The sequence below is a fragment of the Salmo trutta genome, chromosome 26 (assembly GCF_901001165.1).
Source record: "Salmo trutta chromosome 26, fSalTru1.1, whole genome shotgun sequence".
Lineage (NCBI taxonomy): Eukaryota > Metazoa > Chordata > Actinopteri > Salmoniformes > Salmonidae > Salmo > Salmo trutta.
Window position 1 is genome coordinate 6,596,223 of NC_042982.1, and position 72,089 is coordinate 6,668,311.

Consider the following 72,089-nt stretch of genomic DNA (forward strand, 5'->3'; position numbering starts at 1 on the left):
GAGCTCTTGATCAGGAGGGCCACACCACCCCCAAGACCCTGGGTCCTTTCCTTCCTAAGGATGTCCTTAAGAAGGAAAGGGCCTGGCAGGGAGAGGGCAATTTGGGGGGTTAAAAATGTCGCATTGATGGAGGCGACGTGGACGTCCTTCTAAATTAAAATCTGTAAAAGCTCTTCTTTGTTTGCCTTGATGCCCCTAATATTGACATTTAAAAAGTTAAAATCACCAGCCATCAATAGAAAACAGTAAAGAGTTGTTAAAAACAGTTAAAACGGTGCTCCTTTAGTTAAAATGCTTCTCCAGGCTGCTCCAGATAGCATTATATTAGACCTTGTCCAGAGGCCCTTGAGATCCTTCTGAAATTATGATCTCCTGTGAAATATCTTTGCCAGATTTAAAAGCTGCTCGGTTAAAACTTTCAATAATGATAGGTGTGATTTCATTTTTGGTGTTCTTGCTGGGGTCTTGGCATATCTCCTCATCCGAGATTATGGCCTCATTTCTTGCTCTTTGATTTGCGAATGGGTTGGTTGAATTCCTGGTATTTGGAAAGGGTTTGAGAGACTAGGGCAGCATATGACTAGGGCAGCATATGCTGGATTGGGTTTGTTTGAGGTTCCATGGGGGTCCAGTGGGGTTTGAATAGCCTCATCAGCTACTGACATATTCTCATTCTTTTGGTTGTGTTTTGAAAATCAGTTATGAAGTCTGCAGCAGGTAGTTGATTTGGTGGAAGATGTTTTATCGACCTCTGGTGGTAGAACTGCATCAGCAGCTGCCTTTTCCATTGGCAAGGCTGTCTATGACTGGGCTGTCTATGGCATGAGGGTCATTTCGCAGTGTTTTCAATTATATTTTTGACAGAATTGGTAGGCGTTGGTGGGGTTTTGAGAGTTTATTGGCTTGACCTTTGGTTTTGCGTCAAATGCTTTTGTCCATATTGCCTTCATTTGCTTTCCATTTCCGGACATATTTCCAGAAAATAGCATTAAAAAGTGGTTGTACAAACGAATATATTGGCCATGTGATTGACGTCCGCTGGGTAAGAACAAGAATACTTTAATGCAGTGAACAGAGTGACGGGGAATACAATAAGTATTTGAAAGGTTACTTTTGGAAGGTGAAGGTGGAGGAGTTGGTGGATTGGGGTCTCTCCCTCTATGGTCAGATCCGTAGTGCGCCGGGATCCTCCGTGTGGGTGTCCGTCTGGGAAGTGATGGAGGAAGGGCCGGGGCTGATTGGTCTGATTGCTCAGTTTGGCCGGGCGGCCAGCTCTAGGAAGATTCTTGGTGGTTCCAAACTTCTTCCATTTAATAATGATGGAGGCCACTGTGTTCTTGGAGACCTTCAATGCTGCGGACATTTTTTTGGTACCCTACCCCAGATCTGTGCCTAGACACAATCCTGTCTCGGAGCTCAACGGGCAATTCCTTCGACCTCATGGCTTGGTTTTTGCTCTGATATGCACTGTCAATAGTGGGACCTTACATAGACAAGTGTGTGCCTTTCCAAATCATGTCCAATTAATTGAATTTACCACAGGTGGACTCCAATCAAGTTGTAGAAATATCTCAAGGATGATCAATGGAATCCAGTTGCACCTGAGCTCAATTTCGAGCCTCATAGCAAAGGGTCTGAAATTATTTCTGTTTTTATTTGTAATACATTTGCAGTCATTTCTAAAACCTGTTTTCACTTTGTCACTATGGGGTGTTGTGTGTCGATTCATGAGGACAAAATATATTTAATGCATTTCAGAATAAGGCTGTAAGGTAAGAAAATGTTGAAAAAGTCAAGGGGTCTGAATACTTTCCAAATGCGCTGTTTCCCCAACCATCTACCCATAAGCACCACCCTCCACACCAGTCACCTCCTCATCACTCCTGTCACTTTCACAGAGCTGCAGGAGCTTATCAAGAAACTGAAGATCAAGCCACCAGGGGAGGACACAAGCCAAGTTCCTTGGGGTCACATTCCAAGAAAATATCCATGAATCCCTAAAGAGTGACTGGAGAATGAGGGAAGTAAGTGCCTGAACCACCTTAGGGTACTCTGCAGAAGAAAAGGAGGAGCCACGGCCGGGACAGCCATAAGATTGTATCAGAGCTACATCCGGCCACTCTTTGAGTATGCTACACTAGCCTGATGAAACGTGGGGAGGTCTCACGTCAGAAAACTTTAGACCATTGCCATGAAGATGGTATACAAACTCCTCACGTAAACAAACACACACTGCATACATTAACTTTCAGATCTGAGAACTGAAGAGGAGAGGGATGGCTGTTCTGGAGGTTTACCCTCAGGTCGGTGGACAATCCATCTCTGAATCCCATGATTCAGGAGGAAGAAGCTTACCCGCCCAGATTTTGATCCAGCACCCCTCTCTCTGTGCTTCCTAAATAGTGAGCATTTTCATCACTTCTAAACCACTTTCAAACCCATTTTAGAGTGGATATCTCGTGTATTTTATTGTGATTGTAGCCTCTCTTATTCCTGCTGATATTTTAACACATGGTTTTTAACCCCTGGACCTACTTTAAACCACTTTTAAACTCACCTGCCCAGGAACAGTGGGTCACTGCAATAGAAGCTGACATTTTAACAACCTAAACCCCAGTTTTACTGCACTGTAAGTTGATTTTTTTTCTTTCACATAACTCTTAATAACGCTAGAGGCTGACATTATTTACATTTTTACTATCCAAACCCATTTCAAACCACCTATGGACACAGATGCTCCCAGCTTTTAAGAACGTTTTAAATTTGAAAAATAAAAATACATATAATCCACTTTTTAAAATATGTATACTTACCTGCAGTGACCTTTTAAAACATTCATAGGCCGACTTACCCAAAGTGCCCTTTTAACATGCACCTAATGACTTATCGGAATATTTACCTGAGATCCAGACCACAATGTAGACGGTATGTAGCTGCAGAAGACATGCGCATAATCCTCTTTGCCTCTCCTGTTGAATGATGGAAACACCCCCAGTAATCTGAAGAACAAGTTTCCATCCCCTACTTTATATTTTTTATAAAGTCATTACACCTCCCCCAACCCCCTTGCCCTAAACCGGGTTTGTATCTTATTTCCAACCCTACCCCTTAACACTTTACCCTAAGCCGGGATTGTACCCTCTACCCAACCCCTCTATTTTATTTTCTTTACTTTACTTCTTTTAACATTTTTTTATCTATTAAAGTTTGTTTTAATCAAATCAAGTTGAGGAAGAAAAAATAATAATTCCACCACCACCCGTTGTACCTTGCCAAATATGACCTCCACCAGACAGATACATGGAGAAGAGGGATATAAGAGGGCACGAAACTCTGAGTTGTCCCTACCAATCCCAAAGTTCATATTTCTTTCTTGTGTTTATCTGTTCAGATTTTTGTTCACTGGATATACTGTATGGCAATATTCTTAAACGTGATGCGCAAGAGGACAGTTGGCAAGAGAAGACGTTATCGGTTACTAACTTGGTTAGGTAAATGTTAGGTAAATGTCCTTAAGTCTTCTAAATAAAAATGAGCGCTTCTAGCTAACTTTAACGACTTTCTCTTTTTATTGGTAGAGGATTTTATTATTTTCCTGGCTTTTGAAATGGCACTGTTACTACGGGAGATGATGCTGTCATGGAGCATATGATCTGTAGAAGGACTAGCTAGGCAACCTGTTGAGGCCAGGGGGCAGGATCTTATCCCGGTATTGGGATTCATTGTCATGTGACCATGGCGGGGAATTCAAAACTGCAAGAGTAATCATTTGAAATACTCAAATAATCAACTATTTTCCTCCATTTCAAAGATATATCTCCTAAATCTAACCACGCTGTCCGATTTTCAAAGAGGCTTTACGGAGAATGCATAAAGTTAGGTTATGTTAGGAGTAGATTGACAATAGCTGTGTGTAAAGTTTAGCCAATTCAAAGAAGGGCATCAACAGACAGAAAACTAGCTAGAATTATGCACTTACCTTTGACAATCTGCATCAGATGACACTCATAGGACATTATGTTATACAATACATGCATTTTTAGTTCCATCAAGTTCATATTTATATCCAAAAACAGCATTTACAGTCGCGGTGAAATTCAGAATTTTTTTCGGCTCGAATGCTCCCAGTGAATCCAGCATTACAAATCACGGAATTACTATTCGAAAACACTGGTAAATTATAATATTGTCATTCAAAGAATAATATATTATCATCTCGTAATTGCTACCGAATGGCCAGATCTCAAAATAACTTTACTGGGAAATCACATTTTGCAATAAACGGGGTACAATGCTAAGAACAATAAGCTAAGCTATAAGCTAAGCTATACAGTTAGCGTCATCTAATATCGATAATAACATTGTAAATATCCCCTTACCTTTGATTATCTCCATCAGAAGGCACTGCCAGGTCCAGAACAAATGTGCTTTCTTTTGACAAAGTTCATAATTTATGTCCAAATAACACCAAATAGTTAGCGTTCAGTAGGCTCCCACAAAACGTGGTGGGGGTGTGTAAAGTCACGCCGAAAAGCTAAAAAAAAAACTAGTAAATAATCTATTTATGTTCGTTCAAACATGTCAAACGTTGTTTAGCATTAATCTTTTGGTCCATTTTTAACGTGAAACATCAGTAAACATCAGTAATATTTTCACACAACCTATCAAGTGTCTTAGATAAACGATTATGACAAACACACTCTTCTCAGATTTATGCGCAGGCGCAAAAAATGAAGTGATGACGTGTCAACTTTCAAGCATTCTAATTCGGTCTGTATTCATCACAGATGCTTCAAACAACTTTATAAAGATCGTTGACATCTAGTGGAATCCGTAGGAGTTGCGAACTGAATCCTTTCTCACTATGGGATCTATAAAACAATGACACTAAATAGTACAGTCACAAAATTAAAAAAAAATTTAAATATATTTTTCACAGGTTTTTGCCTGCAATATGAGTTTTGTTATACTTACAGACACCATTCAAACTGTTTTAGAAAATTCTGAGTGTTTTCTATCCAAACCTGAACAAAAATATGCATATTCTAGCTTCTGAGTTGGTGTAGGAGGCAGTTAAAAATGGGCACATATTTTTTTCCAAAATTCTCAATACTGCCCCCTAGCCCAATCATAGTGCTCATTGACTGGACATTCGAAATGACCATGGCAATTATGCATCACAATAGTAATATTAATTTTGCAACACGCAGCAATCCACTCACAGTACCTATTAACTGGCTGCTGCGATTATAGTCTGGGGGGGCCGTGTGTAAAATATTCAACAGATATTATGACACCCTGCCCTGTTTTACCCAACTCTTAAACTAATCCTCAAATCCTTTCAAATAATCCTGTCAAATAAACACAAGGCCTAAAACAAAGGAAGGAAACGTGAGCTCGTAGAGAAAAAAGAGAGGTGGAAATTAAGCCAACTTCCACACTTGGATGTTGTCGTTAAAGTTCATTTGTGAAATTTCTTTCCTTCTTAAAGCGTTTGAGCCAATCAGTTGTGTTGTGACAAGGTAGGGGTGGTATATAGAAGACAGCCCTGTTTGGTAAAATACCAAGTCCATATTATGGCAAGAACAGCTCAAATAAGCAAAGAGAAATGACAGTCCATCCTTACTCTAAGACATGAAGGTCAGTCAATCCAGAAAATGTCTAGACCTTTGAAAGTTTCTTAAAGTGCAGTCGCAAAAACCATCAAGCACTATGATGAAACTGGCTCTCATGAGGACCGCCACAGAAAAGGAAGACCCAAAGTTACATTTGCTGCAGAGGATAAGTTCATTAGTTACCAGCCCAAATAAATGTTCAAGTAACAGACACAACTCAACATCAACTGTTCAGAGGAGACTGCATGAATCAGGCCTTCATGGTTGAATTGCTGCAAAGAAACAACTACTAAAGAACACAAATAAGAAGGAGAAACTTGCTTGGGCCAAGAAACACAAGCAATGGACATTAGACCAGTGGAAATATGTCCTTTGGTCTGATGAGTCCAAATTTGAGATTTTTGGTTCCAACCGCTTTGTCTTTGTGAGACGCAGAGTAGTTGAACGGATGATCTCAGCATGTGTGCATCCCATCATGAAGCATGGAGGAGGAGGTGTGTCGGTGTGGGGGTGATTTGCTGGTGAAACAGTCTGTGATTTATTTAGAATTCAAGGCACACTTAACCAGCATGGCTACCACAGCGTTCTGCAGCGATACACTATCCCATCTGGTTTGCGCTTAGTGGGACTATCATTTGTTTTTCAACAGGACAATGACCCAACACACCTCCAGACTGTGTAAGGGCTATTTGACCAAGAAGGAGACTGATAGAATGCTGCATCAGATGACCTGGCCTCCACAATTACCTCAACCCAATTGAGATGGTTTGGGATGAGCTGGACCACAGAATGAAGGAAAAGCAGCCAACAAGTGCTCAGCATATGTTGATGCTGTATTACTCATAGTTGATGTAATGATCACATGATTGTAAAGAAAAACCAGGCGCAAGAACTCTATTGAGTGGAGGCCACATCCAAGACTATTAATATCAATGTTGCAAGATGTGAGTCTTTGATTAGTTCAATACAGCTTGATTTGGCTCGTTTGGTTTGGCTCAGTAGTGTGAAATGTCCTTGAGTACAGGAAGCAACATACATTATTGGGTGTTTACGTAAGAACCTTATCTCTTTTAGATGAACCAATGTTATCTAAATGTGTTTTTGGCAAAAGGTCTGGGGTGGGTTGCATAGTAATTCCCCTAAAATCCTTTTCTCATCAACTGTGGACACGTTCCTACTTTAAGAGTTGCATTGTTGGGACAAACAGTAGTGCGGAATAATTATGAATGTGGTTCCATTTGGGAATTACTAACTCTATTTGTATGCTCAGGTCAGTGGAGGCAGGTGGGAGGTGCTATAGGAGGACAGACATTGTAATGGCTGGATTTGAATAAATGGAACGGTCTCGGTAGTGTGGAATGGTGGTGTACGTACAACCTGTGGTGGTTGCTGAGTAGCCCCACAGACGAGTAAAGCTGAAATTGCCCTATTATTGACCTAGTCTCATTAATCAAAGAATAGCCCTCTTGGCCTCCGGTTCCCTGGTCCTCCTCACATTTTCCTGACATTCTTCCTATTTCCTTTTAAAATGTATACGCCGATGACGTGAATGTCGATTAAGGCAGCCCTCCGCACCTCTCTGATTCAGAGAGGTTGGATTAAATGCAGAAGACACATTTCAGTTGAATACATTCAGTTGAACAACTGACTAGTATCCCCCTTTCCCTTACCCTGTTCCCCCTGACCCCTACTGTCTCCATTCTCAGTATCTATGCTGCAATAATCTATGTGACGGGGGGCTAGGGTCAGTCTGTCCTTTCTGGTGTAATTATCCTGTCTTATCTGTGTGTGTGTGTGTGTGTGTGTGTGTGTGTGTGTGTGTGTGTGTGTGTGTGTGTGTGTGTGTGTGTGTGTGTGTGTGTGTGTGTGTGCCAGGGAGGGGGAGCGGCAGGCGTGACAAGGGAGGAGAGGCGGCAGGCGTGACATCTTTCAGGTGTCTGAAGTATATCTAGTCTTTCATTGTAGAGTGAGACTGCTTTATGGAAAGAGTCACCATGACCACTCCACTACTGATGTTTGGTATGTGACCATCCCTATCAAACTCTGCACATTTGCTAGAATTTGTCTGTACAATCTCTGGACTTTTCTTAACATTTGTTTGTTTCATTTGTGCAGTACTTCTGGCTCTACCCTGCTGCTACAGCGCACCTGGTAAGTGGAAAGCACTATCATGTCTTTCATCCGTTTGTATGATGGAAATGGGGCCAACTGTTGAGAAGTGTAGGGCTGTGTGGGCTACTACTCTGCCTCCCAGGTTGATATGTGTACGGTATGTCGTACTGTGGGCTCCTCTTCTTTTACAGTAAGCAATAGCAAAATTGATTGTGAATTATTTCTCTGTGGCTTGGACTTGAGCGTTTGTGCATCATGTACCTTACTTCCTTGATATGCCTGCTGAAAACAAATCTCAACCAGGAATGCATAGATTTTTGTTTAAAGTCACAAACAGAGTTCTGCCTGTATATGGATATCTCTGCAATCTAGATGATACATTTGTGAAGTCAGTTGAGTCATCATTACCGTAAACAGAATGGCCTGCTCGAGCATGGTTTTATAGAGCTCTGTGATGTTTTACCAGTAACTACTAAGCAAAGCCAGTTCAGACAGAAAGGTCAGATTACACCAATCGGAATCAAATTCTTTCTACCTTATTTTTGTGGTCTATTTAAGTTGACCATTTCTGCTCACACATTCTCTTCTCCTGCATTGCTGTTGCGCTAAGCTATGCGATAGGCTTTTCTTTCTGCTTAATATTGCTGCTGTAACATATCTGCCACCCCGCTATGCATTTTTGTTTCTCACCAGCCCTGCCTCCATCTGTTTGGTTCTGCTTTTTTTCCTGTCAGATTGGTATATATCTCGCTCACTGCCTGAAGTTGATTAATAAGGGTAATAATTGACTCATTGCTCGGACAATGAGCTCTCCTGAAGGAGCTTAACGCCAAGATCAAATGTATTGCAATCTATTTTGTAATACATGGATAAAGGAATTGTGGGTTTAATTTCTGAATTGAAACAATTAATGATTAAATTCTTTATTTAAAAAAATTCTAAGCAACTGTCATTGACAACATTTTGCACAGGACATTTACATAGAACATTTTTCAGTTAGCGTAAAGAGCTTCTCACAGAACACGTAGCCAGGACATTGTCTTAAGGTGTGGATGTTCCTATTGTTCCATCTCACAGGGAAAATCAATCGTTTTGGACTTCCAGTCTCTGCCCATAGCAGGGATTTCTATGTCAGGTGAGTATAGTCAGTATATAGTCAGTATATAATTCCCTCATCTGTGCTCTGTGTAGAAGTTGCCTAAAACTGACCATAGATCAGTGTTAAGTGGGGTTATTTGTATTTTTGTTGAGCAAAACTTAGTGTGGGAGCTAGGCCTACTACGCTGTGTACCCCCATGCACTCAACTTGGCAGAAAAACTATGAAGCCAGTTATAGCCTATTCCCTGTTTATGAGTCTTGTGGTAAACCGTGGGGTGTTGGGTTGAGCGTGCAGAGATTAACACAGAGACAAAAAACACGACTTTACTAGGCAACAAAATAAACATAACAACAAAATAACTTAGGTTTGGCTCGGTCCTTCTTCTCAGATTCTGCTCCGTGTTTGTTTCTTGGTCTTCCCTCGCAGTGTGCCACGGTGCTCCCTTTATGTGGCGTGCACGGCTGGTTGGCACTCTCCCCTAATTACCTCTACTTGGGGCGATCAGCGTCAGGGCGCCCAGCCCATGTACTCCCAGCAGAGGGAGCCAACGTCGCGGCACATACCTTCCCTCTATCAGCAACCCTTGGGGTAGAGCGTCCCCCCCGTCCCCCGTCCCCCCCACCAACCGGGAGGGAGGCGTGCTCAGGGTTAGGTTTGCGTCCCTCCTGGAGAAGGCATCCGCATTACCTGTGGATGACAGAGAATCGCTGTAAGGACAGGAACCAGCGGGTCATTTGTGTCCTTACCTCTTGCCATCCACACAAGGGGGACATGGTCAGTGGTCAGGGTGAACTTCCTCCCGCGGAGGTAATACTTGAGGGTGTCCAGTGCCCACTTCACGGCGAGGCACTCCTCGACAATCGAGTACTTCTTCTCCCTAGGGAGGAGCTTCCTGCTGACATACATGATGGGGTGCTCCTCGCCTTCCTGCTCTTGGGACAAGACGGCCCCTACCACTGTGTCAGACGCGTCTGTCTGGACCAGGAGGTTTTTGAGGAGTCCGGGGTGATGAGTACCGGGTGCAAACATAGCACGTCCTTCAGGGCCTGGAACGCCGCGTCTGTGTCCTCTGTCCATCGCACACTCTGGAGTAGGCGTGCTTTCGTTATGTCTGTGAGGGGAGAAGCTATTGCGGCAAAGTTAGATACAAATTGACTGTAGTAGCCTGCTAACCCCAGGAACAACTTAAACTGCCTCTTGGTTCGGGGGACCGGCCATTACCTAATTGCAGCGGGATATTTTTCTTGGGGCTTCACATTTCCCTGCCCGATTTGATAGCCCAGGTACTCCACCTCAGAGTAGCCCAATGTTGTGTCTCTGACTATGATTAAATTATATGACATGCTATTTTATCAAATCGATTACCTAACGTGATTGAATTAAATCATGCAACAATTAAACCATTAATAACCTGGGGCACCATGGAAGCATTCATTTATATAGAGCGGTTATCTCCCGAATCCAATCTCTTAAAGATCTGAAGATCTTTAATATCAATATCTGTCAATTATTAATCGTCACCTTATTCAGCCTCATTCTGATGGTCGTAAAGTACTTGGTTATCTGCACGAACCCTGGCTAACAAGTTGAATCAGCAATACACAAATTGGCTTAATTATTTATTTATTAAATACCGAAATAATCACACAGAATTACATATATATACACAGGATAGATCATACATCGATTACTAATCATGTCATGAAAAGCCCCTAGTGGGCTAACCCAATATGACGGCTGGGAACACAAAGGAAGGGGGTTGGATTTGAATGAAAGAGCGAGAAGACTGAGAGACAAAGGGATTGGGTCTCTATCAGACCTTGAGAAGCTATACGACCGTAAATACAGAATCTTATGCATTCTAATAACCACTCATTCGGAAAAGGAAAATGCAAGATATATATTTACTCTGAGCTGCGCTTCGATAGATTAGTCGAAGATAGAAGACTGGTTTACCCAGCAGAGATCGACCATTGTCATTTGAAGAATCTTTCTGGTTGTAGTGTTGTAGAGCGGATACGTTAAAGTACCCTGTCGTTCTTTGGAGATTGTCTGTCCTTTCCTAAGCCACGTATGTTTACAGCTGCAGCTGATAACTCAACATCTAGGAGGTATCACTTCTTCTTTAGCCTCTCTGGGCAAGGTGGGACGTGACCGTCCCACACTATTCAACAGCCAGTGAAATAGCATGGTGCGAAATACAAAACAGCAAAAATATCATAATTTCGATTTCTCAAACATATGACTATCTTACACCATTTTAAAGATACACATCTCCTTAATGCAGTGCTTCTCAATTATTTTCTGTTACGCCCCCCCTAGGAAGAAGTAAACATTTCGCGCCCCCCCAACTCTCCGCCGCGACTGTAAATAGTATCATTTGTCTATAAAATTGTTATAAGTACACCTCTGCATAACATTGTATTATTATTTTTGCAGCACTTGCGTCATCCAGCATGAGAGACCATGTCTAATGCTGCAGGCAGTATCAGCTCCTCTGCTATGGAGTGGGGTTTTTTGCACTGAGCAATTTGGTACGCCACCTTATATGATGCTAACAGTGCTCGCTGGTTTACTGAAGTAGCATTCACAAAGCGGGACGATTGTTGACAATATTCGGCACGTTTTCGATGAAAAAACTCAAGCGGCTTATCAGCGTGATTGGGGTGTAATGTCTTTAAGTGACGCCTTAATTTATTTGGCTTCATGCTGTCCGCTGCCAACATTTTTAGACAGAGTAAACATGCCGGTCTTTCCTCGTCTCCCACCGTAGTCACAGTGAAGCCAAGCGCTACATTCGCTTCGTCATATTTCCTCGTCTTAGCTTTCGGGAGACTTACGTTTGTCTCATTATCTCCGTCTCTCTCCGCCTTTCTTTTCATCCCTGTTAAATATTTTTCCATGGTGTCTCTTAAGGGTTTGTTATCTGCACTTCATATCTCCTGCTCTGTGCTGTGTGATCTTGTTCGATTAAAAAAAAAACTACTACGGGGCAAAAAAAAGCGTGTTCCCCGGGGTCACGCGCCCCCCCTGGCATCGCTCCGAGCCCCCCCAGGGGGGCGCGCCCCACTATTTGAGAAGGACTGCCTTAATGTAACCACATTGTCCGATTTCAAAAAGGCTTTACAGCGAAAGCAAAACATTAGATTATGTTAGGAGAGTACATAGACAAAAATAACCACACAGCCATTTTCCAAGCAAGGATATATGTCACAAAAACCCAAAACACAGCTAAATGAAGCACTAACCTTTGACGATCTTCATCAGATGACACTCCTAGGACATCATGTTACACAATACATGTATGTTTTGTTCGATAAAGTTCATATTTATATCCAAAAACAGCATTTTACATTGGCGTGTGATGTTCAGAAAATGTATTTCCACCAAAACTTTCGGTGAATGACCACATCAATTTACAAAAATACTCATCATAAACGTTGACAAAATACATAACAATTATTTTTAAGAATTATAGATACAGTACTCCTTTATGCAACCGCTGTGTCAGATTTTAAAATAGCTTTTTGGCGAAAGCACATTTTTCAATATTCTGAGTACATAGCTCGCCATCAAAGCAAGCTATACAGACACCCGCCAAGTTCTGGGGTCACCTAAACTCAGAATTAGTATTATAAATATTCTCTTACCTTGGCTGATCTTCGTCAGAATGCACTCCCAGGACTGCTACTTCCACAAGAAATGTTTTTGTTTGAAATAATCCATATTTATGTCCAATACCTCCGTTTTGTTCGTGTGTACAGAGCACTATCCAAAGGCATAACGCGCGAGCGCGGTACCAGAGACGAAAAGTCCAAATGTTCCATTACCGTTCTTAGAAGCATGTCAAACGTAAAAATGCAATAATATTCCAACCGGACAATAGCATATTCATTCAAGAAGAAAAAGAAGGAAAGGCGTGCTCGCGGGATCGTGCATTACCAATCCCTTTGTCCATAGGCAGTCCACTCATTGACTGAGCTACTATTCTCTGCCCAGTTACAGGAGACGGATAAAAAAAACTTTCTGAAGGCTTTTGGCAGCCAATGGAAGCCTTAGGAATTGCAACGTGACCCCACAGACACTGTAGTTTTGATAGGGATTAGAAAGAAGAACTACAATTCTCAGATCTCCCACTTGCTGGTTGAATTCTTCTCAGGTTTTTGCCTGCCATATGAGTTATGTTATACTCACAGACACCATTCAAACAGTTTTAGAAACTTCAGTGTGTTTTCTATCCAAATATACTAATAATATGCATATTCTAGTTTCTGGGCCAGAGTAGTAAGCAGTTTAATTTGGGTACGTTTTTCATCCGGCCGTGAAAATACTGCCCCCTGTATTTTAAGAAGTTAGTGAATAATCGTTAAAAGTTCAGACCAAGTTGCCATAATCAGCTCGCGCTGTATTCTGGCTGGTCTAGTCGAAATTCCGCATTCCAGCGTGGTGATCGTCACCTCCACGTTGAAATTTGCCCTTTTGAACGTTAGGACAGCAGTCCTAACATTTCTGGAACTAAATGTTAATTTCGTTAGGTTGAAGTTGAAATTAGCCCTTTAAACATATGAACACCAGTCCTTACATCATCGGGAACTGAGGTTGAATTCCGTCAACGGGCTTTGTACTGCGGGAGAGAAGGGCGTGTTTCATAGTTCTCAACAAATGTCTGTTCACTTGGGTGTGGCCACTGAGTGAGCATAAGTTTACTTATGAAAACAATTCTCTCATTTAGAAGCTAAAATCACATTTCATCTTCTCACAAATTGTTTCCTATTTAAATATTTAAATTGTACAACAATTCCATGTGAATCTGATAACTAGAATGTGTAGACATTCCAGATACAATTTATGTTGTCCTATCATCAGATATAATGTCCCAGACAACAACATCTGACATCATATTCTTTAAGTACCAACGAAGACTTTCAACTGGTTGAGAAAGGGAATATTGCTCCACTTCCCAACCTTTTGATGGTAACATACTTTCTCTGTGCTAACACAGGGCTTTCCAAGAGTCTATTCTGTAGAGTGGAGAGAAAAAGGGGAAAGGTATTTATGAGGGGTCATAAACCTCACCCAACAGGGCAATGTCATGACACCAGCTTGTACTTGTGGGGGTTCGTGGTCAGCCCCGTATCCCTTAGCGCATCCATCACCGCCTGTAACCTACAGAGATGGTACTCCCAACTGTCACTGTGCACGATTATGTCATCCAAATAAGCAGCAGGGTACTCACAGTGCGGGCGCAGGACACGGTCCATGAGTCTTGGAAAAGTTGCTGGGGCCCCGTGGAGCCCGAAAGGAAGAACCCGGTAGTAGTATAGCCCCACCGGGGTGCCAGTACTTGGGGTAGGCGTCGAATTTACTGACCTCGTTCAAGCCCCGGAAGTCATTGCAGAAGCAGACGGTTCCGTCCGGTTTCGGTACCAGCACTATAGGGTTAGACTACTCACTGTGGGACTACTCCAGTACCCCCATCTTTAGCATTGTTGTCACTTCCCGCTGGACTGCCACCCTCCGGGCTTCTGGTATCTGGTATTGCCGTTTACTCACTTTTTCTATGATGTTCCACGAGATCCGTGTTCCCCGGCACCTTGGAGAATACGACCTTGTAACTTTGACAGTGGGCGGGATCTGCTTTGGCCGGGTCCACTTTGTGCACAGCGCCTCTCGTGCGTGCCACTTCTTCAGTAGGCTCACATGGTAAAGCTTGGAGGGGTTTTCTCCACCCCGGTTCGCAGACCTTATAATTGACGTCGGCTACCCGCTTGACGATGTTGTAGGGCTCATGCCACGTAGCCAGGAATTTTCTCTCCGTTGTGGGGATCAGCACCAAGACCTTCTCACCCGGATGGAACTGTTGTGGTTGGGCCCCCCGGTTGTATACCCACTCCTGGGCTAGTTGCGCCTGGGCCATGTGCTCCCTCACCACTGGCCAAATTGCTGTCATACTCTCCCTCATCTCCTCTGCGTGTTCCACCATGCTGCGAAGGGGGGTTGGTTGCTCCTCCCAGATCTCCTTGGCTAGGTCCAGCAGTCCGCAGGGCTGATGGCCATACAGGAGCTCTAAGGGCGAGAACCCAGTGGACGCTTGGGGTACCTCGTGCACCGAGAACATCAGGTGGGGCAGCAGCTGGTCCCAGTTTCTCCCGTCTCTCTCGATGACCTTCTTCAGCATCTGCTTTATTGAAGCATTCGACTAGCCCGTCAGTTTGGGGATAGTACACACTGGTCCTCACCTGTTTGATTCGTAACAGATTGCAAAAATGTCCCGCAGAATACACACCCGGCTGGATAAATGGAAGAGCTCCCGTGCAATACCTTTCACTGCTGCCGTGCGTAACAGGATTGCCTCTGGATACCAAGTGGCGTAATCCACGATTACCAGGATGTATTGGTGTCCCCTCGCAGTCTTCACCAACAGACCCACCAGATCCATCACCACCCGCTCAAACGGCACCCCTATAATGGGCAAGGGAACCACAGGGTTTCTATAATGTGCCCTCGGAGCTGTGATCTGGCACTCCGGGCAGGTACGGCAGTAGTCCTCCACGGTGCACTTGACTCCGGGCCAGTGGAACCGATTCCCGATCCGCTCCCTGATTTTCTCCATCCCCAGGTGTGCCCCGAGCAGGTGGGTGTGGGTGAGCTGCAAGACAGTCCTAACATACCAGGTGGGTATGAGTAACAAGTCTTTCATCTCCCTATTGTGCTTTACTACTTGATACAATAAATTATGCTTGATGGCGAAGTGGGGGTAGCGCCACTCGGTTACCCCAGGTAATAGCACAACATCCACCGCGATCACCTGGCCCCTCGCGTTCTGGAAGTTGGGGTTTTCTAACTGGGCCGTCCCGAACTGGCCCGTGATGATTCCAGTGTTGGGCGGTCCGTCTGGTGCCTCCACCTCCATAAAGGGGAGCCTGAAGTCCTCCTCGGACGAAGGCTCGCTTCCCGGCACAGGGTCATCTCCCTCCTCCTGGTCCGACTCGGGCCCAGTGGCCACCTCTGGTGGCGGGGCATCCTTTTTCCTCTCCTTCCTACATCACATGCGCATCTCCACAGTGCCTGGAAAAGAAGGCAATACCCAGGAGAATGGGCACGGGCAGGTTAGGAACAGCCCCCACGCACATCTGGCACTCCCCCCTTGGGGTGGTTATCCACACCGGCATGGTTGGGTACCTCTTCGTGTTCCTGTGTACACAGGACAATGTCACCACATCTTTCCCCTCTCGTGTGAGCCACTGCGGTTGGGCCAGGGTAACATGCTGCCGGAGTCCAGCAGAGCGCTGTTGTCGACGACATCGATTCGTACTGGAACACGACAAGACCGGAATATTGATTAGACCTAAAAGTTTAGTATAGACACTTTTTCATAACATTTTAGTTTAAGTAGGTCTAATGATATAAGTAGGTCTGATGATATTCTAAAAACATAAAGTGCATATTTTTCTCTATTGACCATATAATAAAAACATTGCAACTCTCCATGTCGCTGAATCAGTGGGAGCCCTGAGCTTGTATCCAGGCAACAAGACTACGGGTCTAGGGGTGATGGGAGACATGTAATCGCACAACAGCTGGGAGAAAGACGGCCCAGTCTAAGTCTCTCCCAACACCGCCGCTAATGATTGGAACATGTCAAATATGCCCCTGTCCACTCGCTGTCCCCACAGTTCCAGTTTGGCTTTGAATGCAGCCACTTTATCTGCCATCCTCTCTGGGCTAGGTGGGACGTTAGCGTCCCACTCTATTCAACAGCCAGTGGAATCGCGTGGTGTGAAATACAAATACCTCAAAAATGCTTTAACTTCAATTTCTCAAACATATTACTATTTTCACTATTTTAAAGATAAGACTCTCGTTAATCCAACCACGTTGTCCGATTTCAAAAAGGCTTTACAGCGAAAGCAAAACATTAGATTATGCCAGGAGAGTACCCAGCCAAAAATAATCACACAGCCATTTTCAAAGCAAGCATATATGTCACAAAAACCAAAACCATAGCTTAATGCAGCACTAACCTTTGATGATCTTCATCAGATGACATCCCTAGGACATTATGTTATACAATGCATGCATGTTTTGTTCAATGAACTTCATATTTATATCAAAAACCAGCTTTTTACATTAGCATGTGATGTTCAGAACTAGCATATCCACCGAAAACTTCCGGTGAATTTACTAAATTACTCATGATAAACGTTGACAAAATACATAACAATTATTTTAAGAATTATAGATACAGAACTCCTTTATGCAAACGCTGTCAGATTTTAAAATAGCTTTTCAGCGAAAACACATTTTGCAATATTCTGAGTACATAGCTCGGCCATCACAGGCTAGCTAATTTGACACCCACCAAGTTTGGGGCAACCTAAACTCAGAATTACTATTAGAAAAATTGGATTACCTTTGCTGTTCTTAGTCAGAATGCACTCCCAGGACTTCTACTTCAACAACAAATGTTGTTTTGGTTCGAAATAATCCATAGTTATATCCAAATACCTCCGTTTTGTTCGTGCGTTCAGGTCACTATCCGAAGGGTAACGCGCGAGCGCATTTCGTGACAAAAAATGTCCAAATATTCCATTACCGTACTTAGAAGCATGTCAAACGCTGTTTAAAATCAATTTTTATGCTATTTTTCTCGTAAAATAGCGATAATGTTCCAACCGGACAACGTTGTATTCATTCAAAGACTGAAAAAAATTGAGTCTTCTCATGAACGCGCATCTCAGTCTCACTGTCCCCAGGCAGGCCACTTACAAACTCGGGTGCTGTACTTTGCCCAGAGACAGCAGACACCCCATTCTACTTTCTGGCGGCTTTAGAGAGCCAATGGAAGCCTTAGAAAGTGTCACGTTACAGCACAGATGCTGTATTTTCGATAGAGATGCAACAGAAGGACAACAAATTGTCAGACAGGGCACTTCCTGCATGGAATCTTCTCAGGTTTTGGCCTGCCATATGAGTTCTGTTATACTCACAGACACCATTCACACAGTTTTAGAAACTTTAGGGTGTTTTCTATCCACAAGTATTAATTATATGCATATCCTAGCTTCTGAGTTTGAGTAGGAAGCCGTTTAAAATGGGCACAAGTTCTTTTCAAAAATCGCTGTAGCGCCCCCTATCCTAGGCGACCGTCAAGAGGTTAAGTGCAGGGTGCTTGGATTCGATGTGCCTAAGCAGTTTTGAGGGCTTCATTGCCTCGTTAGATAGCCTATCTCCACATACTACGCACAGGGGGCTTGGAGCATGCGAGTCACCTGTCGCAATAAAGCCATATTTTAGGTAGGACATCATATTTCCTTTGAATTAGGCATTCTTTTTTTGCAGTCTCGGGCTCTGCTGTCTCTACATTATCGACATCGTCGTTGGGCCTTTTAGCTCCCTTACCCCTTCCGAAGAAGCTCTCCAGCGACGTTTGATTGTTTTTATTCATGTCAGCTAACGTAGCTAGCTCACGCAGACCGTGATGAACTCGCGGCGCACATATTACTGAAGTTCAAAATCTGTAAACTGTTGTGAGAGTGACTGAGATATGAGAGTGATGAGAAAAGACCAACAGACTGCACCAAGTTCAATGTAATTACTGCACAAATAGCCTATAATTGTATATAATCATTCTTTTCTTTTACTGTTTTTTAAATAAATAGTTTTCCTTTCCGTGCGGCCCAGTAGCAAATGTGCCCGGTGGTTGGGGACTGCTGCTATAGCATACCGAATTTTACGGAAGAGTAGGGCCAAGTGAAGATGGAAAAAAATAAGCAGTGATGGTTGGTGGTACTTGGATTATAGTTTTTGTCTCACAGTTAGTAGGGGTGGGCGGGGGGGGAGGGGGGGGGGGGGTTCTAAGCTGACACATGGAATTATTTTAAGATGGTCATACCATGGATTATTTAGCTATTTGATTTGGAATTTTATGACACCTTTAGGTATAAAATATAAAAAGACAGTCACAAAATAAATAATAAGAAACAAGTTTTTGAAGTGTCTGTCCTATTTTTAGATATAAGTAAGCTCAGGAAATATATAATCGTTTTTTTACTCTTTTTTCGGTAGGCATGCCGGGGGGACATGCCGAGGCAGTTGCAGTGCGTTCTGTGTGGTGCATACATTGGATTTATCTAACATTTGTGTCAAACTGTATGTGTCCATGGCTTGACAGAAAGGGTAGCAGAAGGGGAATGTTGAACTTTTGTTGCACACATATCCAGATGATGCTGCGAAAACCCTGCAGCTGTGATCAAATCAAATCAAATCAAATGCATTTATATAGCCCTTCGTACATCAGCTGATATCTCAAAGTGCTGTACAGAAACCCAGCCTAAACCCCAAACAGCAAGCAATGCATGTGAAAGAAGCACGGTGGCTAGGAAAAACTCCCTAGGAAAAACTCCCTAGAAAGGCCAAAAACCTAGGAAGAAACCTAGAGAGGAACCAGGCTATGAGGGGTGGCCAGTCCTCTTCTGGCTGTGCTGGGTGGATATTATAACAGAACATGGTCAAGATGTTAAAATGTTCATAAATGACCAGCATGGTCAAATAATAATAATCCTAGTAGTTGTCAAGGGTGCAACAAGCACGTCCGGTGAATAGGTCAGGGTTCCATAGCCGCAGGCAGAACAGTTGAAACTGGAGCAGCAGCATGGCCAGGTGGACTGGGGACAGCAAGGAGTCATCATGCCAGGTAGTCCTGAGGCATGGTCCTAGGGCTCAGGTCCTCCGAGAGAAAGAAAGAAAGAGAGAAAGAGAGAATTAGAGAGAGCATATTTAAATTCACACAGGACACCGGATAAGACAAGAGAAATACTCCAGATGTAACAGACTGACCCTAGCCCCCCGACACATAAACTACTGCAGCATAAATACTGGAGGCTGAGACAGGAGGGATCAGAAGACACTGTGGCCCCATCCGATGATACCCCCGGACAGGGCCAAACAGGCAGGATATAACCCCACCCACTTTGCCAAAGCACAGCCCCCACACCACTAGAGGGATGTCTCCAACCACCAACTTACCGTCCTAAGACAAGGCCGAGTATAGCCCACAAAGATCTCCGCCACGGCACAACCCAAGGGGGGGGCGCCAACCCAGACAGGAAGACCACGTCAGTGACTTAACCCACTCAAGTGACGCACCCCTCCCATGGACGGCATGGAAGAACACCAGTAAGCCAGTGACTCAGCCCCTGTAATAGGGTTAGAGGCAGAGAATCCCAGTGGAGAGAGGGGAACTGGCAAGGCAGAGACAGCAAGGGCGGTTCGTTGCTCCAGCCTTTCCGTTCACCTTCACACTCCTGGGCCAGACTATACTTAATCATAGGACCTACTGAAGAGATAAGTCTTCAATAAAGACTTAAAGGTTGAGACTGAGTCTGCGTCTCTCACATGGGTAGGCAGACCATTCCATAAAAATGGAGCTCTATAGGAGAAAGCCCTACCTCCAGCCGTTTGCTTTGAAATTCTAGGGACAATTAGGAGGCCTGCGTCTTGTGACCGTAGCGTACGTGTAGGTATGTACGGCAGGACCAAATCGGAAAGATAGGTAGGAGCAAGCCCATGTAATGCTTTGTAGGTTAGCAGTAAAACCTTGAAATCAGCCCTTGCCTTAACAGGAAGCCAGTGTAGGGAGGCTAGCACTGGAGTAATATGATCACATTTTTTGGTTCTAGTCAGGATTCTAGCAGCCGTATTTAGCACTAACTGAAGTTTGTTTAGTGCTTTATCCGGGTAGCTGGAAAGTAGAGCATTGCAGTAGTCCAGCCTAGAAGTAACCAAAAGCATGGATTAATTTTTCTGCATCATTTTTGGACAGAAAGTTTCTGATTTTTGCAATGTTACGTAGATGGAAAAAAGCTGTCCTTGAAACAGTCTTGATATGTTCTTCAAAAGAGAGATCAGGGTCCAGAGTAACGCCGAGGTCCTTCACAGTTTTATTTGAGACGACTGTACAACCATCCAGATTAATTGTCAGATTCAAGAGAAGATCTCTTTGTTTCTTGGGACCTAGAACAAGCATCTCTGTTTTGTCCGAGTTTAAAAGTAGAAAGTTTGCAGCCATCCACTTCTTTATGTCTGAGACACAGGCTTCTAGCGAGGGCAGTTTTGGGGCTTCACCATGTTTCATTGAAATGTACAGCTGTGTGTCGTCTGCATAGCAGTGAAATTTAACATTATGTTTTCGAATGACATCCCCAAGAGGTAAAATATATAGTGAAAATAATAGTGGTCCTAAAACGGAACCTTGAGGAACACCAAAATTTACAATTGATTTGTCAGAGGACAAACCATTCACAGAGACAAACTGATATCTTTCCGACAGATAAGATCTAAACCAGGCCAGAACTTGTCCATGTAGACCAATTTGGGTTTCCAATCTCTCCAAAAGAATGTGGTGGTCGATGGTATCAAAAGCAGCACTAAGATCTAGGAGCACGAGGACAGATGCAGAGCCTCGGTCTGACGTCATTAAAAGGTCATTTACCACCTTCACAAGTGCAGTCTCAGTACTATGATGGGGTCTAAAACCAGACTGAAGCGTTTCGTATACATTGTTTGTCTTCAGGAAGGCAGTGAGTTGCTGCGCAACAGCTTTTTCTAAAATTTTTGAGAGGAATGGAAAATTCGATGTAGGCCGATAGTTTTTTATATTTTCTGGGTCGGTCAAGATTCGGCTTTCTCAAGAGAGGCTTTATTACTGGCACTTTTAGTGAGCTTGGTACACATCCGGTGGATAGAGAGCCGTTTATTATGTTCAACATAGGAGGGCCAAGCACAGGAAGCAGCTCTTTCAGTAGTTTAGTTGGAATAGTGTCCAGTATGCAGCTTGAGGGTTTAGAGGCCATGATTATTTTCATCATTGTGTCAAGAGATATAGTACTAAAACACTTTAGTATCTCCCTTGATCCTAGGTCCTGGCAGAGTTGTGCAGACTCAGGACAATGGAGCTTTGGAGGAATACGCAGATTTAAAGAGGAGTCCGTAATTTGCTTTCTAATGATCATGATCTTTTCCTCAAAGAAGTTCATAAATTTATTACTGCTGAAGTGAAAGCCATCCTCCATTTGCGAATGCTGCTTTTTAGTTAGCTTTGCGACAGTATCAAAAATAAATTTCGGATTGTTCTTATTTTCCTCAATTAAGTTGGAAAAATAGGATGATCGAGCAGCAGTGAGGGCTCTTCGATACTGCATGGTACTGTCTTTCCAAGCTAGTCGGAAGACTTCCAGTTTGGTGTGGCGCCATTTCCGTTCCAATTTTCTGGAAGCTTGCTTCAGAGCTCGTGTATTTTCTGTATACCAGGGAGCTAGTTTTTTATGACAGATGTTTTTAGTTTTTAGGGGTGCAACTGCATCTAGGGTATTGCGCAAGGTTAAATTGAGTTCCTCAGTTAGGTGGTTAACTGATTTTTGTCCTCTGACGTCCTTGGGTAGGCAGAGGGAGTCTGGAAGGGCATCAAGGAATCTTTGGGTTGTCTGAGAATTTATAGCACGACTTTTAATGCTCCTTGGTTGGGGTCTTAGCAGATTATTTGTTGCAATTGCAAACGCAATAAATCTAACGTTGCAATTGCAAACGCAATGATCTAGACAGAATTTAGGGATGACTCATGGTCTGACAAACACCGCTCTAGCTCTGCCACTTTTCATTCTCAAAATGCTTACATCTCGAAATGTAGTTTTGAGTTTACTGCGACTTTATTCTTGAAATATTGTAACTTTATTCTCAAAATATTGCCACTTTTCTCTCGAAATAGTACTACCAGTGCAAAAAAGAATAATCCAAGTACCACCACCTTTATTATAATTGTTTTTATATTTTCTTGGCCCTAATACTCTTCCCTATGGTAAAAGGTCGACGTTTGGAGGTCTCAATAAAAAATACTCTTGTCACGTGACTATAGAAATCTAAACATTCTGTTTTTAGAGACACAATTTTCCAATAGCCTATGATTAAGGTGACAACAGTCAATCTGTTTCTGGGTTCTCACCACCACCACCATCATCAGTGGTGTAAAGTACATAGGTAAAAATACTTTAAAGTACTACTTAAGTAGGTTTTTGAGGTATCTGTATTTTACCATTTATATTTTTGACAACTTTTACTTTTACTCCACTACATTCCTAAAGAAAATAATGTACTTTTTACTTCGTGACACCCAAAAGTACTCAATACATTTGAATGCTTAGCAGGAAGGGAAAATGGTCCAATTCATACTCTTATCAAGAGAACATCCCTGGTCATCCCTTGATCTGGCAGCTCACTAAACATAAATGCTTTGTTTGTAAATTATGTCAGTGTTGGAGTGTGTCCCTGGGAATCTGTAAATAATGTTTTAATAAATAATTGTGCAGTCTGGGTTGTTTAATATTTGGGGTAGCCTAGTGGTTAGAGCGTTGGGACAGTAATCGAAAGGTTGCTGGTTTGAATCCCCAAGGTAACATCTGTCGTTCTGCCCCTGAACAAGGCAGTTAACCCACTGTTCCCTGGTAGGCCTTCATTGTAAAAAAAAAAATATTCTTAATTGACTTGCCTAGTTAAATAAAGGTTCAATTAAAAAAAATATAAGGAATGTGAAATTATTTCTACTTTTACTTTTGATACTAAAGTATATTTTAGCAAATACATTTACTTTTTATACTTAAGTATATTTAAAACCAAATACTTTTAGACTTTTACTCAAGTAGTATTTTACTGGGTGACTTTCGCTTTTACTTGAGTCATTTTCTATTAAGGTATCTTTACTTTTAAGTTTGACAGTTGGATACTTTTCCCACCACTGATCATCATTATCCTTATCATTAGGCTATTCACATAATTCAAATTCAATCAAGTCACATGCACAATTCGATCGCCCAACATTCATTTATTTTTTATTTGTTTACTTTTGTTTAACTAGGCAAGTAAGTTAAGAACAAATTTGTATTTACAATGACGGCCTACCCCGGCCAAAACCTCCCCTAACCAGGACAACGCTGCACTAATTGTACGCCGCCCTATGGGACTCCCGATCACGTCCGGTTGTGATACAGCCCAGGATCAAACCAGGGTCTGTAGTGATGCCTCTAGCACTGAGATGCAGTGCCTTAGACCGCTGCGTCACTCGGGAGCATTCACTGACATCAGTAAGGAGAGACACATTGCGTCTAACAACAATAGATCTAGGACTGTAATTTAATATTTATTTGTCATGACATTTCATAAACTGATTGACACCAGATCATTTTATTTTAAGACCACTTGGTGACTCATTTGTTGCCATTCTAAATGTCCTGAATAATGTAGAGAAAAATACCGTTGGTTTGGACAAGGTGTCCAATTCGACGCACAGAAACAAAAGAAAACATCCAGCAGCCGTTTAGCGCACCATCAGAATATTGTCCCATCACGTTTCGATGGGCTCCTTATTGTTTTCAGATGATTGAATAGAATTAAGCTTACAGAACATTCACAGCTAAACTGTTCAATCAGCACACAGTCTGGACACGTTCCTACCTGTGCAGGTCATCACAATTCTGTTTCTAATTTTCATATCGAAAAAATTCAGCCAAATGATACAGACTTTCCATATTGGTGGCGATCACTAATAATACTTCTCCAATCTATGGATAGATATTCAGTATGTTCGGGCCGATAAACTGCTGTGCAGAAAATATCCTAAAATGAATGAATCTGCACAGTGCCTTGCTATTCAACATATAGACCTATGCGGTTTGAGTCTATTTTTCAAGGAAAAAATATTATTGTAGGCCTAATTTTATTATATTTCTACTTATCAAATTTAAATAAAATGAATTATTAAAAGGTTGAAATAACTTGTCTTTCGATTTCTTTGTTTGTCATGTAAACTGTAAAAAATGTAGTGTTATATAACAAGTTGTTTGAATTACACAAACAAAATAAGTCCAGGGAAGTAATAATAGCCATAAAAATGTGTTGGATTTACTGATAATGTGATTCAAACATGACTTGATGAAAAACAAATATTAGTAAACCCCAAATATTAGTGTTACACAAACATGAATGTTTACATTTTTTTAATGTATTTAATCATTTTCCATTTAAGCCATTTTGTTGAGCACAGTGCTCAATTCACCAGCAGTAACTCGAGAGGAACTACAAGTATTTCAGTGTGCTGTATTTGCCGACATCTGTAAGGGTAGTGATGGTGTGAATGGGTGGTCTCATCATTGAATGTCAATTTGCCTGACGGTTTTGACATCCGTTCATCATGATCCATTACACCTCATGGCACAACAGCAAGAGTTTACAATTATTAAGTAGAGCGAAATATGATTACAATTGAGTAAATTATATCACTTAAAAAAGTATTTAAATTAGTTGAAATTAACAAACCATTGAAAGTACTTGCACACATTTTTATTAAGTACAGTACCAGTCAAAAGTTTGGACACGCTTACTCAATCAAGGGTTTTTCTTTATTTTTTACTGTTAGGTGTTCAAACTTTTGACTGGTACTGTATATGTCTTTTGTATTTTTGAGTCAATTTCAATTCAAGATTTTTCAAGTAATCCGCCCAACCCTCTTTTATTTATTCTGTCAACATTGTAAAAAAACTAGATATTGCCTAGGTCTAGATATAGTAAATCTATATAGGCTCAGATTTATTTTGTAAAGAAGAGTTATCAAGATGTGAAAAAATATTAACACGGCCTATTATCCAAAAATAACAGCCTTCCCGACTTTCTCCGTGAGCCGCCTACAAAGGAGTTAGCTCCTGCTGCAGCCGTCCCTGTACAATATAACGTGTTGCGGCAGTGCTTTGGTTTAGGGGCAACTTCATCCTACTACCTTTCTTTAATTAAGATGTGTCATCATGATCTGACTCTGTATATATGAGGATTGCATTTCAACTCTATGTCTAGTTACTCTTAGAAAAAACGGTTCCAAAGGGGTTCTTTGGCTGCCCCCATAGTATAAACATTTGAAGAACCCTTTTTGGTTCCAGGTAGAACTCCTTCTGGTTCCTGGTATAACCCCTTTGGGTTCGATGTAGAACCCTCTGTGGAAAGGGTTCTACATTGAATCCAAAGTTTCTACCTGGAACCAAAAATGGTCCTTCAAATGGTTCTCTTATATTGGCACAGCCAAAGAACCGCTTAAGTTTCTAAATAGCACCGTTTTTTTCTAAGAGTGTATGTGCTGCACATAATGCCTTATAGATATGAAGATGAGCCTCTGCCTTGCAGGTATCCCAGAGATCGCTTCTGCAACGGGCTGACATTTGTCATTTCAGAGCACACCTGCTGTGAAAGCATATTGCGTGTGGGGGCTGAGCAGTCCTGCTGTGGAAACAGGCCCTTCAACCTCCCCCAGGCTTCCTGTTGTGGTGGTGAGATAGACAGAGTCATGTCTCCTAGCAGTATCCCACTGCATCTATTCACTCTAACCTGATAACTGTGAAAACATTATTTTCTCAGCACCTTCCAAGTTTTGTTTTGATATGCTTGATATGTGTTTATCTGTGAGTCAACTATTTCTTGCAGGTCAGCTGACTCTGAATGTGAGCCAGCTGGTGTCAGATTGCTGTGGTTCTAGGGCCTATGACCCACTCAACCAGCTGTGCTGTGACTCTCAGATCCTAATCAGGACCCAACCCCATTCCAAGTGTTGTGGAAAAGGTAAGCGAGATCAGGTCTATTCACACCTATTGACGTCTTTGCTGTCATCATCGATTATGTAGTTGTGTTTGTTTTAAATTCTTCCCAAAAGCATAAAAAGAGTTGGTGTTGTTTTACTGTTTTTACCATAGAGGTCTGTCTACTCCGAAAGCTGTTTGTGAGATGTTTCCCAATTCTCTCATGCTAAGTCTTTGTGACAACCTAATTTCCCACCTGCACCTCATGGCTCTTATGTTCACTTACTAACTTTCACAATGTCAACCTTGTAACACTTGACCTGAGCGCTTGAAAGCACTTGATCAATCGTTATTACCTGTTCCACAGAGCTTTACAATGAAGACAACCAGCTTTGCTGTGGAGATGTCGTTAAAAGAAAGGTCCTGACCAAAATGTCTGGTCACCACCGGTGCTGTGGAGACCACCAGTTTGACCAGCGAAGTCACTGCTGCTGCCACATCACTGAACCATCATATCAACTAAACCCTAAGCCTCTCAATGCAAGCTGCTGTGCTCCTGCCATCCAGGAAGTGCTACATGCTATTCCCCCAGCGCAAACTGGTCAGGTACAAAAACGTATTTGTGCCTTACGCACTGAACCTTCTGAACAAATAAGAACATTAGAGGCATCAAATCCAAAAAATATATATTGATCACATACACATATTTAGCAGATGTTATTGCAGGTGTAGTAAAATGCTTGTGTTCCTAGCTCCAACAGTGGAGTCAAAGAATTCACAACAATACACACAAATCTAAAAGTAAAAGAATGGAATTAAGCAATGTCTGAGTGACATTGAATAAAATACAGTAGAATACAGTATACACCTATGAAATTAGTAAAGCAGTATGTAAACATTATTAAAGTGACTAGTGTTCCATTTAAAGTGACCAGTGATTCCATGTCTATGTATATAGGACAGCAGCCTCTAAGGTGCTGGGTTGAGTAACCGGGTGGTAGCTGGCAAGTGATGGCTATTTAACAGTCTGATGGCCCTGAGATAGAAGCTGTTTTTCAGTCTCTCGGTCCCAGCTTTGATGCACCTGTACTGAGCTCGCCTTCTGGATGATAGCGGGGTGAACAGGCCATGGCTCGGGTAGGGGATGGCCTTGATGATCTCTTGTGTATTGATATTCTAGTTTTGTCCCTTTAGGGCACCTATAACCCCCCTCCCCCTTGCTTACCAACGTTAAAATGCTTGGAATGTTCTTCATGTGAAACGCATTAAACAATGCCCACGTTCATTTCTACTCCCGCCTCATGTCCTGTCCTTATATTAGTTGTATAAGTGATCTTTTTGGACTCCTGAGGTTGAAGAGGCGCTGTCGAGCCATCTTCACCACACTGTCTGTGTGGGTGGACCATTTTAGATTGTAAATGATGTGTGCACTGAGGAACTTGAAGCTTTTCACCTTCGTCACTGCGGTCCCTTTGATGTGAATAGGGGCATACTCTCCATGAAGTCCACGATCAGCTCCTTCATTTTGTTGACGTTGAGGGAGAGGTTATTTTCCTGGCACCACTCTCCCAGGGCCCTCACCTCCTCCCTGTGGCCTGTCTCGTCATTGCTGGTAATCAGGCCTACTACTGTTGTGTCATCTGCAAACGTGATGATTGAGTTAGAGGTCTGTGTGGCAACACAGTCAAATCAAATCAAATGTTATTTGTCACATGCACCGAATACAACAGGTGTAGACCTTACAGTGAAATGCTTATTTAAAAGCCCTTAACCAACAATGCAGTTTTAAGAAAAAACCTTTTAAAAAAAGTAAGAGATAAGAATAACAAATAATTAAAAAGCAGCAGTAAATAACAATAGTGGGGCTATATACAGAGGGTACCAGTACAGAGTCAATGTGCGGGGGCACCGGTGTCGAGGTGATTGAGGTAAAATGTTTCCATGTAGGTAAAGTTATTAAAGTGACTATGCATAGACTATAACAGAGAGTAGCAGCAGCATTCCGCTGGCTACCTAGACTATTCTGCAAATAGTCTGGGTAGCCATTTGATTAGCTGTTCAGGAGTCTTATGGCTTGGGGGTAGAAGCTATTTAGCAGGCTCTTGGACCTAGACTTGGCGCACCGGTACCGACTGTTCTCTCTGCTACCGCACGGCAAGCGGTACCGGTGCGCCAAGTCTAGGTCCAAGAGCCTGCTAAATAGCTTCTACCCCCAAGCCATATGACTAGGGTGGCTGGAGTCTTTGACAATTTTTCGGGCCTTCCTCGGACACCGCCTGGTATAGAGGTCCTGGATGGCAGGAAGCTTGGCCCCGGTGATGTACTGGGCCCAACGCACTACCCTCTACAGTGTCTTGCGGTCAGAGGCCGAGCAGTTGCCATACCAGGCAGTGATGCAACCAGTCAGGACGCTCTCAATGGTGCAGCTGTAAAACCTTTTGAGGATCTGAGGACCCGAGGGGGAGACTGTCACAACTGTCTTAGTGTGCTTGGACCATGTTAGTTTGTTGGTGATGTGGAAGCCAAGGAACTTGAAGCTCTCAACCTGCTCCACTACAGCCCTGTCGATGAGAATGGGGACATGCTCGGTGCTCCTTCTCCTGTAGTCCACAATATCTCCTTTGTCTTGATCACATTGAGGGAGAGGTTGTTGTCCTTGCACCACATGGTCAGGTCGTGCCTGGCCGTGCAGTCATGAGTGAACAGGAAGTACAGGAGGGAGCTGAGCACACACCCCTGAAGGGCCCCCGTGTTGATGATCAGCGTGGTGGATGTGTTGTTACCTACCCTTACCACCTGGGGGCGGCCCATCAGGAAGTCCAGGATCCAGTTGCAGAGGGAGATATTTAGTTCCAGGGTCCTTAGCTTAGTTTTGAGCTTTGAGGGCACTATGGTGTTGAACGCTGAGCTGTAGTCAATGAATAGCATTCTCACATACAGTAGGTGTTCCTTTTGTCCAGGTGTGGAAGGGCAGTGTGGAGTGCAATAGAGATTGCATCATCTGTGCATATGTTTGGGCGGTATGCAAGTTGAGGTGGGTCTAGGGTGTCAGGTAAGGTGGAGGTGATATGATCCTTAACTAGCCTCTCAAAGCACTTCATGATAACAGAAGTAAGTGCTACGGGGCAATAGTCATTTAGTTCAGTTACCTTTGCTTTCTTGGGTACAGGAGCAATGATGAAAAAACCTTGACGCAAGTGGGGACAGCAGACTGGGATCGGGAGAGATTGAATATGTCCGTAAACACTCCAGCCAGCTGGTCTGCTCATGCTCTGAGGACGTGGCTAGGGATACCGTCTGGGCCGGCAGCCTTGCGAGAGTTAACACGCTTAAATGTCTTACTCACGTCGGCCACGAAGAACGAGAGCCCACAGTCCTTGGAAGCGGACCACGTCGGTGGCACTGTGTTATCCTCAAAGTGGGCAAAGAAGGCGTTTAGCTTGTTCAGAAGGAAGACGTCGGTGTCCGCGACGTGCCTGGTTTTCCCTTTGTAATCCGTGATTGTCTGTAGACCCTGCCACATACGTCTCGCGTCTGAGCCGTTGAATTGCGACTCCACTTTGTCTCTGTACTGACGTTTTGCCTGTTAAAATCCCCAGCTACAATAAATGTGGCCTCAGGATATGTGGTTTCCACTTTGCACAAAGTCCAGTGTAGTTCAGTGAGGGCCTTTTTGGTATCGGCTCGAGGGGGAATTTACATGGCTGTGACTATAATGGAAGAGAATGCTCTTGGGAGGTAATATGGTGGACATTTGATTCGGAGATATTCTAGGTTGGGAGAACAAAAGGACTTAAGTTCCTGAACGTTATCACAAGCACACCATGATTAGTTAATCATGAAACATAAATAACCGGCTTTCTTCTTCGAGGAGAGGTCTTTATTCCTGCACAATGCACTGAGAACCCAGCTGGCTGTATGGACGGGGACAGTATATCTGGAGGGAGCCATGATTCCATGAAACAGAGTATGTTACAGTCCCCGATGTCTCTCTGGAAGGAGATCCTCGCCCTGACCTTGTCTACTTTATTGCCCAGGGACTAAAGAGTAGTGAGTAAAATACTCGAAAGCGGTGGCTGGTCGCACGCCTCCTGAGTCGGACTAGAAGTCCACTCTGAATATCTCTTCTCCACTTGTGGCGTCTTGGATTAGCCTCTGGGATAAGTTAATTGCCCTGGGGTGTACGAACAAAGGATCCAATTCGGGAAAGTCATATTTCTGGTCGTAATGTTGGTGAGTTACCGCCGCTCTGATATCCCAAAGTTATTTTCGGCTGTATGTAATAACACAAAAAACGTTTTGGGTTAATACTGTAAGAAATAACACACACAAAAAAAATGAAATACTGCAAAGCTGCTTAGGAGCTAGAAGCAGAGCTGCCATGTCATTCGGCGCCATCTTCACCCTACATTTGGACTCACTCATTAGTGAACGTGCAATAGTGAACTACAGTGAAATGTAACCAACGGTGCAATATAAAAGGGAGATTGTAGGGATGTGCAAAAACATCATGTGCAATATTCAGGTATTTTGGATATTAAAACCTCTTACATCTAGGGGGCAGTAATTTCACGGCTGGATAAAAAACGTACCCGATTTAATCTGATTATTAGTCCTGCCCAGAAACTGGAATATGCATATAATTATTAGCTTTGGAGAGAAAACACTCCAAAGTTTCTGAAACTGTTTGAATGGTGTCTGTGAGTATAACAGAACTCCTATGGCAGGCAAAAACCTGAGATGCTTCTGTTCAGGAAGTACCCTGTCTGAACATTTCTTGCCCTTCTTGATTCTCTCTATCGTTTACAAAGGATCTCTGCTCTTACGTGACACTTCTCACGTCAACAATGGAGTCTCACAGCCCGGGAAAAACAGGAATGATGTCATTCAAAGCCCTGGCTGAAGCACACGAGAGCAAAAGCTGAGTGGTCAGTCAATGGACTAAGCCTTAGGCGCGTGACACGCCCCGCCCCCGGCTTTCGGTTTTTTCCTCAGTTTACAGACAGGCAGATTCCCGGTCGGAATATTATCGCTTCTCTACGAGATAAATTGCATAAATATTGGTTTTAAACAGCGGTTGACATGCTTCGAAGTACGGTAATGGAATATTTCGAAATTTTTTGTCATATTTTGCGTCATGCTCGTGGCCGAGATTTAGCGTTGGGATAGTGTCTAGAACGCACGAACAAAACGTCGCTGTTTGGATATAACGATGGATTATTTGGGACCAAACCTACATTTGTTATTGAAGTAGAAGTCCTGGCAGTGTATTCTGATGAAGAACAAGCAAGGTAAGAACATTTTTCTTATAGGAAATGTGATTTTGGTGAAGGCTACACTGGGTGGGTGTCTAAATAGCTAGCCCTGTAACGCCGGGCTATGTACTTACATTATTGCAAAATGTGCTTCATCCGAAAAGCTATTTTAAAATCGGACATATCGAGTGCATAGAGGAGTTCTGTATCTATAATTCTTAAAATAATTGTTATGCTTTTTGTGAACGTTTATCGTGAGTAATTTAGTAAAATCACCGGAAGTGTTCGGTGGGAATGCTAGTTCTGAACGTCACATGCTAATGTAAAAAGCTGGTTTTTGATATAAATATGAACTTGATTGAACAGACATGCATGTATTGTATAACACAATGTCCTAGGTGTGTCATCTGATGAAGATCATCAAAGGTTAGTGCTGCATTTAGATATGGTTTGGGTTTATGTGACATGATATGCTAGCTTGAAAAATGGCTGTGTGATTATTCCTGGCTGGGTACTCTGCTGACATAATCTAATGTTTTGCTTTCGCTGTAAAGCCTTTTTGAAATCGGACAGTTTGGTTAGATAAAGGAGAGTCTTGTCTTTAAATAGCTGTAACATAGTCATATGTTTGAAAAGTGTAAGTTTTCGGATTTAGAGGAGTTTGAATTTCGCGCCCCGCCCATCATTGGATATTGGAGCAGACGTTCCGCTAGCGGAACGTGTAGATGTAAGAGGTGGGGATGTGTAATATTGAGTATATGGGGGGAGGGGGGGTTATGTAATGTGGAAGGGTGTTGAAAGTCCTTAACGGTGCAATAAGCAGTTGCTACATCCATTTTTGGACATATAAATGAATAATATGTACCCATTGATTGTTTCTATGAATTTGAGGGTGATTACATTTCTCCAGCCCCATCTCTCAGCTGGGGAAGGTGGGGAGGCTGCTTTGTTTAATGTTATGCCGAGCCTATGCCATGCCTGTCACGCCCTGACCTTAGAGATCCTTATTATTCTCTATGTTTGTTTTGGTCAGGGTGTGACTCGGGTGGGAAAGTCTATGTTTTCTATTTCTTTGTGTTTGGCCGAGTGTGGTTCCCAATCAGAGGCAGCTGTCTATCGTTGTCTCTGATTGGGGATCATATAAGTTGTCATTTTCCTTTTGGGTTTTTGTGGGATCTTGTTTTCTGTTTAGTGTCCATGCCTGACAGAACTGTGCGCTTTCGTTTTTTGCCTTTTGGTATTTTGTTTATGTGTTTTGTGAATAAAGGAATCATGAACACTTTCCACGCTGCGCTTTGGTCTACTTCTTTTTTTGTGAACCTTTTCTTACCACAATGCCTTTTCTTGTACATGAAGCAAATATCTATGAAAAACTGAAAATGAAGAAATATCTCATTTCATCTGAAAGGACAATGTTTAATGTTAGTAAAAAGTGATCTACTAGTTTTACATGGTTTTAATGAACCTTCACATTATGATAGTTAGTCATCTTTGTGTGTATTTTGTTCTTTCTATTTTTCAGCACATGGGCATTGATCAGAGTTCTCCAAAATGGTAAGATTGCCTTTGACCTTCAACCATACAGTATACTAAACCTCATGTTTCACTTTCTTTATTCAATGTTCAATTCAACCATTTCATTAACATTCAGGTTTTAAAATAATATACTTGATGTCCATTCGCTCAAAGCCACAATGGGAATAGCATCTGTTTTAAATTATGCAATATATATATATTTTTAACACCCTCTACATGTCAGCTTTTCTGAAGGTTCTTTGTAGGTGTTACAAATTGTTTTATTTTCCTTGTGGGTTTGGGCTTTTGTCCTTGGCCCGAGACATTGGAATGGTCTGCCAACAAGCACATTGATATTGTGATAACCTCAAGTGGTCCTTTAACTGTAAACCTTTGTCTGAGAGTGGTGGAATATTTAAAAACATGCTAATGGATTATGTAAAAAATAAATAAAAGAGTAACTGAGCTTGTGCATGTGTATAAGTGTACATATAAATATGTTTATGGTTTGTTTATGTGTGTCTTTATGTACAAGTTTCATATGCATCTAATCGTGTGTCTGTGTGTGTGTTTGTGTGTGTGTCTGTTTCTCCACATGCAGTGTGCCTGGGGAGAAGCCTTGTGGTCAATGTGCCTGCTTTAACCCAACAACAGAACGTTGCTGTGTGAACCCTACATCTCTCCAGGGACAAAGTTACTCACATGACCAGACCTGCTGTGAGGGAACACTCTGCCACACCCCAGATAAGACAGCACAAGGTTTACCACTTATCTGCAATGTGTTTGTGTGAGTGTGTGTGTGCGTTTGTGAGTGTGTGTGCGTGTTTCCACTATAATAAACATCTTTCGGACTAGGGGTGCATCTTTGCGAGTCTGAGTCTGAGAGCAGTGCCAATCTTAGCATGTAAATCTTGGTGGGGGAAAAGAAAACAAGTGGGATGCATGCCAGCAGAGCCACTACACAACACTAAACAATACATTAATTGCACTATAACGGTGACAAACGGTGCCCACAAACGGCCTACATAAAACTGTCCCACAGCAGCCTCAACATCTTACCACTGCTACACCTGACTATCAGCGGAGCCTTGTCTGGCAGCGATAAGATTTAGCCTCATTTACTGCCTTTTAAAAAAACATAGCTGATATGGCTGACTTGCTTAAACAAATGTGGTTTCTAATGACAATTGAGATCCACAAACTATGGCATAAGGGGACGACAAGCGGATAAGAGGCAATCCGTAATTTCGATTAAGACATTAATGAGCGAGCTAGGACGGACGTAGTCAATATAACAATTTGTTTAGCGCTTTTGAAATGTACAGTGACAGAATTCAGAACATGGGTCATTCTTACAGTGTTCTCCCTGTACACCAAGTCAGAACCGTAGGATAAATAAAGGGAGCATATAAGCAGACAATGAAAGCCCTTACAATATTCGATGATTACATTTCTCTAAAACAGATTACTCTCACTTATAATTTGCACACAAACCACTGTCTGCTTGGAGTAAGAAATAATGAATATATTTATGTGGAAATGCCTTGGTTTGCCGTGTATCCCTCCTAACCGGGCCTTTTTGCTGCACGCTTGTAAGGCTCTGATTGTCCAAAAGGGGTCCCGACCCATCTTCTACTGTTGTTCTCCTCTGCAGTCGTCCAGTATCAGGTGACTTGTCGTGTAGTCCTGAACAGAACTACAAGTTTATTCTCCTTCAATTCGCTCTGAAAGATGCTTCTTTGAAGATAGGCTAGCCAGCCATGTTGATGGTTCCCAGTGGGGTGATGAGAGTAGCATACCACAGGGGTTTGAGAAGAGTAGTAGACTGGTTCCACTTCAATTCGCTTTCTAGATACTTTACTTCAGACAGCTAATCAGCCATACCAGTGATTGTCCAGGAGGTGACTTTATCGTCCCTACCTCGTGTTGAGATTAAATATTTTTAATCCAGTTTAAACGTGAGCTGCAGCTCAACGTCTCTCTGGTCTAGTATGTTCATTTCTTAACCAATAATTTATACAGTTTGCAGGAAAGGGGCAGTTCCGGCAGGCTGACATGCTCTCTGACCTCACTCAAGGGGGCGGTGACTACTTACTGTGCACAGTTATAGAAAAATGTGCTGTTATAGAAAAATGTTTCTAAAATCACATCCCTCTCTTAACAAAAACACTTTCATAATTTTTCAGATTTCATACACAACGCATCGGTTGGACCTCACACATATAATGTGTATACTTTTCAAGTTACAGTATTTCCTTTATAACATTTTTAATAACATCACAAACTAACACCCGAAATGTCACCAGTGTTCTCCAGATCGTCTCTGACCATTCCCCACATTCTATGTTAGAAATATTGTTCCAGTATTCACTTTAGAACGTGTACGAGTTTTTGCGGGAAACGGTCTGTTGAAACAAAGGCTTGGGTGAATTTGGAGAGGGAGATGCCTGAATGTGCTCTCCTTGATTTACAAAAAGGTGTGAGTCTTTAACCCCCCCATATGGCTGAGAGAGGGTCTCGTTAAAGTTATTTTGTGCAAAGCTGATCTGACCTAGTCAATTTTCCTGCCAGTTCTTGACTTTGGTGTCACCATTTATCAAAATTCAGCAGCCGCTACTCTTATACCATTGGATGCCATCTACCATAGCGTCCTTTGCTTTATTACAGGTGACAGTTTTAATATTCATCTCTGCGTCCTGTATCAGAAGATCGGCTGGACCTCGACTAAAGTCATGTTGATCACTTCATTACTCATTACTCCCCAGAATAAATGAAAGTAAATTAAAAAAAATTAAAGAATGGTCGTTACCGAGATGGGTACTACCAACACGTCAGCGCCATTCGTGTACAGAGTTAATAGGAGGAGATTACTGGGCTACTAAGGTCACATATAACCAGTGGTGGGAAAAGTACCCATACTTGAGTAAAAGTAAAGATACCTTAATAGAAAATGACTCAAGTAAAAGTGAAAGTCACCCAGTAAAATACTACTTGAGTAAAAGTCTAAAAGAATTTGGTTTTAAATATACTTAAGTATCAAAATTAAATGTAATTGCTAAAATATTGTAAACTATCAAAAGTAAAAGTACAAATCATTTCAAATTCCTTATATTAAGCAAACCAGATGATGCCATTTTCTTGTTTTGTATTTACGGAAAGCATGGGCCACACTTCAACACTCAGACATAATTTACAAACGAAGCATGTGTGTTTAGTGAGTCCGCCAGATTAGAGGCAGTTGGGATGACCAGAGATGTTCTCTTGATAAGAGTGTGAAATGGACCATTTTCCTGTCCTGCTAAGCTATCAAAATGTAACGAGTACTTTTGGGTGTCAGGGAAAATGTATGCAGTAAAAAGTACATTATTATCTTTGGTAATGTAGTGAAGTAAAAGTTGTCCAAAATATGAATAGTAAAGTACAGTACAGATACCCCCAAAAACGACTTAAGTAGTAGTTTAAAGTATTTTAAGTTAATCCTTGTGTTGTCTTAAGGTTAAAAAATGACCCGCCACTATGTTTAACAGCAGAGAAAACCCCCTAAATAATGTTTTTCAACATTTTATGACTTTTCCAAGAGTGACCCCAACATTAGAAAAAGTGAAACATCGCCTTTGCTCATATTTCCATGAAATCTGTACACCACCAGGGTTCAAATATTGTGTTAGGGTCATTTTTGACCCGGCAGTTATAAATAATTTACACACCAAAAAAACCACAAAGACACACACCCACACACACACTGAGAAATTGAGATGATGTGTGCTACTGATTGAACTCAGACAAAACTAAAACTTTCTTGTGCATGTGCACAAGAAACACACGACTCAAGTTCACAGACAAAATAAAAACAATTTCAGACAAAATGAACAAAATTGCAGACAAAATAAACAACATTTCAGACAAAATAAACATTTATTGAAAGCATTGTTTACTAATGGGTTATGCAGTTAGAGGCTATAAAGGTGCTGCAGATGACAGTCCCCAGTTCTCTCTTTGCTGAAGCCATGAGTACACGTTTCAGTGCCCAACAGGTCGTACATCTGATTTTTTCAGATGTCCAGGAGGAACAAGAGAACAGTGATTTAGAAGAGGAGGAGGTATCTGAAGAAGAAGATGGGGAAGAATACAACCCAGAGCACAATTCATCATCTTCAGATGAAGAAGAAATCCCCCAAGCTGAAAGAGAGACAATTTTGTCAAAGAACAGCAAAATAACATGGTCCATGTCACCATATGACAACCAGGGCAGGATGGCAGCACAAAATGTCATAAGGATGAACCCAGGGCCCACAAGACATGCAGTTGCCCATGCCCAGGACATCGCCTCAACATTCTACATGTTCATCACACCAGCCATTGAAAAAATGATCCTGGAGATGACAAATTGAGGGTTTCCGTAAATATGGAAACTGGAAAAGGATGGTTGAGATTGACCTGCGTGCCTACATAGGGCTGCTAATCTTAGCGGGTGTGTATAGGTCCCGAGGCGAGGCTACATGTAGTCTCTGCAATGCAGATAGTCGAAGGGCGATTTTCCGTGCCACGATGCCACTGAAAGTCTTTCACACTTTCTCAAGAATGCTACGATTTGATAACCATGAGTCAAGACCTGCAAGACGTGTGAGAGACAAACTGGCGGCCACAAGAGAGAAGTGGGTGGAGCGTCTGCCATACCTCTACAACCCTGGGCCTGAAGGAACAGTGGATGAGCAACTGGTTCCATTCAGAGGTACATTTTCATTTTCATATCTGTAATGTAAGTGATTTTCACAGTTAATTTTATTATGTATTGCTGTAATATTATTGATTCATGTGATTGTTTTCTGTGACACTGATACTAATTACTGATAGTAATCTCTTTTGTCAAAAGGTCGCTGTCCTTTCCAGCAGTATATGCCCAGCAAGCCAGCAAAGTATGGCATCAAGATATGGGTGGCCTGTGATGCACAATCCAGCTTTGCTTGGAAGATGCAAGTCTACACAGGGAAGCCGACCAGTGGAGACCCGGAGAAGAACCAGGGGATGCGGGTTTTGCTTGATGTGACAGATGGACTGAGGGGGCACAATGTCACGTGACAATTTCTTCACCTCTTAACTCAGCCAGCAGCTCCTGAAGAGGAAGATCACCATGGTTGGCACAGTTAGAAAGAACAAGCCTGAGCTCCCCCCTGCACTCCTTGCAACAAGGGGGAGAGAGGCCTTCTCATCAAAGTTTGCCTTCACCACCACTCTAGTTTCTTACCTTCCAAAGAGGAACAAGAATGTGGCCTTCCTTATCACACTGCACAAAACGGCTGAGATCAGTGCTCGTGAGGACAGGAAGCCAACCATCATCCTGGACTACAACCACAACAAAGGAATCATGGACAACCTGGACAAGGTGATTGGAACTTATAGCTGCAGGACAATGACAGCCCGCTGGCTCCTGGTCATCTTCCATAACATCATTGATGTGTCCTGATACAATGCCTTCATGATATGGAACAAGATCAACCCTACCTGGATGCCTGATAAGCGGAATACGAGGAGGTTGTTCCTGGAGCAGCTGGGAAAGGTACTTGTAACCCCACACATTCAAAGAAGGGAGCACCTCCCCCGCACAGCAGCCTCTGCAGCGCTTGTGAAAGCTGTTCAGGGGGCTGAATCTTGTCCTGATCCACCTGAGGCTGCAGCTGGGGCAGGCAAGAGGAGGAAACTGTAAAACAAATACTATGTGCTGCACATGTGAGAAATACATCTGCAAAGTCCATGCACACACACTTGCATACTGTCCTACATGTGCTAATTAGAGTTGAATGATTTATGTTCTTCACGTTTTTGTTTTGTATCTATTATCATATTTTATTCTTATTTATTGCTGTTGTTTATTCACCTTGTGGATGGGGGCAATGGTTAAAAAAATGGGAGAAGACTAGTATTTTGTAGTTGAATTCCTCATTGTACAGTATATAAGAAAATATCACTATGTTGCCAAAAAGGTTCAAGGCTGTTATTGTTTCCCTTCAATAAAATGCATTCAAAACTACTTTCTGCACATTTCTGCTACTTTCTTAGGCTGTAAAAGTGCTATGTCTTGCTAAAAAAATAAATGTTTACACCTGTGCAGTAACTTTATAAATAATAATAATAAACCTCTACTTTAGTAAAGAAAACAATTATGACAGGTGTGTTAGATTTGGGGTTTAAAATTAAATTAAGCTGCCTTATTTTAGGGGTTTAGTGAAAGCGGGTAATTTTTTACCCTTAAGACAAGGGGAGTATACCGAATGTTAAGACTACACAAGGTTAAGTACTTTACACCCCTGCATATAACAACCAGAACCTCTTTCATGTAGCCCTCTTGAGCAACAGTACATTGTTTCGCAACTTCCTGGCAGCTGATGGAAACAATGTAGGCGAAATTGATTGTGTTGGTTAATTACAAATTAGTTCATGATTTTCCTTTCTTGAACATCACGGTCCTCCCTCCTTCCCATCTGTCTGCCCAGGTCACTACCATGGTGCTAGCTTTGGCTCTCAGGTTTACAATCCAGACATCAACATCTGCTGTTCCGGGAAGCTGTCCAATAGAGTGCTTGGAAAGAACCTGGTGAGTCCATTAGCCCACAGACCTAAGGCCTAGAGCTAAAGCTTACTTCACTGAGCCTCCTCCACTACATTAGGTTCAGTTCTCCTCATGTCAGTCAAAGTCAAGTAAAACAGCTTAGTCATCCATCTACCTGTTGAGTAGTTGGTCAAAGCATAAAGACAATGCTGTACAGTACTGGGATGTAAAGTATCTGTCTAAAATGGTCAACATATCTAAAAGTGGCAATGTAAGACAAGGCTGACAATATAAGTTTTCAACAGACCAATTTAAGTCCACTCAGAATGTTTAGACAGGGCCCCATTGGGAAGTGGGTGTCCCATACTCATTGCCAATGTTCTAGAGTGCTGTCTGTCTATCAAGGACAAAATATGCCCTATGATTTGCAAGTAAAAATGACTATTTAAAGTGGTGTTTGCTTTACTTGGGCTATACTATGTCAGTTTTGGCAGCACAGTTAGTTCTGTAAGCCCCACCCTGCAACCAGTTAGAGTAGAGCAGCTCCTCTTTTGTGTGAGAGTGTGTCAGACGACGGATAACTAGAGGTCTCTCTATCGCTTGGCACTCTGTTGGTAGAGGATGTGTGCACAGGTCCCCTGGTAAGAAAGTTAGACTCTCTTTTATAGCATGTGAACTTTTGCGATTGTGTGTGAATTTTGGGTGTGTGCATGCTACGGTGTGTCTGCATGTCTGTTACTCATGTTGTGTGTGTGTTGTTACCCTGCTGACTAGTGTGTGTCTCTCTCCCAGTGCTGCGGTACAACTCCGTATGGTGTAGAGGACCGAGGGGTGCTGTGCTGTAACCAGACCTTGCACCGTGTGGTGGAGGATGGGTACCAGTGCTCCCCAGGTGGCCACTTGTATCTGCCATCCCGTGACATGGTGTGTGGTTCACACATTCATCTCAACGATCCAGGCAAACACTGCTGTGGAGAGGACACATACGACCCTCAGTATGAAATCTGCTGCAACGGACACAAGTGAGTTGCACTGTAGTGTGGAAACTGTAAGTAGCTGAACCTAGTCAGGTAGTTTATCCCAAAGATGTGGGGTTATCACTGTCTGCAAGCACAGTTCAGAGTGCCTAAGGGCTAATGATTAGATCACTTCATCTTCAGCAGAATGTATCCAGCCTCCCTGTCTAAGTGTTTTTATTTATTTTATTTATATTTAACTAGGCAAGTCAGTTAAGAACAAATTCTTATTTACAATGATGGCCTACCCTGGCCAATCCAGGACAACGCTAGGCCAATTGTGCACCACCCTATGGGACTCCCAATCACGGCCGGTTGTGATTCAGCCTGGAATCGAACCAGGGTCTGTAGTGACGCTTCTAGCACTGAGATGCAGTGCCTAGGACCGCTGCGCCACTCGGGAGCCCAAATTGTTGATGCAATGTCTTGAAAGTGTGTGTGTGTGTGTACTATAACTAACTGTAGAAAGTATTTTCCCACACGCTGTCTGAGACTGGGTGTGTATCTTTGTATGTTTATGTCTGAGAGGCATTGATGGATGCAATTCTGATAAAATAACATACCCACATTCCCAGTCCTACTACCTCAGATGTTGGAGAATTCTTAATTGAATGCACCATATCATACAAACTACTGCCTCCCAGACATATTTCAACAGGGTGGCAACTGCAGAAACCAAAGATCTAAGGGTATCCTCCCATTCTTTCCTTCACTTCCCTTCCCTTTTCCAGTCAGAGGCATTCAGACAGTTAGACAGCCAGACTGGAGAGGTGGTATGTCTGCTTTTGGGTTTCCAGGAAAGGGGTCACACCATTGGCGAAAATCTGATATCAACTTTGGAGGGGACAATTTCATGACATTTTCTCAAGAGCAATTCCTGAGGGGGACACCAAAAGTAGTGCTGTAACACATAGCCTACATTGTAATATGGTAAATGTATATTGAGGAACCAAAGAAATAAGGTGTTTGCCGTACTCCTAACTACCAGTACCCAAAACTACACAACTAATCACAACAGCAATACCATTGCCTTTAACAAATCTTAGTTCAGTCACCAGTTTAAGTTGAGAGTGGGGGTATCCATGGCATTTTCCAATTATGTTCCTATTTTACAAGTAAAAAAAATTGAGAACCTTTCATAATGTTGCCAAACAAAGACTCAACAAACTTACCTGAGACTCCCTGTCTCTGCCAGTCTGTCCCTGCATATCTGTCCCCAACTCTGCTGTCTGTGTGCCATCTGTTGCCTGCTCTGCCTAATGACATCATTGTGAAACATTTCCATTAGAATTTCATTTCTTTCTTATGAACATTTTATCAACTAGTCTTTGAGATATTAGGCTACTGGGGTTCTTACTATGCGTTTTGGTGTATTGAAAAATACACTGATGTCCGTCTTTTATTTTTCTGCCATTTTTCTACCTGGCTGGCTGGCTGGCTACACACACACACACAGTGTGTAGGTTATTTACAGTAGGAGATGGGCTTCTATCATCTTCAATCATTCTATTTGGGCTTCGATCTAAAAGGTAGCTAGCAAATGTGAAACGCATTAAAATGACAAGAGTTGACAGCTGTATGAGTTCACCATTTACACAACATATGCTGCAACCTTTTGTAATTTTAATAGTTTGTTTCATATTGGCTGGCTTCCAACAATAGCTGAATTTGCAAAGCTAGTGAGCACCAATTCAGTTTCAGTGGTGTTTGCTATAATCTTTGCTACCCGGGTTAAATAAAGGTGAAATAAAATAAATAAATAAAAGTTCACTTGCGACAATTTAGCTTTTGCAACGAGACCATTAAATATATTTTAGACAATGGTAGAAGAGTGTAGTTCTGTTCAGTTTGGATTTCAGTTTATCGCTAACCTTATCACAGGGACTTTGAAGCACTAACTTACATCATCTGCATGCTGATTCCATCTTTGACGACGCCACATAAATGGAATAGGTACTAGCTAGCTTAATAGTTAATATTTGCGCGCTAGCTCTGCATATTCAGCTAGTGTGTGTGCGCGATTGACTGGATTAACCTCACGTCAGTTACGTAGCAAGCTAAGAAACTGGCAGTGGATCAAACCATTGTGAGGAAAAGGGTGGGGGGGTTGCAATCTTTTGAAACTTAAAAACGCGCTATTAAGTGTCTATAATCAGCACAATTGCTTTCATTGCGTATTATTCATATTATTTAAATTACATAGTTATGTTTCAGTGATATATTGGGGGGGGGCAAATCATGTTTTTCACAGGATGGGGGGGTCGTGTCCCCCCCGTCCCCCCTGGGATTTCCGCCCCTGGGTCACACAGTGGGTAGTTGTTTTTGTCTAATTCGTCCTGTTGCTTGGCTTGTGCTTGACCTCAGTTGTCTGACTCTAGGAGGAAACTGGTTGACTCTTGTTTGGCATTTGAGGAATGTTACTAATGTATGTTCCAAGTAAATGTTGTTCATTATTGACTGAAGTGTGTTTATTTGGAATACAGGAAAATGTACCATGTCTGAGGGCATACCTGACACAGATGGGAAGGACTTTTATAAAAACACTTGAATCTACTCATGTTTTGACTTTGAATTGCAGCTTCACACGCTGATCTAAAGTCTATAGAAATGTGGTCGAACACATCATTAACAACCAATGCTCCAATGTTAAAGGCTCTAACCCTGTCAATCAAACTGTGGGTCACGACCTTGTAGCGCGGCTCCCAGGAAGTTGCATGGCAGTCTGAATTTATACAGATGCCATTACTCGATACTTTGGCTATGAATCAAGAGAGAAGTCTGTGATAATAGTGCAGTTGTGAGTGACGCACTTCAATCTATTTTCCTTTTGACTCTGGCTGAATCCAGTGGAGGTAGGTACCGTTTACGATTAGAGTGGACGATTTAGTTTTTTTTATGAGCATGGACTTATTTCCAGTGGTGTAAAGTACTTAAGTAAAAATACTTGAAAGTACTACTTAAGTCGTTTTTTTTTTAGTATCTGTACTTTACTTTACTATTTATATTTTTGACTACTTTTACTTTTACTTCACTACATTCCTAAAGACAATTATGTACTTTTTACTCCATACGTTTTCCCTGACACCCAAAAGTATTTGTTACATTTTGAATGCTTAGCAGGACAGGAAAATGGTTCAATTCACACACTCAAGAGAACATCCCTGGTCCTCCCTACTGCCTCTAATCTGGCGGACTCACTAAACACAAATGCTTAATTTGTAAATAATGTCTGAGTGTTGGAGTGTGCCCCTAGCTATCCGTAAATAAAAAAAACAAGACAATTGTGCCGTCTGGTTTGCTTAATGTAAGGAATTCTAAATGATTTATTCCATTTAAATGTGGAAAATGAATTGTATCATTCAAGTTATGAGTGTCCTGAAGTTGATGGGTTTATCGATCCCCTCGCCACTCTTGAAGTCACCTTTTGAGTTTCAGGTATCATAGTAAGATTCTGTATTGTCTTTAACCCTTTGACACATACAAACACACTCGTGTGATCATTATACAGTGGTCCCTGTAGCGTACGCTTCAAACCTGTGTGATTAGAACTCTTACTTAAAAACGTCCAGTTACGATTGACGCAACAGTCAGCATTTAAGCTGGCTACACTGTTTTTTCACAGAAACATTTTACACAGTCTTTACAACGTTATGTCCTCAACGTGACCAGTTTATTTTTGGATGCAATTTTCAGACATTCACAAAAGTAGCTACAGCATAACAAAATTCTCATCCAAACTTGAAAATGTAGACTATATTATTCATAGCGCTGAGGAAGAGTGATCTAACATAAGTGGTCATATTTTGCTAACTTTCGGGTGATAAAAAGCGTAATATGAATTAGCTGATAGCAATTACTATTTACAATTTATCACATCACGGGTGAGCTCACCAGTGATCTAAATATACTTTCTATATATACAAAAGCATGTGGATACACCTTTAAATTAATAGAGTTGGCTATTTCAGCAACACGCTTTGCTGACTGGTGTATAAACTCGAGCACACAGCCATTCAAACTCCATAGACAAACATTGGCAGTAGAATGGCCTTACTGAAGAGCTCAGTGACTTTTAATGTGGCACTGTCATAGGATGTCACATTTCCAACAAGTCAGTTTTGTCAAATTTCTGCCCTGCTAGAGTGGAAACATCTAGGAGCAACAACGGCTCAGCCGCGAAGTGGTAAGCCACACAATCTCACAGAATGGGACTGCCGAATGCTGAAGCGCGTAGCGTGTAAAAATCACCTGCCCTAGGTTGCAACACTCACTATTGAGTTCCAAACTGCTCTGGAAGCAACGTCAGCACAAGAACTGTTCGTCGGGAGCTTCATGAAATGGGTTTCCATGGCCAAGCAGCCGCACACAAGCCTAAGATCACCACGCGCAATGCCAGGTGTCGGCTGGAATGGTGTAAAGCTTGCCGCCATTGGACTCTGGAGCAGTGGAAACAGGTTCTCTGGAATGATGAATCACACTTCACTATCTGTCAGTCTGATGGATGAATCTGGGTTTGGCGGATACCAGGAGAACGCTACCTGCTCCAACGCCGACTGCGAGCCAGGCCTAATCACCCAACATCAGTGCCCGACCTCACTAATGCTCTTGTGGCTGAATGGAAGCAAGTCCCAACAGCAAAGTTCCAACATCTAGTGGAAAGCCTTCCCAGAAGAGTGAAGGCTGTTAAAGCAGCAAAGATGGGACCAACTCCATATTAATGCCAATGATTTCGGAATGAGATGTTAGACGAGCAGGTGTCCACATACTTTTGGTAATGTAGTGCATGTGTCCGTTACAATCTATACAAGAATCGGAATGCATGACTTGTCACCAGTACTTGAAAACGTGAATAAAACAGCAAAAACATTATGCTCCATACATGCGGTGTCCTGCAGTAGAAATGACAACACAATATACAGAAACTATCATGATAACATAATAAGGCACTTACTTTGATAGGAACGCACACATGTCCAAAGTTATTATTAGTAAGGAAAACAACAATGAAGGCAATGCGGACGCCAGCCGGAAAATGTGCCAGCTGGGAAATGTTAGTGCAAGTTCTGTTCTGACTGGAGCGCAAATGTCTGCATACTTGATCTGGGGAAGTGCTTGGGCTCTCGTCGAAGAGAGAAGTTTGTCGACTTAGTAATACCTCAAATATAAATTGTCTGCAACAGTGAAATGGGCTACTTCTATGTAAATTAATGAGGATGTGGAACACACCTCAATTCAAACTGTTGTTGGAAAATAAAACTTGTTAATAATTTGAAATTGACAGATTGCAACATAGCCTATAGATAATTAGCAGGCAGCGTGCCCTGGTTTGACGGCAGCGTGGGTCAACAATCACATTTTGGAATAAAATGAGTGCATTCTGGACATAAAAACTCATGCTGGGGTGACCATAAGAGATGTTTGGAACACACTTGTGAAAAGGTTGAGGGATGCAGTAAGTGTTTTAAGGAAGGAGTGGTCAGTTTACAGATTGAGCCAGTGCAGTATGTGCAGTATATGCAGTTTTATTCTATCTTTCCAGTTTTGTAGTATCATTTGTTTGTGAAGGGAAGGTATTATAAAGTTTCTTTGTTGAGGGGTATTTTTAATGGACAATTCACCAAGGAGGGAGAGGGCAGGGGAGACAAGGATGCTGAGGTCAAGGTTCTCAGACAGCTTGCTCATGACCCCTGACCAGAATGATTGTATAGGTGTGCAGGCCCGAAAGGCATGGGATTGACTGTGTGATTGGGGCAGGGCTTACACTTATTGGTTTCTGAGAACCCCATGAGATGTAATTTACAATAAGTGATATGTGAACAGCGACGAATTTCGTACTGTATGAGTTGGGTTCTCGAATTGCCAGTCATAGAAAATGTATTTTTACAGATTGTTTGAGAAAGCTTACATTTTTGAAAAAGCGAGGATAGCTGATTTTTGTAATGATTGATATAAATGTTCTTCTTTCCTGACCAACACTTTACATGTTGTATATATATTTTTGTTCAGTATAGTTTGTATGGGTCATGAACAAGCTGTCTGTGAATAGGTTCTCCAGGTGTTACTACTCTTTGTTTCCAAATCCTCTTGTCTACTCCTTTTGGATTATAAATAAACTACAAAGACTGCCTCCATCTGCCTCCTGTGTCTGCATATGGGTCTCGCCTTGTGCCCTTATATCGGCAGCGAATACAGCCTCAAGTCTTCTTGGGTATGACGCTACAAGCTTGGCACACCTGATTTGGGGAGTTTCTCCCATTCTTCTCTGCAGATCCTCTCAAGCTCTGTCAGGTTGGATGGGGAGCGTCGCAGCACATCTATTTTCAGGTCTCTCCAGAGATGTTCAATCGGGTTCAAGTCTGGGCTCTGGCTGGGCAACTCAAGGATATTCAGAGACTTGTCCCAAAGCCACTCATGCGTTGTCCTGGCTATGTGCTTTGGTCGTTTTCCTGTTGGATGGTATACCAACAGGACAAAGTAAACCTCTCTGGAGCAGGTTTCCATCAATGATCTCTCTGTACTTTGCTCTGTTCATCTTTCCCTCGATCCTGACTAGTCTCCCAGTCCCTGCCACTGAAAAACATCCCCACAGCATGATGCTGCCGCCACCATGCTTCACCGTAGGGATGGTGCCAGGTTTCCACCAGACGTGACACTTGGCATTCAGGCCAAAGAGTTCTTAGTTTCATCAGACCAGAGAATCTTGCTTCTCATGGTCAGAGTCCTTTAGGTGCCATTTGGCAAGCTCTAAGCAGGCTTTCATATGCTTTTTACTGAGGAGTGGCTTCTGTCTGGCCACTCTAGCATAAAAGCCTGATTGGTGGAGTGCTACATAGATGGTCCACAGAGGAACTCTGGAGGTCTGTCAGAGTGACCATCGGGTTCTTGGTCACCTCCCTGACCAAGGACCTTCTCCTCTGATTGCTCAGTTTGGCCGGGCAGCCAGCTCTAGGAAGAGTCTTGGTGGTTCTAATCTTCTTCCATTTAAGAAGGATGGAGGCCACTGTGCTCTTGAGGACCTTCAATGCTGCAGACATTTTTTGGTACCATTCCCCAGATCTGTGCTTCGACTCAATCCTGTCTCGGAGCTCTACGGACAACTCCTTCGAAGGCTTGGTTTTTGCTCTGTCATGCACCGTCAACTGTGGGACCTTATATAGACAGGTGTGTGCCTTTCCAAATCTTGTCCAATCAATTGAATTTAGCACAGGTGGACTCCAATAAAGTTGTAAAAACATCTCAAGGATGGTCAATGGAAACTGGATGCACCTGAGCTTAATTTCGAGTCTCATAGCAAAGGGTCTGAATACTTATGTAAATAAGGCATTTCTGTTTTTGATTTTGTATACATTTGCAAACATTTCGAAAAACCTGTTTTCGCTTTGTCATTATGAGGGTGTTTTTTATATACATTTTAGAATAAGGCTTTAACGTAACATAATGTGGAAAAAGTTAAGGGGTCTGAACACTGTCCGAATGCATTGTAAATGGTTGCAAGCACAATAACACATGTAGATGACAACTAAACAAAAAATCTGACATTGTTTTTCCATTGGAATTTGGTTGTGCTTTTGATGGTTGAAAGCATAGTTATAATACATACGGAATTCAACAATCTTCTGGCTGTCTTTTTGAGTGGGTAAATAAAAGATTGAAATCTCATTGATCAACATCTTAACCAAATATTATCCCAATTTAAACGTTGAAATGACGTGGTGTGCCAAGTGGGAGGGCCCTCCGAGCGTGTTGGTAGGGGCTGGTTTGGGATTCACTGAATGATATACAGAGGTTTCAAGATGCTGACCTAATTTAAAACTTTAAATACACTGTCCTAACCAAAAATCTAAATATAAAATATACATTTTGCTGATAGTTTTCTGTTAATTGATTAGCTAAATGGATGGCCTCCTGTCTTGGGGACTGCAGTGTCTGCTAGTTTTGGTAATCTCTCTGCATTGCTCATTCGGTTGATTCTAGTAATCAATGGGATAAAACTCATAATTCTTATAGCTAGACTGATTGAATCTTCTTCAGTGCTATATCCATTGAAATAGAATGAGTAGCCTCCCGAGTGTCGCAGTTGTCTAAGACACTGCATCTAGCTGTGCCACTAGAGATTCTGGGTTCAAGTCCAGGCTCTGTCGCAGCCAGCCTCGCCCATGGGGCGACGCACGATTGGCGTCCGGGTTAGGGGAGGGTTTGGCTGACAGGGATGTCCTTGTCTCATCGCGCACTAGCAACTCCTGTGGTGGGCTGGGCGCAGTGCACGCTGACACAGTCGCCAGGTGTATGATGTTTCCTCCGACACATTGGTGCGGCTGTTTTCCGGGTTAAGTGGGCATTGTGTCAAGAAGCAGTGCGGCTTCATTGGGTTGTGTTTTCGGAGGACGCACGGCTCCCGACCTTCGCCTCTCCTGAGTCCGTACGGGAGTTGCAGTGATGAGACAAGACTTTAACTACCGATTGGATACCACGAAATTGGGAAGAAAAAGGGGTAAAAAAATTTAATAGAATGGGTCAAATACATAACATTTTTAATGATCAGTACATATGGTGTTCACCCAACATGACAGCACAATAGCATTAAGGAAAGGAACCAAATTATGAGAGATCATGCTCTCTTGGTTTTGGGAGGTAAAATATTTTTTCTCTTCAAAGACGCAACAGGTTGAGAAATGTTTCCTGCTGCGGAGGGAAGGCCTACGACCCCAGCAGTGACCAGATGAAGTGCTGTGCAGGGACTCTGTACAACCTGCAGGTTCAGGACAGACTCTCAGAGGAGGCCCAGTGCTGTGGGAGTGTCCTGATGGAGGCTGGCTCCACGCAGACCTGCTGCTCTGCCCCAGGGCTAGACCTGGTCTACCCTACCCAGCCAGGGTTCACCTGCTGTGGGCACCGCTACCCCAACTCATCCCTGTGGTCTTGCTGTGCGGGGGCCCTGTACTCAAGGCCTGAACCACAAACCACCAGCAAGAACATGATTCCAGGTCAGTGGAAACCGGATACAATAAAAACTTGATCCCCATTTTTTATCAATCCATGATTTATGCCACAGCTTGAGTTGTGTCTGTTTATCTCTGAAAGGTCTCCTACAAGTCAGACAAGTGATATGAATATTGAATTCTATATCTAGTTCATATAAGATAAAGGGGGTGTCTTTTCATGGGTCCCTGCCTGGATTCTGTCTCTGTCTTAGCCCATTTGTTCATTATCCTCAGGACCCAGGCTTCTACCACTGGGGGATCTGAAGACTGAAGTCCTGTGTCACACCAGAGGTAAGGCCTCCAGTTTGAAGCACAGAATGAAAGGAAACATCACTCAATACTTTTATCTTTAGCAAGAACAGTGGGAAGCACTAAAATCTTCTTTGACTCTTGGATGTACATTGGCTTCACAACGCTTATCTAAAGTGTGTGTGTGTGTGTGTGTGTGTGTGTGTGTGTGTGTGTGTGTGTGTGTGTGTGTGTGTGTGTGTGTGTGTGTGTGTGTGTGTGTGTGTGTGTGTGTGTGTGTGTGTGTCCAGTTCTGCTGGGGACAGTGGAGAGTGTGTCCATGAAGATGAATAAGCGGTCCATTGTGATGATAAACACCATGTCCGTGCAGGCCTCGCGTGGCCATGTCAACCCCCTGCCTTCCCCTCACTACTTCACATTACCCGACCACTGCAGCTCCCCTGAACTGGTGCCGGGCAACACTTACATCTGGATGAAAATACCTTTCTCAGACACCATAAGATTCATCTCTGATCTCAGCGATCATTCCTCCCCTGTCCATTCCATCCTTTCCAGGTGCTGAACCTTTTTCTTGCCCAGAGTAAAGCCCTACATAACGTTTGAAAGCTTTACAGTGTTTGTTTACAGTTACATTGTTAACAATCAATGGCGTAATAAAAAGCTTATCTTGGGTTCTGATGGGGTTCGACAGTTGAAATAAGATCATGAGGCACAAGTTATATTCTTCCAGAGTCAATTGGTATATATCGTTCATTTAAAAGTCAAAAAATTGCTGTTGCTATCACAGATTGCCTCTTTAAGCTATCAGTAGACATTTAAGCCATGTTTGTGAAGTGATTGTATCACATTGTGCAAGGACAGGATACAAAGCCTATTTTAACCAAGCATTTGTGTGTAGGTGTATGACTTCACCATTCATCAATTCATGTGGTTGTGTGGGGGTTTGTGGGTTTGTGGTTGCCTTTATCCCATCCACATATATGTAACACATTATCTGACACTTGATCACAGGATCACATTTTTGTTTTATTATTTCACTGCCAATCTGTGTTTGATCTTGTCTAGCCATCTTGTATCAAGAGGACCACAAAAGTCCCAGACTTGATTGTGTGTTATCCTCCATGATTTTATTCATGTGCATGTATGACTTTTAAGTTTTATGTGTGCTTGTTTTTTTAAATGGTCAAATTAATAAACTAAACTAAAGAAACGAAAGAATGTTGTTTAAGATTAAAGAATCAACGGGAATTGGAAAGTTGTTACATGCTCGCCCAGTCCTACAACTTGCCTCTGAGACTTGAATGAAGCAATGCATTATCATCCTAGGGCACTGAGTCTTTGGCTGCGTTTATGAGCAAAGTGAAATTATGAATAAAATACTGTAAAGCTGATATATACTGAACAGAAATATAAACACAACATGTAAAGTGTTGGTCCCATGCTTCATGAGCTGAAATAAAAATCCCAGAAATGTTTCCATATGCACAAAAAGCTTATTTCTCTCTAATGTTGTGCACAACTTTTGTTTACATCTCCTGTTAATAATCACTTCTCATTTGCCAAGATAACCGATCCACCTGACAAGTGTGGCACATCAAGAAGCTGATTATACAATATGATCGTTACACAGATACACCTTGTGCTGGGGACAATAAAAGGACACTCTAAAATGTGCAGTTTTGTCACACAACACAATGCCACAGACGTCTCAACTTTTGAGGGATGCGCAATTGGCATGGTGACTGCAGGAATGTCGATCAGAGATGTTGCCAGATAATTTAATGTTAATTTCTCTACCATAAGCTGCCTCCAGCGTCATTTTAGAGAATTTGGCAGTACTTCCAACCGGCCTCACAACCGCAGACCATGTGTATGGCGTCGTTTGGGCGAACGGTTTTCTGATGTCAACATTGTGAACAGAGTGCCCCATGGTGACGGTGAGGTTATGGTGTGGGCAGGCATAAGCTACGGACAACAAACAAAATTGCATTTTATCAACGGCAATTTGAATGCACAGAGATACTGTGACGAGATCCTGAGGCCCTTTGTCATACCATTCATCCGCTGCCATCACCTCATGTTTCAGCATGATAATGCACGGCCCCATGTCGCAAGGATCTGTATAATACAGCAATGTGTATTACAGCATGTTCCAGTTCAAGCCAATATCCAGCAACTTCACACAACCACTGAAGAGGACTGGGACAACATTCCACAGGTCACAATCAACGGCCTGATCAACTCTATACGAAGGAGATGTGTCGTGCTGCATGATGCAAATTGTGGTCACAGCAGATACTGACTGGTTTTCTGATCCATGCCTCTACTTTTTTTTTAAGGTATCTTTGACAAACAGGTGTATATCTTTATCCCCAGTCATATGAAATCCATAGATTATGGCATAATTACTTTACTTCAATTGATTGGTTTCCTTATATGAACTGCAACTCAGTAAATCTTTGAAATTGTTGCATGTTGCATTTCTGTTTTTGTTCATGTCAGGGGTGGCTCAAGGAAGTAGGAGAGGTGAAGTCAAGCGCAGGAGACAGAAAATCCGTGAACACACTTTTAACGGGTATCCACTCAGACCAAAAAGTAGGTAGGGCAGGGCGCATAAAACAAATGCTCAAAAAACCCAGCCCAACACAATGCAGGGACGCAGCCCACAATAACCTCTGCGAAAATCACAGGGAAACACTTGTTCCTCAAACAACATACGTCCTGATATAGAACAATCACGCAGAAAAAACAATCCTACCTAGCGAGACTAAATACCCCCGCCACTAACAACTAATACAAAACAGGTGCGCGCCTAACCTAGACCTAACCAACAGAAAGTGAAACAGAGGATCGATGGCAGCTAGTAGGCCGGCGACGACGACCGCCGAGCACCGCCCGGGCGAGGAGGGCCGCCACCTACCGTCGGTGTCGTGACAGTTCAGTATACTGTATAAACCTTTTACTTACAGGTGGTCCCAGAAATCAAACCTGCTGTCTTGGCATAGCAAGCGCCATGCTCTACCAATTTAGCTACAAAGGACCACTCTTGTTAAAAATGAAATGGAATGCTTATCATGGAGTTGATAACCATCAGATGACATAATAGAAAGAAGATTACTTTGCCTGAACAAGCACACCTTTTAGACATGAGCCATGCTTTTCCTCAGGGTACTCCTTCACACACAGAGGTCAAAAAGGCATCAGTGTTTTTGAGCCTTTTATCTGAAATTGGTATGTTTTTTTTTATTACAAAGCACTCTTGTCAGAGAGGACAGAGGAGCATCTATCAACAGGTTGTCCTGCTGACCAGAAGGGAATAATGTGCTGCACTTTTTTGAAACACTCTGTAGTACAATGGACATATTTACCATCCTATTTACATACCACATAAATGGACTGAAATTCACAACCTAAAAGGATAAATATTAATATCAAGAATATTAATTTAACGGACTTACATAGAGACATACTGTATCCTGACAATACTTGCTTTGTGTGTTTGGTATGCTATGTGACACTACATCACTATTGTTTGACCTCTTAAGGATCTGACCATTTTTTAAACAATTTTTGTCTAAAATGACGTACCCAAATCTAACTGCCTGTAGCTCAGGACCTGAAGCAAGGATATGCATATTCTTGATACCAGTTGAAAGGAAACACTTTTACATTTGTGGAAATGTGAAACTAATGTAGGAGAATATAACACATTAGATCTGGTAAAAGATAATACAAAGAAAAAAACATTTTTGGGTTGTTTTTGTTCCATCATGTTTGAAATGCAAGAGAAAGGCCAATATATGACTTAGGAATCTAGGCACAATTTAGATTTTTGCCACTTGATGTCAGCAGTGTATGTGCAAAGTTTAATAGTAATCTGTTTCTGTTCAAAATCTTGTATCAAGACTGGCCAAATGTGCCTAATTGGTTTATTAATACATTTTCAAGTTCATAACTGTGCATTCTCCTCAAACAATAACAATGGTATTCTTTCACTGTAATAGGTACTGTAAACTGGACAGTGCCGTTAGATTAACAGGAATTGAAGCTTTCTGCCAACATCAGATATGTCTATGTCCTGGGAAATGTTCTTGTTACTTATAACCTCATGCTAGTCAACCGCCCCGCGAGGGACACACAATCCTGTAGAGGTTGAACCTTGCTGCTCGTTTCTCCTACTTGAGATAAAGAGAGAGCTGATCTTTGGATAAGGCTTAACAACTGTTTAAATCAAGACGTCATTCCTTCCAGCAGAATCTAAATACAAGGCTGGCTATTGTACATGGCTGGGTGGAAGGCTACAGCCATGCTGGCATCTGCATGATAACATAACTGCTGTATGAAAGACGAAGTAGATTTGGTTCAATTCAACATAAACAACCATCAATCAAAGCTGTCCAGTTCCATTCATGGAAGTATTCAGTTTCAGGGCAAACAATTGTATACACTACAAACACAGTCTAGTATTTTAATTATAGTCCTCCAGAAAATATACTGAAAATAATGGAAGGAACTGATGTGATGGTGTCTCAAGGGGGTTTGTTCAAAAACGCATCCTTCCCTCCTCTCTTCCGTAAGGTAATCACTGATCTTTAGGTGATTGGAGAAAGCAATAGGATATGTACCTCGGTTAATGAATCCTCCGCCTCATAAACCACAATGAAATTAAATCAAAATAACCAGTTGACATCGGCACCAAAAAATTGCTCAGAACTGTCGGAATTCTGAAGTGGTCCAAAAATAGTACATGAGTGGTACTATAACTATTAAAGAAATAGAATGGGAATGAAAACAACTTGTGGCAGAGACAATTTAGAGGAGAACTTGGCAAGAAATTAGAGGAAAGTGAGTAAGAAAATGAATCTTTCCTTCCAGGCTCTTGTCATGGGAGATGGCCCGACTCCTTGGACACCTTCCCAGTTAGCCACATCACTCTCAAGTGTACCACACAGCCTCTTCCTGTATGATGTAGGCACTATAAAGCTCTGACAGGAAGTGTCTTAAAGAAAGCCAAACGTAACACTATTCTAAAACAGTTCTAACACACTGACCATGTCAGAGAGGTCACTACAGCTGAGGAGATATATGCTCTCTATGACCTACACAGAGAAAATTAAATGTTTGGAGGACCACATCTTTAATTTCATACAAATTGTTTAAAACAGAACAGCCCACATGTCAAATGTAATTTCATGCTGGTTTAGAGACTAATTAAAATACTATATCCTCCTTTCTAGAGCCACTACAAATTAGAGTGGGCTGTACCACTACTAGGGCCAATATCCTTTGAATAATCTCAGGGAAAATACTCATTTGAGCTGGAGAGCGTTATAAACAGGCAATGAAAGGTGATTATGGAGGCAAAGATCAGCTGTGTTAATAAAGAAGTAAATTCACGGACAGCAGCCTGGAGAGTCAGGGAGTAAACATACACACCTCAGATGCTGTCGAAGACAGTCTACTTACTCTACTTGCAAGGTGTGTGTCAAAGCATCTATTAGGAGAACAGTATAATAGAGACTCAATTTGGATGAATGATCTCCAAATGATCTGATAAAGGAGGCACTGCTTCAGCATAGCTTGGGAATGTCTGTGGATGCAGTGAATTCTGAATATACACGGGAGTGTCCAAAAAAAATTAGGAACACGCTCTCTTATTTAGTTGCCCCCCTTTTACCCTCAGAACAGCCTCAATTTGTCGGGGCATGGACTACAAGTTGTCGAAAGCATTCCACAGGGATGCTGGCCCATGTTGACTCCAATGCTTCCCACAGTTGTGTCAAGTTGGCTGGATGTCCATTGGGTGGTGGGCCATTCTTTATACACACAGGAAACTGTTTGTATTTCTTTCTTTATTATTATTTGTTCCATATTTACATTACATTTCACAACACGTTAAGTGTGTGCCCTCAGGCCACTACTCTACTACCACATACAGTATCTACAACACAAAATCCGTGTGTATAGTGCGTATGTTATGTGTGTGTATGTGTGTGTCTGTGCCCGTGTTTCCCTTCACAGTCCCCGCTGTTCCATAAGGTTTATTTGTATCTGTTTTTTTTTAAATCTGATTCATGAGTTACTTGATGTGGAATACTGGTCCATGTGGTCATGGCTCTATGTAGTACTGTGCACCTGCCATAGCCTGTTCTGGAATTAGGGACAGTGAAGAGACATCTGGTGGCATGTCTTGTGGGGTATGCATGGGTGTCCGAGCTGTGTGCTAGTAGTTTGAACAGACAGCTCGGTGCATTCAACATGTCAATACTTCTCACAAACACAAGTAGTGATGAAGTCAATCTCTCCTCTACTTTGAGCCAGGAGAGATTGGCATTCATATTATTGCTAGCTCTCTGTGTACATTTAAGGGACAGCCGTGCTACCCTAATCTTGGCTAATTATAATTTTCCTAAATCCCTCTTTGTGGCACCTGACTGGACAGTAGTCCAGGTACGACACAACTAGGGCCTGTAGGACCTACCTTGTTGATTGCCTTGTTAAGAAAGCGGAGCAGCTCTTTGTTATGGACAGACCTCTCAAATCTTAGCTACTGTTGCATCAATATGTTTTGACCATGACAGTTTAGAACCCAGGATTTATCCAAGCAGTTAAGTCTCCTCAACTTGCTCAGATTCCACATTAATGATTTGTCCCAAATACAATGCTTTTCTTTTTAGAAATATTTAGGACTAACTTATTTCTTGCCGCACATTCTGATTTCACTTGCTGTGGTAGCTGACGTGTATACGTACTGTTGAGTCCTTATTATTTGTATTATTGTACCTTTATTTCAACAAGGAACACAGACGGAGACCAAGGTCTCTTTTACAGCTGGGCCCTGCGTATACATGTTTACACATACAGTTTAGGTACAATGATTAAGAAACTACACAAGACAAACAAAACGACCACAGATAGCACAAAAAAAACAGCAACAGATTACATTTACACATAGGTTATTCCCCTAACAGCACAATAACTTGCATTACCCAAAACAGTTGCAAGCAATACAAAAATAAAAATCCTCCAATAAATATTTAAAATGGGCAAGGGTGACAAGAGTCTTAAGTTTAAGTTTAGTCTGCAGGCTATTCCATAGGCAAGGAGCGTAACAGGAAAAGGATACATAGACACACATGCTTTACTCAGAGCCAGTGGCAGGTCCTCATGCACTTCCACATTGTAGTAGCCAGAGGTAAGGTCCATCGTCGAGAAAAAGGCATTTCCACCTAAAGCAGCCAGCCTGGTGAGAGAGTGGGTGTGCGTCTTTGATGGTGCGAGCATTGAGCAAACGAAAATCAGTACAGAGTCTCAGGTCTCCAGACTTCCTCCATACAAGGACAAGGGGAGAGGCGAACTCACTACTAGACTTCCTTATGATTTCACGTTCTTCCATCTCATTAAATGCTTGCTTGAGCTTCTCATAATGATTTGGTGAAAGGCGTCGGTAGGGCATCCAAAAGGGTTTCTCATCACTCAGTTGAATGCGGTGAAGACATCCAGAAGCTTTTCCACAATCCAACTTGTGCCTGGAAAAAATGGACTGGTACTCAGCTATGAGCTGGATGAGTTTCTTCTTACCAGCAGGAGACACTTGACAGGAGTCGACATCAATATCAGTCCAACCTAAGTCACGTAAGACCTCAGGACTGCTTGAACTGTCAGGTCCGTCAGTATGGTGAAGTTGGCTTGAACCGTCATCAGTCAGCGTCAAGTCATCTTGGCAGTCAGTGAGTATATCAGCCGTTCTCCGCACTTGCTGCTGAAAATCTGTTGATGAATCATCATTCACACACGAACAGCCAGTCCTCTAGAGCCATGCAAGGAAAGACATCGGCCAGAGTGGCGTTTCGTCTCAATGTCACCGTCTTCTGAGAAGGGTTTATCACTCTAACAGGGAGCCACCCATCCCCCCGCAATAGAGCTACTGTCCTCCCTACCAGGATTGACCTTGGTGTTGACCTTGAACTGCTGGGCTCAATGAGAACAGCACTGCCCGCTGATAGATTCTGAGTGTTTCGTAGTCTGCCCCAGACTAAGTGCTCCTGCATAGGCTCTAGAGTCACAGCCCCTTTTAGTCTCACAGTTCCAACTTTGTCAGGTACTTCACTGTCTCTCCATCTCTCCACATTAGCCATCATGTTGATTAGCTTGCTCTCCTCACCCCCGTCACACAGATATGCCCCTCTTACGCATGTAAACCATGACCATATCCTCCCACTCATGCACTGTGCACTTTTCAGAGCAATCCCCCCGAAAGTACACCGGTTCCCTGACACATCCATACCCCTAGAGCTGCATGCATTCCCCATAACATTGTCCCCAACATGGCCAACAATTGCCTTTGACACCAAACAGGAGGCAATATTCTCCCCAATGGAATGACCAATCTGCTGTACTATGTCTGCTATGAAATCCATGGAGACCTCCCCACTCCCTGTATTTGGCAAAACTCTTTCATACACATCCTTGGGCGTTTCCATGGGTAAATTATCATCAAAACTCCCAAAACCCTCCAGTTTAGGCATAGATGTAGAAGCAACTGGAATTTTGGCTGAACCCCTACCAACAGACGGTGACAGATTAAATGTCAGGAAACCCCTACCTCTCCCAACACCTTCCATCTTAACAATGGGAAATCAACACACTAATACAAGCTAAATGGTAAATATATCTTTTTTTTCAAAATCTTTCAAAATCTAACCTATATCTAGTACACTGGTAAAACGAACCCTACTTATATCAGATATACTTTAGAATTGCAAATAAACAAGTAACACAAAAGTTATCGTTATCCGTGAAGAGAGTCTCAATAAGAGAAATCATCCATTTCGATAGTAAAACGTTGCAGTAGCGCCCTCTTGTGGCGAAATGCGATATTGCCATAAACTGCACCAGCAACGTCTTATCTGATTCTCCAACGGCAACCACGGCGAAGTTCTGAGATGGAAATCCAGCGAACAACGGTTACGGCACCACTGTAACAGTACTCTTCTTGCGTTGCGTACAATCAATCATCGACACGAACTCCAACTTGTAACACCAGTCATGGAGCTTTATTCTGATAGGAACAGCACAAAATTGCACGTCATGCAATGCACGGCTCACCATCCAACTCTGCACTCACGCACTGTACAAAATATACAACCCCCCCACCAGACACAGTAAGTTGCTAGCTAGTATTAGCTGGAATTCTCTACAACAAAATGCACAACCAATATTCACCAAAAAACGCTGCATCTTATGTGTGATGTTCGAATAACATTTACAAACAAATTGATATAAATTGTACATTTAAATCATCACTTGGGAGTATAAAAATCACTTTTGACGTACAGTGCTTTGCAAACAACAACTTGCAGCTGGTTTGGTGCTTGTTCACTGGGACGATTCTAACTGAAACATCCTCCCTCGTAAGCAAGCTACGCAAACCAGCCAATTAGATGCCATGTTGAGTAGGTGAAGGCAAGACAAAACTAAAACCAAAACCCATTGGCTTAACAATAAAGTGGCAAGGGGAATCACCAATATAACCCTGTTACATGTGGTGCTTCCACTCTTTACTTCGCCAAGGAGGGCTGGAGCTACATCGTGTCCCTTTAATTCTGCTTTGTGGCCTTCAGTATGGAGGGCTTCGGTTGACCTGGTGAACAGCCAGGAAGAGTCCTACGGAGGAGCCCCCAGTGGATCCTAGCAGGTGGCTAACTACTTCCTCATGCTCCTGGGTTATGCTGTACCTATACCCTCTTCAATGCCCTCTTTGTCATCATAAACAGGGGCTGAACTGGATCCTGGGTCAGCTGATCCATCTGTGTAGCTGCCTGTGCCAAAGCAGACCTCTACGATGCCCACTGTTGCCCATGTTCTTGCCAAACCCGGTGGGTAGATGCTTGTGTGCTGATGCCACAGTGGAAACCCTGTGCCACAGGAACATGGACTTGAGCACCACCAAAGACAGAGATATGGGGCAACACGGATGAAGGCTTCCCGGAGGGGATGTCATACATGTCGGACTACCATGACTGGTACGATATCTCCTAACTGGAGGGACACTGGCTACAAAATATCCAGCATGGTTTATCTGCATATAGGCAACACTGATAACTGAAGGTATAATCTTTCGTAATTAAGTTACTTGGAACCTTTTTTTCATCTTAACATTTTTTTTATACTGTATCCTTAATGTAGTCAATGTATCGTGGAACCAGTTTTACTCTCCCTATAAAGTGCATTAGGCCTGTGATGACGGTTGAAGTACAGCACTTAGAGTTTAGCATGTACACGTGTTTGTGGTTTCATGATGCAGTTTGTCTCCACAAGAGGGAGCACATTGATAAAGCCATGTGGATTTTGTTTTGATGGACTGCATATTCTACTGATCCAACTTTTTCCAACTGCTGTCCTGACTTTTTTTGTGTGCAAATAAATGAAGGACATAAAAGACTAGACACTCCAGCAAATTCCCTCTGACATTTCCTCCTCCTTGCCTGTCAATAACTGGTCCAGGGTCTGTTATGTCGATGACTATGATACAGATCCACAAACAAAAGTGTGAGTTAGGTCTGACTAAATATTGCGATATTGTTACCACCTTCATATGACACACAAACGCAATTAAGAATGATTGATATCTCTACTTTTATGTACACAAAGGAGCAGTTATTATAGACCCATGGCATGGTGTCATTTAAATGTCATTAGTACTGAGGGGAAACATATGATCAACATCATATTATCATATAGATCTACATGATGTCAGACTACTAGCCAACTACTAGGCTACTGCAAACGGTTTACATATTGACCAATTAGTCATATCTGAAATCAGCATATTCAAAACCTATAATAGCAAACTGAACGATTTACACAACATAATTATAAAGTCATTAGCTCTGTAATGTATAGATCCAATTTGGCGCAATGCAGTTTACAACCAGCCAATTACAAAACCGCTACTTTTCTACCCGTTTCTCTGGACCAATAAGGTACTGCGTTACATTGACCAAGTTGAAGCTCATCTCATTACACCACTGTGGTCATACTTGATCAAAAATAATAGCGATCAAATTGACAAAGTACGGTATATCCATTTAAAATATTGCCTATCGTTCACCGCTTCGATAGACTGAAATAACGAGCGCGTCTGCTTCTCATCAATGCACGCGCGTAGCGCAAGCAAATAGTGCAATAGTACAATTACTTTCTTTTTTGTCATGAGTAACAGGGGACGTTCTAGGCAATTTCAGTGAGTGCAGTGGTCAATATAAGGTGAATAAATTATTATTCTGACGCATTTGGTGTGCAGTTAAGATTGTCAGGTTCGTGTGGTGGGGGGGCGAAATATGTCACTTCGCGGAGCGATATAGTGCAAATGAGGCCACATCGGCAGTGACGCGGACCCTAGTGTTTCCGGGCAACTTCGCAGAGAAGAGACTAGCGAATAATATTTCCGGACTAAACAACGATACATACGTTGACTACAGGTAGTTTGCCAGCCACGAGGGGAACATTGACTATTTAGTACTTCATATTTTCCAAGTTTGAAGACCTAACGTAATAAAATGGTGAGTACAGCCACACACACATCCAAGCGAATGCTATAGCCCGCTAGCTGTCATAAATTCGTTAGCTTGTCGTGTAGCTAGCTAGTTATTTAGCTAACATGAATTCGTTATGGGTTCGGGCCACGTCTATGTAGTTAACTAGTTAACTAGCTATATGTCCGTAAACTAGCTAGCTAAATAAGGTGTGACTGACAAAGTTTGTCGTTCTGGCTCAACGTTGCATTACAATAACCACCAAATGGCAGTTGGAAAAGCTCATAAGGACTCGGTGGATGACGGACAATAAGACAATTATTGATTGTGGGCATGTATTGTTTGCCGAGGCGTTAGCCATGGCGAATTGTACATACGGCTAGCTAAGGTCATTTGTTTCACTCGTATCGGAGTTAAGGTTAGCTATCTAACGTTGGTGTACGAATGGTGAGTGGGCGTTGTGCTTGTGGTTAAGGCATAGCGCAGTTTGATGTAATAATAACCAAACGCTGCCAATTTGAATGAACTTACTCGATAGTATTACTTGGCAAACGAACTTGTGTTATCATGTTTTCAATAACATAGCTAGCTGGCAATATGATCTAGCTAGTAATACTTGTTGTGCATCGTGTTCTTGCGAAAATTTAGATTTCAATACCTACGCGACATTTGAGCCTTTCCCCGTGGTGCTGTTGCGTATTGCACCACGTTGATCCGCAGTTTGCTGTTCGTGAATGATCTTCGTTACCACCCCTCCTTCCTTGCCCCTCTCTACCACACGCCTTCCTCCCCCTGCATTGAACCACATCATGGTTGGTGCAGTATACTGACACGGGATCCGCAGTGCATGCTTTGCAAAAATGAGACTAAAATACCTTGCGTGACAAACGAAGGCATGTGCTCTGCTTTATCCCTCGTAATTGCTGTTTTGGGGGATGAAGGTGAGGCCTTGGTGCTAAGTCTGTATTATTCATGGTGGTTTGTTTTGCCCTAAAGGATAAAACGCAATTGACAATCTGAAGATCTTGCCATCTGCCCACCAAAAACCGAGACTGCACCACTTCACCACCTCACAGTGAATAAGATATTAACAGCCTTTAACCAGGACTGTACAGTATGGCACCATGGGATCTCAGTACTGCTCAAAGGCAACACTGTTTTCCTGAGCCATTTTGGTGCTTGACACTACCTTATAAATGCTCAAACACAGGAGTACACTAACTGAATTCTGAACCACTGCTTGCTTACTCATCCAGCTGCGTGGACAGAATAACCTGCAGTCTGCTTGCTGTCTTTTCCTTCTTCTCCTGATGACTCACTGAGAGAGCAGAGTACATGTCCTTGGCTAAATTCTTTCTAAACTGTACTGAATTTCTGCTAAATGCAGAATCATATAATGCAAAATGCATCATATGGGGATGATATTAATATTTTGATAACTTGAGTACTGACAAGCAAAAACATTGAGACTTTCTCAACAATGGACTAATAAAACACATTTTAAAAAATATAGTGTTTAACTGTAATGAACATGTCTTGATTAGAATCAGTGTGCCCCTGGCTTTGTCGGTTACGTGCACACTAACCTATTCCCTTGGTGTTTTACTTTCTGAGGGGCATGCACACTTTCACAGGCGTGCACACTTTCCCTCTCAAGCAATAAATGCTATACATGTGGTGACGAATCTGAAGACCCACAAAAAGCAACAGAGATGGTAATAGACACTGTGCTACATTGGCGACCCTGTTCGTGCCACTCTAATTATAGCAGGTGTACTGAGGTGTATTTATACCCATCCCTGATCACACTTCCTCAGCCCAAAGTGTGCTGGCTGACTGACTGAGACAGGCCTCATAAGACCTCATCCTCAACTGATGGGAGGGAGAATGAAGCCTCCTAGCACGCTTTGGGTGGAAATCGAGATGGCGCAGACACACGGTCGCCCAGTTTCTTACACCATTTTATATACTGTGTATATATATATATATATATATATATATATATATATATATATATATATATATATACTGCTCAAAAAAATAAAGGGAACACGTACACAACACATCCTAGATCTGAATGAAAGAAATAATCTTATGAAATACTTTTTTCTTTACATAGTTGAATGTGCTGACAACAAAATCACACAAATAATCAATGGAAATCCAATTGATCAACCCATGGAGGTCTGGATTTGGAGTCACACTCAAAATTAAAGTGGAAAACCACACTACAGGCTGATCCAACGTTGATGTAATGTCCTTAAAACAAGTCAAAATGAGGCTCAGTAGTGTGTGTGGCCTCCACGTGCCTGTATGACCTCTCTACAACGCCTGGGCATGCTCCTGATGAGGTGGCGGATGGTCTCCTGAGGGATCTCCTCCCACACCTGGACTAAAGCATCCGCCAACTCCTGGACAGTCTGTGGTGCAACGTGGTGTTGGTGGATGGAGCGAGACATGATGTCCCAGATGTGCTCAATTGGATTCAGGTCTGGGGAACGGGCGGGCCAGTCCATTGCAATGCCTTCCTCTTGCAGGAACTGCTGACACACTCCAGCCACATGAGGTCTAGCATTGTCTTGCATTAGGAGGAACCCAGGGCCAACCGCACCAGCATGTGGTCTCACAAGGGGTCTGAGGATCTCATCTCGGTACCTAATGGCAGTCAGGCTACCTCTGGCGAGCACATGGAGGGCTGTGCGGCCCCCCCAAAGAAATGCCACCCCACACCATGACTGACCCACCGCCAAACCGGTCATGCTGGAGGATGTTGCAGGCAGCAGAACATTCTCCACGGCGTCTCCAGACTCTGTCACGTCTGTCACGTGCTCAGTGTGAACCTGCTTTCATCTGTGAAGAGCACAGGGCGCCAGTGGTGAATTTGCCAATCTTGGTGTTCTCTGGCAAATGCCAAACGTCCTGCACGGTGTTGGGCTGTAAGCACAACCCCCACCTGTGGACGTCGGGCCCTCATACCACCCTCATGGAGTCTGTTTCTGACCGTTTGAGCAGACACATGCACATTTGTGGCCTGCTGGAGGTCATTTTGCAGTGCTCTGGCAGTGCTTCTCCTGCTCCTCCTTGCACAAAGGCGGAGGTAGCGGTCCTGCTGCTGGGTTGTTGCCCTCCTACGGCCTCCTCCACGTCTCCTGATGTACTGGCCTGTCTCCTGGTAGCGCCTCCATGCTCTGGACACTACGCTGACAGACACAGCAAACCTTCTTGCCACAGCTCGCATTGATGTGCCATCCTGGATGAGCTGCACTACCTGAGCCACTTGTGTGGGTTGTAGACTCCGTCTCATGCTACCACTAGAGTGAAAGCACCGCCAGCATTCAAAAGTGACCAAAACATCAGCCAGGAAGCATAGGAACTGAGATGTGGTCTGTGGTCCCCACCTGCAGAACCACTCCTTTATTGGGGGTGTCTTGCTAATTGCCTATAATTTCCACCTGTTGTCTATTCCATTTGCACAACAGCATGTGACATTTATTGTCAATCAGTGTTGCTTCCTAAGTGGACAGTTTGATTTCACAGAAGTGTGATTGACTTGGAGTTACATTGTGTTGTTTAAGTGTTCCCTTTATTTTTTTGAGCAGTATATATATATATATATATATATATATATACTAGGCAAGTATGTTAAGAGCACGCACCCTTGTGGGGTCCCAGTGTTGAGGGTCAGTGAAGTGGAGATGTTGTTTCCTACCTTCACCACCTGGGGGCGGCCCGTCAAAGTCCAGGACCCAGTTGCACAGGGTGAGCTTGAGACCCAGGGCCTCCAGCTTAATGATGAGCTTGGAGGGTACTATGGTCTTGAATGCTGAGCTGTAGTCAATGAATAGCATTCTCATATACATTTACATTTAAGTCATTTAGCAGACGCTCTTATCCAGAGTGACTTACAAATTGGTGCATTCACCTTATGATATCCAGTGGAACAACCACTTTACAATAGTGCATCTAAATCTTTTAGGGGGGGGGGGTAGAAGGATTACTTTATCCTATCCTAGGTATTCCTTAAAGAGGTGGGGTTTCAGGTGTCTCCGGAAGGTGGTGATTAACCTCTATGGGACCGGCGGGACGAATTCGTCCGACCTACGTAACAGCCAGTTGAATCCTGTGGCGCCATTTTCAAAACGTTTGAAATGCTATTACTTCAATTTCTCAAACATATGACTATTTTACAGCTATTTAAAGACAAGAGTCTCCTTTATCTAACCACGCTGTCCGATTTCAAAAAGGCTTTACAACGAAAGCAAAACATTAGATTATGTCAGCAGAGTACCCAGCCAGAAATAATCAGACACCCATTTTTCAAGCTAGCATATAATGTCACAAAAACCCAGAAGACAGCTAAATGCAGCACTAACCTTTGATCTTCATCAGATGACACACCTAGGACATTATGTTATACAATACATGCATGTCTGTTCAATCAAGTTCATATTTATATCAAAAACCAGCTTTTTACATTAGCATGTGACGTTCAGAAAAAGCATACCCCCGCAAACTTCCGGGGAATTTACTAACAATTTACTAAATTACTCACGATAAACGTTCACAAAAAGCATAACAATTATTTTAAGAATTATAGATACATTACTCCTCTATGCACTCGATATGTCCGATTTTTAAAATAGCTTTTCGGATGAAGCACATTTTGCAATATTCTAAGTACATAGCCCAGCCATCACGGGCTAGCTATTTAGACACCCACCCAGTTTAGCCTTCACCAAAATCACATTTCCTATAAGAAAAATGGTCTTACCTTTCCTGTTCTTCGTCAGAATGCACTCCCAGGACTTCTACTTCAATAACAAATGTAGGTTTGGTCCCAAATAATCCATAGTTATGTTCCATCAGCGACGTTTTGTTCGTGCCTTCTAGACACTATCAGAATGGTAAATCACGGTCGTGCGCATTGCGCATAACGTGACAAAAAAATTCTAAATATTCCATTACCGTACTTCGAAGCATGTCAACCGCTGTTTAAAATCAATTTTTATGCCATTATTCTTGTAAAAAAGCGATAATATTCCGACCGGGAATCTGCAATTAGCTAAACAGCCGAAGGAAAATACTGCACGGGGTCAAATCGGGCACGCGCCTAATTCCATTGTCCTCTGATGGGCCACTTGGAAAAGGCGATAATGTGTTTCAGCCTGAGGCTGCCTCGTCATCGTTCATGTTTTTCCCGGGCTCTGAGAGCCTATTGGAGCCGTAGGAATTGTCACGTTACAGCTAAGATCCTGACTCTTCAATAAACAGAAGCAAGAACAACAACACCTTGTCAGACAGGGTACTTCCTGCATGAAACCTTCTCAGGTTTTTGCCTGCCATAGGAGTTCTGTTATACTCACAGACACCATTCAAACAGTTTTAGAAACTTTAGGGTGTTTTCTATCCATATATAATAAGTATATGCATATTCTAGTTACTGGGTAGGATTAGTAACCAGATTAAATCGGGTACGTTTTTTTTATCCGGCCGTGTAAATACTGCCCCCTAGCCCCAACAAGTTAACTCCGCTGTCCTGGCGTCGTGAGGGAGCTTGTTCCATCATTGGGGTGCCAGAGCAGCGAACAGTTTTGACTGGGCTGAGCGGGAACTGTGCTTCCTCAAAGGTAGGGAGGTGAGCAGGCCAGAGGTGGATGAACGCAGTGCCCTTGTTTGGGTGTAGGGCCTGATCAGAGCCTGAAGGTACGGAGGTGCCGTTCCCCTCACAGCTCCGTAGGCAAGCACCATGGTCTTGTAGCGGATGCGAGCTTCAACTGGAAGCCAGTGGAGAGAGCGGAGGAGCGGGGTGACGTGAGAGAACTTGGGAAGGTTGAACACCAGACGGGCTGCGGCGTTCTGGATGAGTTGTAGGGGTTTAATGGCACAGGCAGGGAGCCCAGCCAACAGCGAGTTGCAGTAATCCAGGCGGGAGATGACAAGTGCCTGGACTAGGACCTGCGCCGCTTCCTGTGTGAGGCAGGGTCGTACTCTGCGAATGTTGTAGAGCATGAACCTACAGGATCGGGTCACCGCCTTGATGTTAGTGGAGAACGACAGGGTGTTGTCCAGGGTCACGCCAAGGTTCTTAGCACTCTGGGAGGAGGACACAATAGGTATTCCTCTTGTCCAGATGGGATTGTGCAGTGTGATGGCAATTGCATCATCTTTGGACCTGTTGGGGCGGTATGCAAACTGAAGTGGGTTTAGGGTGGGCAGGTAAGGTGGAGGTGATATGATCCTTGACTAGTCTCTCAAAGCAGTTCATGATGACAGAAGTGAGTGCTACGGGGCGATAACTAAATGACTATCTTTGCCTTCTTGGGTACAGGAACGATGTTGGCCATCTTGAAGAAAGTGGGGACGGCAGACTGGGATAGGGAGCAATTGAATATGTCTGTAAACACACCAGCCAACTGGTCTGTGCATGCTCTGAGGATGTGGCTAGGGATGCCAGCAGCCTTGCGAGGGTTAACACGTTTAAATGTCTTACTCATGTTCGCCACAGAAGGGTGGGGGGACAGTCCTTGTTAGCGGGCCGTGACGGTGGCACTGTATTATCCTCAAAGCGGGCAAAGGTGTTTAGTTTGTCTGGAAGTGAGACGTCGGTGTCCGGGATTTTCCTGTCGACCCTGCCACATACGTCTCGTGTCTGAGCCATTGAATTGCGACTCCACTTTGTCTCTGTACTTATATTTCGCTTGTTTGATTGCCTTGCAGAGGGAATAACTACACTGTTTATATTCAGCCATATTCCCAGTCCTCTTTCCGTGGTTAAATGCAGTGGTTCGTGCTTTGTTTTGCACGAATGGCGCCATCCATCCACGGTTTCTGTTTAGGGTAGGTTTTAATAGTCACAGTGGGTACAACATCTCCAATAAACCGCTAACTATATTATTCTGGTGTCTTAACATTGCTCATGTTGATACTTCTTAATTTATTTATTTTTTCTGCATTGTGGTTTTAAATTCATTTGCTAGATATTACTGCGCTGTTGTAGCTAAACAAGCATTTTGCAACACCTGCAAAACTATGAGACCAATAAAGTTTGATTTGAAATTGCAAGTACTAGATACAGATCTAATTGGCGGGAAACCTCTAACTGGCCTGAGATCAGTGACCACATTTAAAAAATATTCCGGATAGTATCCTGCTTTAAGTGTTAACTAGATTACTAATGCGTTGATTCTATCCATGCAAGGCATTCTGGTGAGTACTGCTGTATTTCTTCTTCTGGGGCAACAAGTTAGGCTATGACAGAAGAGAAGCTCTATGTATCTAACTAGTTGACAAACGTGGCCTACCAAATGTCAGAATTTATAAGCAGAAATGTAGGGGTGAAAGTAGCCAGTAGGGTATGTGGTCCAATACAGAATATCAGCCAAATAAATGATGGCGGATCCCCCGTGAAAAAAAAGTAAACTGGGAAAGATGTTTACATGCCACATTATCCCGTCTAAAATCAGCATATCCCAGGCATCTTATCTGGGTTTCTCATAACCAGGATACATGCTTTTTTTGGGTAATTGTAAAACGGATATGTTTATATGCGTCAACTCAAACAGAATACTTGAGTATTCCAAATAATAATGGGATATCAGCGTGCATTTGAACGTTGCCCTACTCCTGTGAGCACTGAGGTTATATGGGAGAGTGTATCACTGCCGTGTCAACTCGTCTGGTCTCATGTGAATACGATGGAGCAGGTATGGTTACACATAGGAGTAAAAGAGCAGCCATTAGGCGACTTGTGTAATTTACCTCAGTCAGGCTATAATATAGCAGGGGCAGTGGACAACTCTCACTCTTGCTTCCTCTCGTCTTCACAGGCTGACCAACTGACTGAGGAGCAGATTGCTGGTGAGTACTATCCCTGAACAGTGAGGTTCTTTCTGTCCAATTTCAAAGCTCTTCAATCCAATCCCAGTTAGTAGACGTGACTTGAGTTCACGTCGGTTGGCAGATAATGTGGGTCCTTAGACTCTTGGCTCCTCAAGGTAGTGCTAGTGACGAACAATGTTGGCTGCTCTGCCTGTTTAGTTTGTACAAACCATTCTTAGTATTTTAGTTTTTTTCTTCATCTGCACAGATCTGAACAATTGGGTGAAATCAATATGTAGAACGTATTCTGTGAATTTGCCCTTACCTGTCCAGTTCTCTCACATCAGTGCAGACGAAGGATAGGAAGACTATTTAGACTGTTGACGTAGCCAATATAGTCATTTCCACCAATCCCACACTGTGCCCGTAATCAGAGTTCAAGGAGGCGTTTTCACTGTTCGACAAGGACGGCGACGGCACCATCACCACCAAGGAGCTGGGCACTGTCATGCGCTCTCTGGGACAGAACCCTACTGAGGCAGAACTACAGGACATGATCAACGAGGTAGACGCTGATGGTAAGATTAAAGAGATGTGTACAATGACACACACACACACACACTTACTCATTCACACTTGCTGACACACGTACACGTATGGTCAGAACCCAACCAGGCTGACCCTTGTACATTATTCACATGGTGGATGAATGGGAACGCACACACAAACACTGCATAATTACTGGTCTAACGCTCTTAACCACACCTGCCACCCTCCCTGGATGGCACCATGGCTCTGGTTTCATGGTCGGATCACATTTCAAATATCCAATGTTCCCACACACAACAGAGGCTCACCCGCAGAGTTGGAGGACTCTAGATGGATAAAACATGTTTTTGGCATGGACATGCAGCTCGTCAGCTTGTAGTCTTAAAACCGGAAATGATTTACCTTTTTGGCTCCTTCAGCCATTCCTATGGGGGAAAGGAATGGGGTTTTGGGATGAAAGCCGATAAGGTCTGAGGTTAACACTGGCTTAGATCTTACACGTTGTGTTCTATAAAATATCAGTCCGTTAACGTTACGTTTATAAATTATGAAGCCTGTATGTGCTTGTATTGATTACATAAGTGCTTCATCATTTACAAAGTGACGCTGTCTGATGAACATTATCTCATAGAACAAAGCGTGTAAGATCTCCTAAGCTTGTGTTTATCCAAAAACCCTCAAACCCCACTTGTTGTTTTTGGACAATAAGCCATGGTAGAGTTGGTGCCTACAAAAAGACGCCATTACTATTGCTCTATATTACCATTTAGGGCTTCCACCATTTTGAAAGTAGTAAACTGGGTGGGGCTTCCTATGGGTTAAGGAAGGATCAGCAGGGATCAGCCAATGAATTATACTTGTGAGGTGGCAGAAAAGCGCCAACCTTGGCTTTATATTTGTCCAAACAACACACTAGGTGGTGGCTTGCACTCTTTCAGTTTGTTTGCCAACTCATAGAAGAAAATGAACTACTTAAAAATTGAGATTGACTCAATGGTACTGCCCTTGCAATCAGATACAAAGAGGATATCGCTCTCTTTGAGCTCATTCCAAAATGTCCCAACAAGATCTCAGCACTGCTCATTCTGAAATAAAATAAGTCTGTGTGTACTAACAAACGTAAAATCAAGACTGTCTTGTTTGTCCTTAGGTAACGGGACGATCGATTTCCCAGAGTTCCTGACAATGATGGCAAGGAAGATGAAGGACACAGACAGCGAGGAGGAGATCAGAGAAGCCTTCAGAGTCTTTGATAAGGTACTCGCGCGCCACACCATCTCCTTTGACTGTTGTACTCAGTCAATTGGAAATGTGCTTAGTGTTTTGGAACATGAGCCATTTTGATGATCTGTTTTAGATTTTTGTGCGTGGAGTTGTGAATATTGGACCAAAGTGATTGTAGGGGGAAGAGAGAGACTAACACTTCATGTTCTAGGAATGTGATGTTGAACGTGTGATGGACAATGGCGCCACTGCTTGTGTGCATGCCTCTGCAATCCTGATGTTGTGTTAGTCATCATGGTTGTCTCCTTAACTGTGTTGCTGAGAGGAGGGCTTTGTTTGTGGACAGGGAGCGGAGTATAACATTACCCGCAGGCAGGTTATTGCAGTGCAGAAATCTGAGTCACAAGCTAATAGGGAGAGCTCATTGGCTGGGTTTATATTGCTTTGTGCAGCCTGGAACAATGCAACCCCTTTAAACAGAGCCATGTGATTTTGGGAGTGTGTATTGCGGTTGTTTTGTTTGCAGCCTATTTGACGGATCAATGTGAGTGGTGTGATTGTGTAAGGTTTGTTTCCGTGGGACATTTGTGCCACTGTCCTGAAGAACCTTGGTTACTGCTACGGTGCCAGTCTGCTAGGACGCCAGTCTGTCAGCATTCCCCTGCTCTGTTTATCATCTCTCCCTTTGCGGCTCTTGAGACTTGGCAGAGCTAGAGCCAAAGATAACGCCAGGCTGAGGCTGGGTGAGCAGACGGACCAGAGCCATACATATCTCTGGCTGACACACAGATGGGGCAGCCAGGGACCGTTTTAATTTACCAGCAGACCAGATAAGCCAGGGCTGTGTTCAGGAGAGGGAGATGTCACCGATTGTTCAGATAGGAAACTCTTGTTTAGACCTAATCTCATTCTGACAGGTCAAAGTACTGTATGTAGAGCCTTCTCTCTTTGCCTATTGAATG

At 42.8% G+C, this 72,089-nt stretch overlaps 2 protein-coding genes and 1 long non-coding RNA gene across 3 annotated transcripts in view; all 3 read left to right on the forward strand.

The window, feature by feature from the left end:
- Positions 1-1,816: 1,816 nt before the first annotated feature.
- LOC115162786 (uncharacterized) lies at positions 1,817-51,237 on the forward strand. Its single transcript, XM_029714212.1, has 13 exons — positions 1,817-1,967; positions 7,731-7,766; positions 8,805-8,862; positions 26,048-26,190; positions 26,345-26,479; positions 26,804-27,042; positions 33,214-33,245; positions 33,808-33,965; positions 39,698-39,798; positions 40,546-40,775; positions 49,425-49,753; positions 49,985-50,041; positions 50,290-51,237. The coding sequence occupies exons 1-13, from the start codon at positions 1,817-1,819 to the stop codon at positions 50,559-50,561; spliced, it is 1,941 nt and encodes a 646-aa protein (XP_029570072.1). The 3' UTR covers positions 50,562-51,237.
- Positions 51,238-59,010: 7,773 nt separating this feature from the next.
- Positions 59,011-60,454, forward strand: LOC115163955 (uncharacterized). Its single transcript, XR_003869842.1, has 2 exons — positions 59,011-59,696; positions 59,776-60,454. It is a non-coding gene; the product is annotated as an uncharacterized LOC115163955 (long non-coding RNA).
- Positions 60,455-61,382: 928 nt separating this feature from the next.
- calm3a (calmodulin 3a (phosphorylase kinase, delta)) overlaps positions 61,383-72,089 on the forward strand; it is an 11,600-nt gene continuing 893 nt past the window's right edge. Inside the window, exons 1-4 of the mRNA XM_029714537.1 lie at positions 61,383-61,563; positions 69,363-69,393; positions 69,789-69,932; positions 71,054-71,160. Of these exons, the coding sequence (XP_029570397.1) occupies positions 61,561-61,563; positions 69,363-69,393; positions 69,789-69,932; positions 71,054-71,160 (285 nt within the window). The 5' untranslated portion in view covers positions 61,383-61,560. The remainder of the gene's footprint in view (positions 61,564-69,362; positions 69,394-69,788; positions 69,933-71,053; positions 71,161-72,089) is intronic.

Bases quoted from the DNA above. Each gene is read 5' to 3' on its own strand.
- LOC115162786 (XM_029714212.1), top strand. From the start codon at position 1,817: ATGCGCTGTTTCCCCAACCATCTACCCATAAGCACCACCCTCCACACC. The intron at 7,767-8,804 runs GTAAGTGGAAAG...TCCATCTCACAG, and splicing joins CTGCTGCTACAGCGCACCTG to GGAAAATCAATCGTTTTGGA. The intron at 27,043-33,213 runs GTACAAAAACGT...TCTATTTTTCAG, and splicing joins CCCCAGCGCAAACTGGTCAG to CACATGGGCATTGATCAGAG.